Below are 71397 nucleotides of genomic sequence, written 5' to 3' on the forward strand. Positions count from 1 at the left end.
CTAAATAAATTGGTATTGTTTCATAAAAAGGGTTTATGCTACTGTTTGTCCTCTTGTTAAAAAACACAATTACGGCAAAAAAAGAGGTGAGAAGTTCTACACCACATGTAAATTAAGTATCCATGTTGGCCATGAATTGCCTCACTGAATAAACTTTGTGGAGGAACCACTGTGGCTGTTCCTTCATAATACTAGAGACAAATCCTATGTTTGCAACCACCATTGTTTTTCTACAAAAATATCTTGCTTATGGCCAAAATAAATGTTTACTTGATTTCCATATTGTGTTTTACAATCCTGCTACAGAGAAGGATCAGGCCATATTCCTGTTTCAGATATTATGAACATAGTTAAGTGTGTCCTATGTGATTCAGATGTCTGGCGGTTGTAGCACTGCGAAGGTAGAAAGACATTTGATGAGGACAGAAGTTTTACGAAAAAGGGGTGAATTGGGGATGGGAAAGATTTCATTTACTCTGGACCAAATTGACTAAGAATATGAATTCTTTTGTTAAGGAATCACAATGGCTCAGCAGTAGAGCACTTGCTTTGCATGCAGAAGGTACCAGGCCCAATCTCCAGGTAGGGCTGGGAGAGATCCTGTCTGAAATCCTGGAGAGCTGCAGCAGCCAGTCATTGTAAGCAATATTGAGTCAGGTGGACCAATGGTCTAACTTTGTATAAGGAAGGTTCCTGTGTTAATAAAACAAGAGTTTTATCTGAAGGCAGGGAGTGAACGAGAGTACTTGAAGTTTTCACTTGTTCCTACCAGGGAAGGGTACACTTTTCTACTAGGACCCAGGCTGCAACCCCAGTATTGTGAGGTGAACAAAATGATTTCAATATAGAGACCGGACACTTCTAGATGATGTATTTATTGCACATTCATCTTTATTTGTTCACAGGGAGGTTAGACATTGTGTCACACAAACATTATCATACACTGTCTAGTGCATTTCCCCATCACTAAAGTCTGATTCGGGGGGGGGGGGGGCAGTTGGTCTGTTGTGCAAGAGCTCCCAACCAGCTTTAATTGTGCGACCTGAATTTGTAACCTAAATTTATTGGTTTGTGATGGAACCCTGCCTTAAACTAGTGACTACCTGATTAAGAAAAACTGTCAGATGCATATGGTCATGTCAGTAACTACTATATTCAGTATGTTTACAAAAAATAGCTATAGCAGAACTGCTATCTTTCATGTTTGTTGAATTGTCTGAGCTTGTAGACTAAAGATATAACAGGTAATTCATGATTTTGCAATGAAAGAGGCCAGAAAAACCAAAGCTTTAAAGTGTGTGGGCACACACAGCTAACTCAACTGCTTGTTACCCCTCACCATCCGGGCCAGCCAGCTCAGAATAAACTCCAGTTTGTCAATGTCCTAAAAATGTGGAACCAAAGACTAAAAAAAAAAAAAAAAATCATCTTATTCACGTCAAGCTATAAAAGAATAGGTAGTATTTTGTCAAAACAATAGTTAAGTTTTACTTTTTTTCTACTTCTGTCCTGTCCTGTCCTGTCCCAGCACTGAAGTTAGGAGCACCAACAGGTCGCACAATGCATTATATCTTCTTAATAATGCATGCATATGAGATACATTTAGTTATCACTGTGTTGGACTGAATGGCCCTTCTGCAAATATAGGCTTTTGGCAGAACCAACAGAAGTTCTTACTGAAAAGTGAAGGGAGGCTATTTCAACCAGTTTCCCCTTTCTGCTATAGGTCCCCATGCAACCTCTCATATTATTCAAGAGAGTGTCTCAAACTCCTTAAAGAACCTTTTCAGCGGGCTGTAAGGGTGAGACAAACTCAGCAAAAAAGCAGTCTCTACACCCTCCCAGAGGGGTATCCCATGAAAAGGGTTTCTGCTCACCGAAATTCAGTATCCATATCAATAAACATAAAATGAAAGACCACACAGAAGGAAAGTTTTACATTAGAACAAAGTATAGGTGATCTAAGGGGACACACCAAAGTTAGAGTGCAAAAAAAAATATGTTAAGTACTTAAAATGCTATTGGGAGAAATTCCTTACAGTTAGTGAGGTTGGCTGATTTTAACATTTAATTATGTATGACATTGCTTTCTACCAGACTTTGCTCAAAAGTTTGCTCAGGACTGCAGATTTCACCAAAATAATACATTTTAGATTGTTTTATTTTTAATGCTAGGAAAAATGTTTGAAAATATAAACCCAGCTTGCCCTAATAATCATTTGTATTAAACTTGCACCATTATCTATGAATACAAGGGTAGATACACCAGCATTAGAAGTCACTTTTGAGAATCCAATAAAGTGTAAAAAGCATTGATAATCTGCTTTTCATGTAGCTTATGTCTGTGCACCTACCAGCTTCCAAGTATGTATTTACCTCAGCACAAATGCTTTATTGAACATAGTAGTAAGGCACATGTTCTCCAATATGGTAGCAAGGACTTCATAAGACTTCTGTTGTGTTCAAAAAGAGCTCTCTCAAACTTCTCTAGTTACAATTCTTTAAGATGGTTTAAGGTGCCAGAATTTAATTCACATCTAAAGGGCATCTCTGCTTGTTTCACTTGGACGGTTTTGAAATGAACACCCGTTTTGCCTCTGATTTCTGTGGATGCTACACCTAAGCAGAAAAAAAGGTCAGTACTTTTACATCCCAACAAATGCAGTTACAAAACAAAGCACTTTTTAAGTGGCATCTTTTAAGAATCCTTTATAAGGCGGGCTTTATCAATCTAAGCTATTCTAAATCTGCTACTGGATCATCTCTGAACTTCACAAAGCTGGCACGATCACAGTTTATTTTTAATTAAATTGACATTGTTTATTAAACTAAGTTATTTTGCACTTCTTTTATCTCATCACGGTATGAAGATTTTGAGTAATTAATAGACACATTTATCTAAATTTCAACAACAGATTAAGACAGCCAATTACCAGTAAGTATTTTAATTGGTTGAAAACTTCAGATCAGGGAAACCAATCTGGTGCCCTCTAGATGTTGTTGGACTCCAACTCTCATCAGCTCCAGCCAAAAGGGCAAGAGGTAGGGATGACTGGAGCTATATTCCAGCAATATCTGGAGGGCAACATATTGTGATCACCTTCTTGGATTTATATTTAATAGAGTATATTTGCAGGAAATAGATTTAGAATAGATTTATAACATGAAGCTTAATTTAAAAGAAACCAATAGCCTTCTCCACAATGAAGTTATATTAAAGAGGGAGGGTTATACATTTGAGCAACATAGACATTTGTTTAAACATGCAACCTGGTGTTAAGTTACATTTGCTCAAAAGTCCCAATGATTTATTCTCAATTAAATGTTCATAAGATTGCCTTCATGAAAAAATTAATGTACATTTAAATTTGATCAATGGTAATGACATTCAAGTAGTAAGTGTGAGACTTTCAAAAGAGAAAAATAATGCTTACTTGGCACAGGAATAGATTTCTCCTTCTGAATCTTCACTGTACTCACGGAAGGAACTATCATGGAAGGACGACGAATGGCACGCTCCCCCAGCGTTTTTTTAATACCAAACCGTTCTTAAAAACAAAGCAATTTGTTGTGCAAGTACTGCGATTTACACATCACATTTTTAAGATCATTGTCTTTTCAACACGACTTAATACTGATGAAAGGTAAAACCATCCTTCATTAAGGATAAAGAACTACCACCAGAAGATTAATCTGTGTGTGCCACACATCAGAATGTGTGGAATAATTTGACGGGGGGGGGGGGGGGGGGAGCTTCTATCCCTCAGTGTGGCAAGAAGTGTAGCTACACACTGGCAATATTTCGTATCCCACCTTTCCACTGAACAGTGCTCAAGGCAGGTAACAGAAAATAATGAAAAAACAATCCATTGAAGCAATCTAATACAATGCAATAATTATAAAGTAATAAAAAGGAAAGAAAATTTGCAGAAAGCAACCCAAGGGATGCAAAGAAATAATCAGGTAGCCAAAATTAAATACTCCCTCAATAAATAGATCATTACAAGGCAGAAAAAATAAATCATAGATGGACCTAGAGTTCCTTAGCCTTCCAGAGAGGAAGCCCTCTTGATGTACCCTGAATAAAGGCAAAACTTGCAGTTCATTATTCTTGCATGTAATAGAGAGAAGACATTCAAGAAACATTTTGTCCTCCCAAGCTACTCACCTGGAACTTGCTCCCTCTCAAGCTGCCGTCGCTGCATATGCATATTGATAATGGCATTTACTTTTTGTCTGTTTTTTTGAATATTGGGCTCCACCATTATTTCTGTTAGCTTAATGTTGGTCTTAATAGCCCTTGAAGCAGTTGATCTCGCAACCATTGGTAATTTATCCTGATAATTACTGTCTGTAAAGTCAATCTCTTCATCCTGAATATGTTTTATACTAATGGAAGAAATTATAATTATTTAGGTATTTGTGTTTGGAATGAAAAAAAAGTTTTGAGACCTCTGTGACAGTTTGAGGCCCTGTGCTGTTACAATGTTGCAAGCCTATGTAGCAGTAGTTTTTGGTGACAAATTCTGATGCAAGAGAAAGAGGCTATCGCTTTAAGGTTTTGTTAGACAGGCCTGGATCATGTGCATTCAGTCTGATAGGTTTGTGGAATTTCAGGCTCTGATTGACAGGAGATACCAGTTCAGTGGGGAGTTAACTGTCAGTGAGAGAGACAATTGGGATTTTGGACAATTGTTGGATTGGGAGAGATAAAGGGGTTTTTGAGGAAAGATGGGATGCGGGTGGCGCTGTGGGTTAAACCACAGAGCCTAGGACTTGCTGATCAGAAGGTCAGCGGTTCGAATCCCCGCAACAGGGTGAGCTTCCGTTGCTCGGTCCCTGCTCCTGCCAACCTAGCAGTTTGAAAGCACATCAAAGTGCAAGTAGATAAATAGGTACTGCTGCAGCAGGAAGGGAAACGGCGTTTCCGTGCGCTGCTCTGGTTCGCCAGTAGCGGCATAGTCATGATGGCCACATGACCCGGAAGTTGTACACCGGCTTCCTCGGCCAATAAAGCGAGTTGAGTGCCGCAACCCCAGAGTCGGCCACAACTGGACCTAATGGTCAGGGGTTTCTTTACCTTTACCTATGAAGAATAAGACCAGAGAATAGCAGAGGGGAAATTTGAAGCCTTTATATTAAAACCCAGTGTGTGTTATTAATACTTCTTTGGTGGAGATCAGGGAAAGGAAGTGGTGCCTGAGTTCATCTAAGAGGCCACCCTGTGTAATGTCTTGTAAAGATATACTACAGTATATTATACATATGGATTAATGAGCTCACCTCCCTCCATTAAGGAGCTCCTGAGGAGGAGAAAAGAAAAAAAGGCAAATGTTCAAGAGGCCTGTAAAAGGCATTTATGTTACAAAATGACCACATTGATATATCAATTTATGTTTATGACATGGGTTATTTTTTCATCATAAGGTATCTAATGATATTAAAATAAGCTATATTCCATTGATCATTGCTGGTATTCCGTTATCTTATACGGAATCTGTTTATAGCTTTATTTTATTTATAGGCAGGTACCAGGGCTTTCATATATTTTTAGCCTTACTTCTAAAACACAGCATGTGCACTTTGAGGAATAAGGTATTTTAAATGCATTTTATTATTACAATTATATTATGCATCAAACCACCAACTAGAATTGCATTATATGTAGTTGTAAATGCTATTGAGGGCAATTGCCCCTTTTAATTTCCCCCTTTAGTAAGGAGGAATAAAGATTTTGGGGGGAATTTATGTTCCACTAATTCTGAAAAAAGTCTAAGAAAGACTAGTGCTATTTAATAGCTGTTTGATAGAAATAATAAGTTTGTTGATACCAAACCAGATAGTACAGGTATCATCAATCTTTAGGCATCAACTTGCAACATTCAAATATAATGTTGTTACAAATATAACTCACCGCCTGTTTGTCAGCATTGTATAAATGTCTTGTAGAAATATTTCTGCAGCTCCTGGTTTACAATGAATTGTTCCATCAATTAGCTCTCGGATGGGATGCAGATTTCTTTTTGCAAAGAACTTTAATAAAGGAGGAAAAATTTGTTTCAGATACATTAATTCATTTGAAATCTGCTCTTCTTGAAGGACATGAAAACTGTTTTTTATTCTTATCTGAAATACAATGTAGACTCCAAAATTTTAGCCTCACAGTTTGTATAACATAGTCATGGCAGGTATAAATATGCAAAGTTTCACTGGGGCCATAACAAATAAAGAAACATACATCAAAAGTATTTTCTATTTTAAAACCAGCACAAGTAGTTGTGCATTTGAAATACCATTATCATTACATCTTAATATACATGTATGTACATAAGCATCATGCATACAAAAATAATTACAGATTAGGTTGCAATCCTATATCAGTTTACCTGGGAGTAAACCCCACTGAACTGAATGAGACTTGCATCTTAGACATGTATAGCACTGCACTATAAAAATGGATGAGACAGTAAATAAGTTTCCATCCTTTTCTCTTTAACATATATTTGAAATTCACTACTACATTAAATACCTTTCCAAGCTGTGACCAGTTGCTGAGTTTCACAGGTAGGGACGTGCCATTTTCAAAGGAACGCATTTGAATGTCTTCTGGGTAGTACCAAGAGAATATCTCAGCAATGAGATAGCCATTTGAAAAATCCCTACTCAAAATGTATAAATAAATAAAAGTTCACTATTAGTTACATGCCTTAATTAAGAAGTGGCATTCCCTGGATGGGAAGCCTCTGTTTCATTACCAAATCAATTTTGGAGCTTTCAACCATTACAGTACTTTCTTGTGGAAAGAAAAAATCCCTACCCACTCCCCTTCTCATATCCATAAGTCAACAAAACAGCTGTAAGTTCCTCTGCCAGCTGTACAGGTTACATAAATAAAGAAGAAGGGAGAGGGAAGTCTTCCTGGAAACCAGAGAGAGGTTCTGCTGTAAGGAGTAAACAGCATTAAACAGAAATCTAGATAATATATTACTAAACTATCAATAGGTGAAGATACTGAATAAACATGTATTTCTGCAACATAGATAGGATTTAAAAAAACAACAACAAACTTCTGTTGCTTATGGCCAATGGAATACCCAACAATAACCAAAAGAATCATATGTGACTTCACAACACTGAAATGCAGGCACAAGAATGTATATTACATCAGTGTATACACATTGTTTGCTTGTTAGTATACTAGGGGCTCTACTCACCAATCCTTCCCCCCTTCCTCACATTAACCCCTAGAGCTTCCCTTTTCAGCCCCACATATCTACTAAGCTAGCTTTTCACCTTCGCAACCCCATGTCTGAAGTCACCACTATTTGGTCTGTAAGCCCACTTTGTGCCTGTTTTCACCATCACTTTTATGCCCATGCTCTCTCCTTTTCTACAACCCCTCTTGCACACAAAACATCGCCCTCTCACCTTAGCAACCGCTTTTGTACCCCATTTTCACTGTCACCTTTTTCCTACTCTTATCTTTAAGATGAATTTAATCTTAAGAGCAAGCCTGTCAATTAGCCCACTCAGAAAAGGCTTAGTTCAGCTGATGGATGGGCATTTATTAATAAAGCACCTTCCAAATTACTGCACTGAATCTGGAACTTATTGAAGACAACACATGGTATCAGGAATGAAATACATTGTGGGAAGGTACTATGGAATATTTGAAGGCTCTTCATCCTTTATCGTTCTTACGTGAGACAGAAGACGAATGGAAAAGTGGAAAGTTTAGAACAGACATTCCCCCCCCCTTCAGTTTGTCTTCTTGCTGTACTAAAACAATAGAAGTTTGTATAAAGAAGAGGTGTTGGGACACTGAGGTGTTTTTTAAAACAGTTTTAACAAGGAGAAATAGCAGATGGGTACAACACAGAAGTTAACACCCAAAATTAACAGAGCCCTTCCCAAGTCCTTGCTGTACTCAAACCTTATTTTAACTGCCATGCTCCTTTCACCCAGTGTAACCCCTGCTAACACTATTCCAGAGCTTTTTAGACATGCATCATTTTGCTACACAGTAATTCAGTTTTACTAGCAAATAGGCAGTTAAACTAACCCCTTTCCAGCTTGGAAGGAATGCAGGGAACGTATGTGTGTGACACACCTACACACTGCAGCCGACACACTTGTGTCTTGACAACAGTTAGGAAAGCTCTGCTCAACTCAAATCTTTCATTGTTTAAAATTGTCTCTTTCCCTGTTTTCTTCCACCTCTGCTTTATTTAAGCCTCTGTGTTGTTTAAGGCCAGTTTTCCTGTGTCACCCCACCCTTGCTTTACTCAAACTTCTGTAAGTTTAAAACTGCCACTCTCCCCCCTTCTACGTCTCCCTTCTCACTGTAACCAAACTACTCCCTCTTCCATTCCTCAGCTGCCTCATGAGAGCTCTCAAATATTCCACAGTACAGTACTTTACTCAAACCTCTTATCATTGTTTAAAACTGCCAGTTTCCCCCCTCCCCTCCGCCTTTCAGTGTTTCTCCCTTCTCACTGTCATGCCATGCTCACTACTCTTGTGCAACCTGACTTCACTTTTGCTTGCTGCCTTTATGCAAATCCAGGATTGTGATGCAGCCACTACAAATCCTCCAGTGGGGGCTGCCACCATGAAAGCCTTTCTTCCTAGGGAAAGAAAGGTATCTTGTGGACCATAATTCGGGACTAAACTTCGCAAGCCCACAGGTTTAATTTTTAAGGAAACCTATTCTCAACGGATAAAGGGGAGGCTGGCGCTATCTTACCAGGCGTTGCCAGCAGTGATGACAACAGAACACAGGTGCTCCCCCCCTCCCTAAAAGGGCCTCGCTCTCTACCCCACCTGTTCGCCCAGCCGTCGGTCTGAAAACATTTGATATACACATAGCAAAAACCCCTCCTTCCCCAATGACGGCCTTTGCCACCCGACCCCTCCCCTCCCCCAGCCCCTTCCGTGTTTTCTAGCAAGCGCCCTCACGGCCGGCCTGGCCTTAAGGGGGATTCGTGTGAACAAAGGGCATCAGTTCAAGCTCCCTCAGAGCTCCGTGGGAGATTTGCAGTCGCTTCTCACAGGAGGGGAGGCGCCCACACGGGCAAGAGAGACGCAGCCGAGGGAGCCAAAAGCAAACCAGGCCCCTTCTTCCCGCTGACCCCGAGGCGCGTCTTCAGCCCCCGAGGCGCCCAGGTACGGCGGGAAGTGTCATGGCGGCCAACGTGTGGGAAGGGGGGCGGCCTCACCTACGGAAATGCGTAGGCGAGAAGCTGAGGTCGAGGCTCTGCAGCCAGCGCAGCACCGTCCGGGGCAGCCCCGCGCGCCTCGGGCTGGTGGAGTAGGACATGAGGAGCGGCAGCTTCCCTTCGCGAGCGCCTTCGAGCACCATAACGGCAGTTGTCACGGCAACCGTCGCCGCCGCTCTGGCCGGTTGTTTTTAAAAAGGAGCACTGCTGCTGCGCATGCGTCGGAACGCCTGGGCGCCGGGCTGTTTGTTGCTAGGAAACGCGCGTTCTGCGTCAGAGAAGGGGGGGGGGTTGTTGTTTTGAAACCAACCAAATACACATACACACAAAAACAAAACAAAACCGCAGCACACAAACAACACGCACATACAACCCAACGTTGGTGGTGAAAGACTTGGGATTCTGCTTTTAGAGAAGCTGTTGTTACTCCAGTTCCTATAAGCACAGTAGCCAACATGGCCTGTGGAATCAGAGATGGAGGGACTTTACTTATACCAGCAAGTTTTTTTTTAAAAAAATATAATAATTTTGTATGCAGCCCTTCATCTGAATAGGGTAGTTCACAACATAAACATACAAAATGCAAACACTAACGCATTGCACCACTGAGGGCTAGTCTGTAATTTTAATATATGTGTTTATGTAAGTACAAATCTCCTTTGACTGGAGTTTGTGCTGATTTGGGGGGAGGGGGGGCAGGCCTCCACAAGTAACAGAAAAAAGACAAACAAGCACCACCAAATAATAAACGTTTAAATTATGAGTGATAACCTATTCAGGATTTCCCGATAGACATAGTTGCCTTGGTCCCAGGAAAGGGAAATTTTCTGTGCCAGATTTGCTGGTAAATGATCCCAAAATTTCCATGAAACTTAGTTCCAAGTGAGTTAAACTCATGGATTGCTGACTATGAACACACCAGAAACCTAAGGATGCTTGTTTATTTGCTTTGGCATTTGATTGGTTGAAAATCCTGGTAACTTCCTAGTCGGTGTGCATACTTTTAAGATTGTATTGTGTGTCCTAGCACGTGGTGTTTTTGACACTTGACAACAGCTTACATGCAAATCCTCGTAAGTATAACATTTATTACTTTCATAATAATAAAACCTCTAAAGAATATGCTAGTTCCACATTCAGATTGCTAGCATCTGTCCCCAGTGGATGCTATTTGTCAAGATTTTATGTCAATTTTACCACCATTGAGTTCCCCTCCCTCCTGATTTCTGCCTTACTGCCCCTTGTGTCTGAGATAACTCCTGGTACAGTACCAATTTACTATCTTCCCCTCAAAATATCTCCTCAAAACCAGCTTCTTCAACTCTGAATAAATGATTGTGGGGATCCCCCTTAATTCTGACAGAGGCTTTGTATCTTTGCCTGAGCATGTGAAAATGAGCTGTAGCAGCCAATTAGAGAAGGTATCTCTAGTAAAATGTACTCAGTAGCAGTTTATAAAATGTCATGTTAGTATTAAAAGCAAAACTTATTTATTTATTTATTTATTTTAATAGGAAGGGGGAAAACAGGTTTCCATGGTCTGTGTCATCTGACTGACATTTAGGAAGGCATTCAGAGTTTGTTTTGGCTTTCCCCCAAGTCTTTGTTGCAGAGAAAGAGTCCTCTTATCTTGCAAAGCCTGAATATTGAACTGTGGTGTTTGTATTGTTTCCAAATTACCTCACCAGCTTAATATATCTGACGGCAAGATTATTATGTAGAATTTTGTTTTTTTACACTGGATGATAAACAGAGGGAGTTTATCACCCTTACTCATTAAGAGTAGCATAAAAATTATAGTACCTGCACACCCATTATTAAATGGTTAATATACAAGCAAAAAAAATATGAGTTCTACTTTCATCCCACACTCACGTTCTGATTGCTTAGCAACAGATTGGGCTTTAAAAATAAGTGCCTAGTCTCATGTTTGCAAAATAATATTATTTTTTACAGTTAAATAATGAATGCCATCGTTAGGTATAAGTCCTTCACTGCCCCTCAACAACACCCTATGTGTCTGTGAGAGAGGGAGAATTTACACAAAATGAGTTTTAAATACCAGTCAATGTGATGAAACTTGTGCTGGAGTAGAAAGATTTGTATATTAAATAGTTCATGGTACAGTGCCTCATGTAACCAACAGAAAAGAAAGGGAACTTAATTCATAGTAGGTGTTCCTTATGAAGTGCTTAAGCAGGGACAGCAGGAAAAAAGACACCTGTTTTATCGTCTTTCAATATGTATATATATTTATAGAGTGCATCTAACACCCCGTTGTTCTAGATACACACAGAACAAGACACCTTGAACCAGAATATAACAAAACCAAACAATAATTCATCTGTGCCAGTGAACAAAAGATCTTAAACACATGTACAGGTCTTGAGCATTGCACAACACTCACTTACACAACATTCTGTGAGAGTTTTTGGATTACAGTACACCTTCATTGCCACTCCAGCCTCCAGTCCACTGAAAAGGCTGTTGCTCCTGACAACTGCAGTTCCCATCTTCTCTAGCTTCATCCCCCCTCCTCCAATGAATGAAGAGTAGAGTAGATCTTTAGAGAGCAACAGCATTTAAACGGGCTAACTCCCTTAGCAATAATACACAGGTGTTTGGGAAATGCTGTAACTGACCCCGGAATCCCTGCATATTCCTGCACATCCGCTGTGTGAGGAACAGTCCCCACAAAAGCCCCTAAAGGAAGATAAAATTAAATGAAGTGGCTGATCAGTGAACATTACATTAAAGTGTACAGCAAATTTCAAGAGTATTAGCAAATTCTATTTAATTATATTAGCCCCTCTCCATCAGGTTGCTCAAGGAATCCCAAATATCACTGGATTATGATGTAGCTTCAGTTGTGAGATATATATTAGTAAGTAAATGTAGGTTTATGCCCTCCCTTCCCCATCTCAACAGTTTTTCACATGAAACATATAGTAAAATACTTGGCTGCTTTTCCCCCCAAGTTTTGAAAAATTAGTCACTACTTTATCTATACTGCAGGAACTCTTTCAACATGGTTGGCAACTGGAGCTGCGGTATAAGATGCAACCTGGCTTTTCCTATGTAGTTTCGGATACGTAGCCGACACAGTTGGCAAAGAGAACATGGAGTAGCTGTAAGTAGATACAAAGAAAAAGAAATTGTGGCAATTCACTACTTCAATAATTTGCAATGTGTTAATTATATTACAACCTACAATGGAAGCTTTTGGGAACCTGGTACCCTCCAGATATTTTAACTTACATTTCTCAACAGCTCCAGGCTGGGGATGATGGGAGCTGCAATCCAAAAATCTGGAGGTCACCAGGTTGACAAAAGTTGTTCTATGGTATGCCCAAACTCACAGTTGACTAGCATAACATTAAAAAACATAAATATTTCAACTGAGTATTTGAAGTGCCCTCCATTTTTACAAACATGTGTTTTGTCATTTTGCAGTACAGTTTTCTATAAAAAGCACTGAGGTATTTAATTAAGTAATCATATAAGGTATTTGAATGTGAAAGTTCAGCAGCACACTTAAAATGTATTGTAACAGAAGAGTCAGTTCCATGAGAGGAAAAGAATAGTCATGGTTACTACTCTGATATAAACATATCCCCTTTACCTTCTTGTAGAAGCAATACTGTTTCCACCAGACTCCGTGGAGTAGCTACATCTACAGGTCGTTCGAACTCTGTATTTTTGGCATTTATGTCTGCCCCAAACTCAAGAAGTACATTTGCTATTTCAGCACTAGACTGCTTTGCAGCTGCGTGTAGTGGAGTTTCCAAAAACTTTCCTTTCTGTACATTAGCACCTATAGATTTAGAACAGGAAAAATAGGAATATATATTAATTAATGGGGAATTTATATTAATTAAATCAAAGCCAAATCACAATGTCTAAATTATTGTTCTCAAAAATTAGATTCTTATTCTAAACACTGGAACCAAATACTTTATATAAAAGTATTGCTAAGGTTGTCAATTAATTTTGTTGTATATTTCCTACATCTGTTAAGTATAATGGATTGTAGTGCATACTTAGCTAGGGATGAGTAAAACCCTCCAGAAATTATTTGGAAGTATTCATGAAGATTAATGACTGGCAAAAGGTGCTCCAAGTAAGTAGCATAGCAGATATATTTTGTGCTAACTGTGGTTTTGGAATTGTCTTCAAGTTTAGATCCTTGTATAACACATGACAATAATCCAATACTCGAGGGGGGCCACTAGGGGCGCATTGGAAGATGGCCGACAATAACATCTCTCCGACACGAGGTAATTAAGAGGCTGTGGTGGGAGTAAGCAGCCTCCCTGCCCCCCCAAGTGAGTGGGGGGGACTGCCCTTGCCTGCTGTGCTCTATACCACCCCCGAACTCGAGGGGGTGGGGGCACTAGACAGAAAGCCCTTGTGTGGACTTCGGCTCTCCTGGACGCTGTCTCCAATTCGCGCCTCTAGCTGCAGCAACTTCAAAAGAAATAATTAGGTGAAAGCAAATGCACATATTTCAAGGAAGAATGGGGAGTAAAGACTGCTAACTGAAGAGATCTCTGAGAAACAAGACGGGTTGGATAAACAGGAATATATCATGAGAAGACACACCAAGGCTTGATATGTCGGCAACGGGACCGGATGGGGGGGAACTTTCCTCTCTTTTCTTTATGGAATTAACCAAGAATCCTCCCCCCACAAGTCAGAAATGCCGCTTAAATGACCTAAGCTGATGATTTAAGACTGTGTGGAGATAATTTCTAACCAAAAGCATGTTTTAAGGAGATCGTGGAAAGTTTAAGAGCTTTGGGATGACGCAGTAAAAAAACAGCATCGCCATTTTGGCAAGTTCTGTCGAAAGACTTATGTCTGGGAGGAGGAATGGATCTGTTTTCATATTGCGGGCGAGCCTCCTCAGAGGATTATAGAAGGCGACAGATTTGCGAAGATTAATGATGGAAAGAGTGCTCTTATTTATGGAAGTGATGATATATGGAAACCATCTCAATATGGTGATTGGACGAACGGAAAAAATCACACAGGATTATAACTGGTGTTTACCTGCTTAAGGAGATTATCAGAAGAGATCACAAAGAAAAAAGAAAAATATATGAATAAGATGAGACGTGGGAACAGCAAGATAGGACTGGATAGAAATATGAACATTATTTGGGCAGATTTGTGGATATTAACGCAGCAGCAAGAAGATGATTGGAATCCCCTTCGGAACTTGAAATATGGGTACCCCCAACAAAAAAATTAAAATACGGCTTTGTAATTCGGAATTTATGTGATGTGATGTGATTTGATTGGTCGGTTAATAAAAATTATTTTTTAAAATAAAAAAAGACAATAATCCAATACTCGCACGAATGATTCTGGATTATTTTGGACAGGCCATAGCTGGTGCACCAGCTTTAGCTGTCTAAAGCAGGCATAGGCAACCTCAACCCTCCAGATGTTTTGGGACTACAGTTCCCATCATCCCTGACCACTGGTCCTGTTAGCTAGGGATCATGGGAGTTGTAGCGCCAAAACATCTGGAGGGCCGAGGTTGCCTATGCCTGGTCTAAAGGTGCTTTGTGCCACCAAGGCTATTTAAATTTGCATAGAAAGCACCAGATCTAATAGCATTCTCATACTTTGAAACTAATGCTTCAGAAGGGAGTACGAGCCTACTCAGAACAGGCCAAACACCCTCACCAAGTCTTTGTCTGATCAGGATTGAATTTCAGTTTATTGGCAGTCATCCAATCCATTACCATTCCCAGGCACCCTTTCACATGAAATCTGATTATACAAAGTTGGCAGGGATAGCAACTGCTTGAGACAATAGGCTATGGAATTAAAATGCTATTTTATTTGTGTTAAGAGAAAATTGTTTCCAAGGCTCAATAAACAATAACATTACTCTAAACAGTGCTTAGTCGTCATTTGTTTATAATCTCTTCCGGTTTTATGCCCCGAGTTAAAGACAAGTTGGCAATGACCTGGGAGTAGGCAACAAGAATAATTAAAAGTCTGGAAGACAAGGTGAAAAAGGGGATACCACAGGCTTACTTTCAGCTATGTGATGTGGATGCTGTTGTTGTCATCCTCACATTATAAAAGATCAGTGTGACTTCTGAGATTTGCTGAAGATGAAACTCAATCTTTAAATGAATGCAAAGCTGAATTGTCATCATTTGAAATATCCTATATAGTTCATATAATGCAGGCTAGTTATGGATATTGTCTATTCCTATTCCTAGAGAATTTTAAATTAATTGGCTCTAGATTAACATCTTCATCTTAAAACCAGGTTGGTTAAAAGAAATACAATGTAAATACGGCAAGTGAGAAGAAGGAGTAAATGACACTTAATGTAATTATTGTGGGTGCTTCATGATTTTGGCTAAACAAATTTTTACTAATCATCTTGGTTCAGTTGGAATTCTATACATGACCCAAAATTATATGTATAATTTGACTCTGCTCTAGACCATAAGCGTATCCTTGTGATGGACAAGGAAAGGCCCAGTCTGTGTATGAGTCAACAATAATTCCAGCACATGCTAGTCATAAGCAAGAGGTTGTGCCATGACCCAATTAATTCCAGAATCCAGGATCTAATCTAATGCAACATACCCTTAATTCAGCAAAAAACCAAACAAAACCCACTGAGAATAAATGATTATCAGCTGGAAAGCATAACATGTCCTAATTAAATTAGCTAATCCTTTTGCCCATCTGGAGAAATCCAAGTCCGTTCTCTTTTTTGCAAGGTGGAGGCACATTGTTAACAAACTGAGATCATTGCAGCAAGAATATTCCATTTACATATCTTAGGAATGTCAATGCTCACCCCCCCCTTTTGTCAACAGGAAATGTAGCGTTGAATGGATGTCCTAGGAATTGTTCATTCATGTATTTTGCTACTAAACGGTAGTCAACAAGTCCAGGCCCTATGTGAAAACCTCCTTTTGCATTCAGGGTTTGGCAGTAATAATATTTCTCACCCCCCCCCCCTATAACTGGGTGCACATGGCATCCCCCAACTTGTTCATTTTATTGGGAGGCTGCTCCACATCAATATTTTCTAAGATGCATTACTCCTGTCCTGGTATGTGGAAGTGTGCTGCTTCTTTCATTCATTTAGGCTTTAGCTAGCTTGTGTCCTTACCTCTACCCGCTCCATGCTTCCTTGTCTCCAATACATGTTTGTTAGTTTGTTTTTGGAATTAGTCAGGACCCTTTACAGAGAGGTACCGGCCAGTATCTTACTAAAGGGGAATGTTTTGCTATCTTTAACAGGGTTCCTTCTTGTCATAACAAGAATTCCAGAAGCTGGAGCATTACCATCTTATTCCTTTCTCACTGGGACAGGTAACAACAACAATCTCAACCTTAGCACTCTTCTCTGTGACTTGTATTTCCTCCAGTCTAACTCCAACATGGCTCTCATGAGACAAGAAAACTGCTATTTTACATACACAGTTGTACCTTGGTTTTCAAACAGCTTAGTTCTCGAACGTTTTGGCTCCCGAACGCCGCAAACCCAGAAGTTCCTGTTTGCAAACTATTTTTGGAAGCTGAATGTCTGACGGGGCTACTGCGGCTTCTGATTGGCTGCAAGAACTTTCTGCAGCCAATCAGAAGGCACAATTTAGTTTTCAAACGTTTTGTAATTCAAACAGATTTCCAGAATGGATTCCGTTTGAGTTCCAAGGTATGACTGTAACCTTTTCTAATCCCTGGGATTTTCTCTTTCCGCATAGCAAGGCTGTGTCTTTAAAAACTGTTAGATGAATCTCTATTCCTTTCCTTCTGTCTCTGTAACATCAATTAAGTAAATGTTCCAGGCAACATATGGCTGGGCTCACATGTTTTTGCATTATTAACCTATTATTTTCTGTACTTTTCTGTAGTGGCATTTCAAGTCACAAAGCTGCTTTTGCTGCTATTTATTTGTTTTACATTGGCATGTTGTCATCTTTAAACCTTTACTCATTTTAAAATAAACCGTGGTGAGCCTATTGTTGGCTCCTCAGAGTGAGCAGACTAGGATGGTCCATACTAAATCCCTCAAATTTTACAAGGTTATAAAAGTCAATGTAATTCTGTCTATGCACACACAGTCATCTCCAGTAAATATCTCAAGATAGATGACCTCAAGATTATCCTTTTAGGAAAATGCATGTGTTAGGATATGTGTACATTTGAATGTTTACACTTGCACCCTAGCAGATAAGGTAGCAAAACAAGGTGGTCAGATCAAATGTACTAGTTCATTCATAGCAATACAATACACTATGCATTACAGTGAAACTCTGGTCCAGTTTAAGAAGCAAAGTAAAAATATATTAATTAACCTTATGTACCTGAATGCAGAAGCTTGTGTACGCATTGTTTCTGCTGTGAAATGCAAGCCACGTATAGAGGTGTTCCCAGGTGAGGAATATCTTGGTCAACATCTATGCCCCGAGAGATCAGCAGTTCTAGACAGTCACTATGACCTAGTGAAAAGAGAGTGCAATTCATCTCTCAAACTAGGAATTGGATTTACAATGCCTGATGTAGTTTTTGATTCATTCAGCTAGTCTCTTTTCTTACCTCTGCTAGCTGCTTCGTGAGTTGGAGAAGGGAGGCATGTCTCCCACTGAGCTTTGGCACCATACTCCAGTAGAAGCTCTACACAAGATGCACTTCCTCTTGAACATGCATTGAATAAGGGTGTCACTCCATCAATTGTTGTAGCATTCACCTAAAGTATTGGATATTGCTATGAGTAGAACTAAAATACTTGTTTACATATTCTATTTCTGCTTTGGGAATATAGGTTGCCTCCCCCTTCCTCCCCCTCTCAATTGATGAAAAATTAGGAGAATGAAAGAGCTGGCAACATGCAGATGAACAGAAGTAGGAAACTTGTATACCACCTTGTAATGATGTTCAGTAAAGTTTGCCATAGAAAGCATTGAATGCCACCTGAGAGTCTCCCAGCCACAATTTACAGTGCATTAATATCAGTGCAAGGTCTACAGCAGGCTATTCTTATGTTCTTACATACAGAAGAAAACAATACTTGCATTTGCTCCTGCTTCAAGGAGAATTCTTGCACATCCTACGTGATCTCCTAGGCATGCTTCATGTAGTGGAGTCACTTGATCAATGGTCAGAGCATTTACATTGTATCCCTAAACAGGAAAAGAACTAACAGCTGTAAGCCAGTTTGTCCAAGTGACAGAATATTATACGCAGAATATACTTTACTTAGCCAGCATAAGGTCTAAAATCAAAGGGTGAAATCTAATTGGTGCCCCCTTGTGCTCACAGAAGGGTTTTTGACCCAGCAGACACTTCCATTAGCAATTTTTACCACCTTCCAACCAGATCTGGGGTTCAACAGCTCCTAAATTTGGGTGGATTCTGGGGTCTGCAAATATTGCCTCCCCTCTCCTTCCATTCGTAAAGTCCACCCAAAATATTTTTAAAATTTTTAAATTGTTAATCCAAACAAATGTTTTAGAGCAAACAGTGTTATAAACTGACTGGAGTAGTTACAGTAACTTTCCTGGCTTGGGATGGCTTGGGAAGCTACATGCTATGAAGTTTAAAAAGTTCCCTCGCTACTTTATACAGAGAGAAGGAAAGGAGGGGAAAAGATACTGTTTACTTTTCCATTTTCTAGAATGCCTCTCCCTGATATATAGCTATAAAATGCTACAGTTAGGGCTGGTACTAGCTCCAAACCTGATTCCTCTAGAATTATATAGGGCCTCTCCACCTAGTTTTTCAAATTATCAAAGATGCAGTTGTAAATACTGGAAGTTTTGATTTCCCAGGTCCTAATTTATACGTTAAGGCTTGCCTTCTTAGCTCATACAAGCTATTGGCAAGCCTCTTTTTCCAGCAAATACCTACATGGGTAATCATGAAGGTGATTGTGAAATACAACCTAAATCCCATGCAGATTAATCATTAATTTCAATGGATATATTCTGAGTTGAACTAGCGGTAAATACCACCTGATATAGTTGGCACTCCATGTGGATTGATGGCATTAGGATCTATGTATATAAAAAGGGAAGGATTATTTCCACCTGCAATCTCAGCAGCTGGGAGATGTGGTTTATGTCTTGTTATACTTTGACCCATATGCTCATGCTAAATTAATTCTATTGGTGGAAGAAGTGGGTTGATAGTGGGATTTATACATTAGAGCAGTTAATAAGATTGGATGGAGATTTTTTGTCATTTACAATTTTGCTGTTTAGCTATCTTTTACCTGCTAGTGCTGAATGTCAGTAATTTTCATATTAAAACACTGGATTATAACAAAGAATGCGGGAGGGGAAACGTACTGTGACTGAAATACTTTAACATTTTTACCTGTGCAATTAAAGTTTTCAGAGAAAGGAGGCGTCCCTGACTTGCTGCATCATGCAGTGGTGAGCGATCTGCCCAAGAACCTGTGGAACAATAAATACCACCATATAGTTTAAATTACAAAAGCAGATATGTTTTAATTCATATAAAATAATAAACTGATGATCAATTTTACATTTAGACAACCCCAATCCTACATAATTCCTATTTAAATACAAACCCCATACTTCAGTTTAAATATTAAATTAATTATTTTGTAAATGTAGAAAAAGATGATAAAGTAAAAAAAAAAAAATTCACACAATCCCACCTGAAAATAGGGAACAGGATCTGGCCACTTCCTTCACCACCAACCCATAGGCCACTTTGACCATGATGTTGGGTGACCCAGCTTCAAAGGAAAGAAATGGGAGTGCACTCAGTGTCCGCTCCCAATTCTTTCCTTTCCTCCTTTGGAGCCAGACTGCAAAAGAAGATCCCTTCCAAAAGGCGCTTCCAGTCAGCACAACTCCTGTTGGGATCAGCTGCACTTGGGAGTTCTGGGGTTTGCAAACCCATTTTTGGCAGAGTTCTCAAGTGAGACATCCTGAGTGGAAGCAATCCTAGGGGTTTGCAATTGGTGCCAAATGTAAAAGGCTTGCAAAGGAAGCTAAATCTAATTTCCCCCATCCCTAGCACACAGTTAATTGAGAACAAGTCTTATTGAGATCAATGGGACTTTCTTGTGAGTTAACATATTAGAATGAAAATGCAAGTTGACTAGTCAGAAGGCGGCTTGAAATATCTATAATCCAGTGTTTCTTCCAGATGGAGATTGCAACTCTTTGCTCTGCCTTGCAGAAATGGTGCTTTGTTTTGTAGTTCTGGGATGCTGCAGAAAGTAAGCAATTTCAACAGCAAAATGTAGGGTCCACCTTAATATAGGACCCAAATATGGTATTCATATGATGATAACAAAAAAGTTGCCAGAAGTTAACATGAGAACTCTGGTGACCACCCATTGCATTGAACAGGTCTCTTCTGAGGTACATGGGTGTCCTGGTACAATTTATGAAAGTTATCCTAAATCCACCTTTAGTTTATGCTAGAAAAGCAATCAGCACTTTAAAAATCCTAATCAATATGTATATCCGACAATCACAAAACAAGAAGAAAATGTTGCTCTTCTTGAAACAAATTATTAGCGGCTGCTGTTTACAACCACACTGACGCATTCTCACTGCAGAGAATTCCTCTCTCTCTTGTGCCAATTTGTTTTACTGCCAAACTGAGCTGCCGCCCTAAGACTTTGTTAAGAGCTGCTGCACTGGGAAATGGTAGCAAGCATATAAAGTACCTTATTAACATCTCTCTAGCATCTCAAACTTTGGATAAGGAAAAGATCCCAGATGCTAACTTTACAGATTTTTTAAAAAATCTGAATCCAGCATTGCAGTTGCAGTTCTACAAATCATATTTATCCTTATCTATGCTTCATCTGCTATCTAATCCTGTGCCTCTTTTTACATGTATTCACTTGTGCTATGCAGAAAAATGTCTGCACATTTCATTGCCGCAGTGGTCTGATTTTATTTTTCCCATGGTGCTGGAAAATAACCCAAGTCCTGCTTTGCACCAAGCATTCAGGGTATCTCTGCCCACTACTACTCACATCAGGGTGTACATTGCAACATTCCATGGGTGAAAATGGAAACACACTTCTGTACATGTTAACATCCCTATTTCTGTTTAAGAGGGTGTTTTTCTTAAACTGGATCTAGTTCTTAAAGAACAGTGGAAGGAAATCAGTGGCCCTCCAAAGGTTATTGGAGTGCCTATTTCCATAAGTTCCAGACCGCATGATCAGTGATTAGGGTTGATGGGTGTTGACGTCCTGCAACATCTTAAGGGCCACCCTTAAGGGTTCCTCACCCCTGTTATTATCTGTACGGGTGGTATGGAAGGAAGTAGTCCACTGGAGTTTTGCGTCTCTGTGTATACATATGTATAAATGCCCTAGTCAAGAAGCATCTCCCTCCCTCCAAGACAGCTAACTTCTAAAGATTATTATGGAAATGATAATGAAACCTGAAGTGCTCTTGAGCACACTAATAACATTTTTAAAAGCCACTCTCAAAGGGAAAAATAGGGTCATTGGGTTTCCTTCCTGGCTAAGTTGGAGTGTATGAAACTCAGCAACTTGTCTTGGCTGGTAGTGACTTTTTTTGATTGGTTCTTCTGCAGACAGACTTGTAGATTGTAATAAGACTGCTGGTATACACTATGTATATTTATTTTAGAGAATTGTTGCATGTTTTTCAGTGACCTTCTGCTCTCATAGCTTTCCCATTTTTTGTAATGGAGATGGGATTGGGTACCCAGCTGTCTCAAATAAAAAATATACCTTTTAGAAAGGCAGTTGCAAAAATACTCTTTATTCAAAAACAATCTCCCTATGATTCTTTTCTCTCTGACTGAAGTGCAAACTACTTCAAGTTATATTTAGACTCTGCATTCCAAGCCAGCTGGTATCTAATTTACTGGAGTATACAGTTCTGTAATACTGCAGAGATAAGGCTAAGAATTATAACGAACAGTCAAGTACAAAGAATGATTTAGAAATGTATACAGTACCTAAATCTCCATCTCCCCATGGCATTTCCAGCCAATCGCAATTATAAATCCGGCTCATGTTAAACAAGGAAATAAAACTCTTCCTTTTGCTGCTGCCTATTAATACACTTCAGCCATTTTAGAAGGAGCTCTGCACTCATTATAATATGAACTTTCACCTGTAAAGCCTCTGCAGTAAACAGATATCCAAAGCCCTGAGTTTAGGAATAAGCCAGCTTTCGTTGCTCCATAGAAACACAGTACAGTACATGAAATAATTCATAGTTTAAATATAATAATGCATAGTTTAAATAAAGTATAATTGTTATTTCATTTTATAATAGATAACGTGATGTAGAATTGGGTCTGGATTCAAATCAAAACACCCACTATAAATTGGTCAGGTGCTTTTCAGGATGACAATTTCTTAGCTTCAGCTCAATAGGAAGAATTGTAATCTGCCTCACAGGATTGTTGTGGGAGCAAATGTAATAAAAGCTGCAAGTCATTTTACAAGTGAAACCTGTAATAAAAAAAAATATCATTTTCATTATGAATATGGATTGTTTCCAGTGGGTCTGAATTAAAAATCAAATGAAGCTTTGTGTAATAAATTATGCCAAACATAGTCTATATGAGCTGTTTCCTGTAATATCCATATATATTTATATATAATAAAAAGTTTATCTACATGACCCCTATATTTAAAGTTATAAGACAATTAGTTTTATGCACACATTTGGCAAAAGTAGGTATTGTGGAAGACCTAAGTTAATATACTATAGGATTATATGGTTCTCTTTCATTAGCCATGCTAGAAGGGAAACCCAACATGTAAGATCACCTTTTATTTATTTTATTTATTTCATAAAATTTATATAGTTTGATTGTAAAAAAATCTCAAAGTGGTTTACAAAAAAACACACACACACAAAATTCATAAGAAGAATTAACAACAATAAATCAAGACTTTAGAAAGGTTAAAGTAACAATAAACTAAAAACAGATTAAAACCTGCAGCAACTTTCTAAGTTGGCTTAACTAAACAAAAATATTTTTAGAGGGCCCTCCTCAAAGGCGCCTCCTTGATGTCAATAGGCATGGAGTTCCAAAGTGTAGGTGCTGCTACACTAAAAGATTCTTACAAATGTGAAAATCGGTATTATGTGGCACTTGTAACAGTGCCAGTTCTGCTGATCGAAGCAGTTGAGTAGGTGCATATGGGATCTTGTCTGCAGAGACATTCCATCTCCATTTACACTGATACAAGATGGGATTTTGTAGGCATGGCCTGTTTACCCCCATGCTGCAGTTGTCCTCAGAAATGTGGGTGAATGATTGGCGGCCCAGCAGGAACTGTGTGAGGATGTTGATGCTTCCTTAAGGTGAGAGGGCTGCTAAGCTTAATGGACCCAGAAGTGATGGGTAAGGAATTTGTAAGGGAAGGCTATGGGGACAAAAATACCTAAGAATTGAGAGAAACAGAAATAATTTTTCCTCGTTAGCAAGCATTTGCCCATCTGCAGCAGGGAGAGCAGGGGCTGTATTAATTCAGTGGTAGAGTCCTTGCTTTGTGGACAGAAAGTCTCAAATTCAATCCCTGGCATTTTCAGGCAGGACTGGGAAGGACTCCAGTCTGATACCCTGGAGAGCTACTGCCTTTGAGTGTAGTAGGAGACTATCCAGAATTAGATGGAAGACTGCAAGGCTGTTTCCTGTTCCCATACACCTTTCCCCCATTCAGGAGCAATGTTAAAGTTATTGCACAATTCTTCTTATAATCTCAGCATGTGAAATTCTAATCAAAATGTCCCAAATTAAAGATATACCACATGATTATGAATATCTCCTCTCATCTTTCCTTTTCACCATGACAACAGACATGATCTAGCAAATAGAAGTACTTTTAAAACCAATTTATTTCTGTTGGAGAGAGAGAAGCACATGCTTGCCTTTTCCAACAAAATCAGTAGGAATTGGCATCGTATATATCTTATACAGAGCTTTAAAAAGTACCCTAATTAATTTGAAGGTGAAAGGAGCTTGAGAGATCTAGAAAATGTAAAATATATTGTACAAGATATATAGTGCATAAAGGTATACAGGTCTATTCAGAAGCCAGGCCTAATGGGACTTATTTCTAGAAACTGCAGCCTAAATGTGCATTGCAAGTAATCAGATAAATAGCACCGTTACTATTTTAATATTTATTATGTATGATTATAATAGATAATTGGTTCTATGAATATCCTAATGCTCACATGCCAATCTTTCCACTGACACATGCCAATCCATTTAGGTTTTTTGGATCTGCCACCTTAACTATGAGCAATAAAGCCAAGCTCCACAGGATGTGACAGATCTGTAGTCGTATCTCCCATTGTTTCTATTCTTAACTTAAATTACTGGCTGGGGGCTCGAATTTGAATTTGAGCAATGGTACTGAAGGAGTGATGCTTAAACTTTCTGCACAGTTTTCTCAACCTAAATTGCACCCCATTGAGTGGCTATTAGTTTTGTTGCAAAAGAAAAATGCAGGGACCTCTATCTGCCACCCTGTGAAGTTTTGGGAGATGTTTTTGATCAAGAAATCCAGACTAGGAGGATGATTGAATCCTGTTTTCTCAACGCTGTGCTCCAGGACATCAGCTAGTCTTGAAAGATTTGTTGGGAGATATGATGGCCATGAATCTCTGGTGTCTCATGTATTTTGACCCACTGAAGTGGGCTGGTTAATGGATTTATACAGAAACAAACTTGTAATCTGTCACCAATCAAATTCAGAGCTATAATAATGCCTTCTAAAGATTCAAATTCTACCCTCTAACAAAATGGCAGTTATATTAATAGCAAATGATATCTGCAGCGCTCCTTGTTTAAACTGACAAGTTTTAAGTGACATACCTGTATCATTCCTCTTCCTTTGACTAGAAGTATTAGTTTGATCTACTCTATGAAGCACTGAAAAGCTAAGTATGTTCAATTGACATTTATTTACATTGGAGGGATTTAAGCATGTGCTTAAGCGATCCGTTTAAGTTGATGGTGCTTAAAAATCATATAAACATTATAAATGCATTATAATCATATAAACATTATAAATGCTGTATGTTAGTACAAACAGGTATAAAGGTTGGGTTGACTTAAAAGGGAGTGGACTGCTGAAAAGAGACCAAATTTTCTGCAAGAACGACAGCTGTGCCTGCTGATACAACAGACTCGCGGGGAAAGTGAATGGCATGGGAGGGTTAGGGGGAGAGGAGGGGAAAATATCACGAGAGAAAGGGTTAAATTGCCCCTTCTACAGTACTGCAGGGACGCGTGTGGCGCTGTGGTCTAAACCACTGAGCACTGGCGGAGGAAGAAGAGTGGTGGAGTGCCCTGCCCCTGGCAGCGCGATCCAGGCAGGGTGCCACCGTGGCTGCCCCCCCACCCGTGCTGGGCACCACGCCCCCGCAGGCTATGCACCCCACCCCAGGATGCGCTCCAGCCTCGCCCCATCTGCTCTCCGCCCCCCGGTGATGGAGCATGAAGCTCTGCCACTTCTACTCAGCCTCTTGGGCTTGCTGATCAGAAGGTTGGCGGTTCCAATCCCCGCGACAGGGTGAGCTCCCGTTGCTCGGTTCCAGCTCCTGCCAACCTAGCAGTTCGAAAGCACGCCAAAAAGAGAGAGGTGCAAGTAGATAAATAGGTCCCTCTCAGGTGGGAAGGTAAACGGCGTTTCCGTGCGCTGCTCTGGTTTCCGTATTCCGTTGCACCAGATGTGGCTTAGTCATGCTGGCCACATGACCCGGAAAAACCATCTGCGGACAAACGCTGGCTCCCTCGGCCTATAAAGTGAGATGAGCGCTGCAACCCCAGAGTCGTCTGCGACTGGACTTAACTGTCAGGGGTCCTTTACCTTTTTCTTATAGTACTGCTGTTTAGGTGTATTTCCTACTCCTCCTACATAATTTCTTTCAAAAGGAGTCTAACACCAAGGTATTCCGACAGCATTCATATGTCACATGCTCTGATCCCACAGTCTATGTGGTTTGGATCAGGATTTTGTTCTGTGCACACAACTCCCTCCTCCTCCTCCTCTGACACATCTAGCCTAATGTAGCACATTCTGGCTTGTCAAAACAGATTCTTATTGATGTCTGAACCAGCAAACTAGAGGTGATTCCTCCAAACGAAGATTGTCAATTGTATTTTGCAAACTTGGCTTGGTGAGAAAATGGGAAGGAAGGAGGCATGTTCTTCTTCCCAGTCCTCCAGACAACAACTGGAGGGTTGAAGTATGTGGTATCTGAAAGCAGCCACGGTGCATTACATACCAAAGGGTGACTAACATTAGATTTTGCCTGGTGCCTTAAAATGATCATCTGAATATGAGTTTCAGATTATTAAACTCCAGAATGCAAAATGTTATTGAACCTGACCTTTTGAATCTGGTAATGCATCAACTACAAGAATTAGGCTTGTTTGTTTATTTTAAACCTATATTATCTTACATAGATATCCTCTTATAGATAATATATTCCATCTGTTAGATAAGGCTTGACACTCACTGGATGTTTGTAGAGCACTAAAGGTGTATATTGCTAGGATAAAATACATAAACACCCTGTTTATATCTACGCAGGGGGAAAGTCTCATCCTCTTTGCCTAGATGGATCAGGGTGTGTATCAATATGATACTCTTAAATTACCCCATCCAGTTAATTTAACATCCCATTTTACCACGTCTGCAGCAACCACAGCCGCCTTTTCTACAAATTGCTCCATTGTTAGAAAAATGTAGGGCAGCTACCTGGGCTTCTCCTAACACGTTCACGAGGCATTGCAACGTGGACTTATTTGCCTCTGTGGAGGCTGCCTTTGGCAGTTTTCCAACAGGCGTTTATGCCTTAATTTGCTGCAGTTGAGACCTGCTCCAATTGGGAAAGCTGTGATATGTCCCAGCCTAGTGGCCTCATGATAAATAGTATGACTGGCACTTCCCTTTACCTGTGGATAGTAGTGCCACAAGTGGTGGGGGCATTGCAATGTTAGAGGATGGAAAGCTACCACTGGTGGTAAAAAGCGGAATATACCCACTGGATCCAAAGACCCATAGATCCCTGACGTGCCTGATCCTAGACTAGTGAAGGGGGAAATTGTGAAGTTACCTGCTCCCCACATTCCACCATGGTTTGCACAATCTGATGGGGCTTCGGATGTGGTGATAGATCTGTCACAACATTCCTCCCTTCCCCTCAGACTCCAGGTAGGATTGTTCTGCCCATGACTAGTAACACCTGGGGGCAGGGAAATTGGCATGGAGGAAATGGGTAAAAACCTTCTCCTCTGTGCCACAATCTAAATCTGAATCAGAGCCTCAATGGCAGCTGTTGTTGTTTTTTTAAGGAGGGGATTCCAAGCCCAGAATTCTGGGTTGTGGTTAGTTAGCATCACATCTAGTTTGACCCTAAGCTGGAACCAAGTCTCTAATAAATGAATCTATATATTTCAATAATGATTCCAAAGTGGAACCCAATCCAGAAATAAACTGATACTTATGTGGGGGGGACCCAGGTTTATTGATTTTTGGTAGCATATAAATGACAGGAACTTATAACAAATTTCACAGCTCCTTTCATAGTTATTGTAAACTTATTTTGTATGCATCACAGTGCTTCTGAATGCAGGCGCACACAGACAGATTATATAATATTAACTAATATCTGCAGTATTTGCATGTCACATGTAGTTCTTACAAGGTCTCCTGCCTTGTTTACCTCCCCATGTATATTTACAATTTACATATAAGGTCACTCCAGCCCTTCAGATCTGTAAACAGTCCCTGGTACTTAGCAACACTGGCATTTGGTTTGCTGTATATTGAATGTGACTTCAACATCTGCAAAAGCATACCTCAGACAAAACATGCTGTAGCTAATTTCACACTAAAAGAAAACTAGATTAAAGCTGTGTCTATCTTTCTATTATCATACAATAACATTGAAATATTTAATTTAGGAAAACAGTCACGATATAAAATTGATGTTGCAAAAATGGTTCACATTAGAAAATTCTGGAGCCTCCATCGGCTTGTTGAAATGATTGCTGTACTGACCTTGACTGGTGAGAATACCCCAGCTAGCTTTTCGTTTCGCAGAACACTCCCCTATGCATTCTAGGCTTCTCTTTGAGAGATTCTGTTTAGTGCAGCTCCTCTGAACCGCAGTGTTTGTGGACATGATTTTAACGTTCTCTTCCCTCCTGCCAAAGCCTGCGTGTCATTAACGCAGATGCTCTTCCCTCTGGAATGTCCACAAAGTGCTAACTGCTCTCGGCCCTCCTTGTCATTTTATCACAAGCTGTCTGGTTGTACTTGCAGTAAAATAGCTACTACACCATCCTGCAATATTTACTAGCAGGACGGGCAGCTAGAGTGAGGGAAGGAAAGGATTGCATTGGCATGTTCTATTTATAAAACAAGAAAGAATCAGCTTAGCTGCAGCCTGGGTCTGTTTACACGAGTTAAAATGGAAGAGGGTGCTTGATTCCTCCCCCTCGCTTACACTTGTCCTAGAAAGAAAGACTTCCCTGGTTATGTTGGTTCTCCATTTGTAAAGGGGGGGTGGGAGGAGGGCACAGTAGGGATCTGTCACCCAGAAATGTTTTGAAAGCAAGCATAATTACAGTTGCAAAGCATTTTGCAAATTAATTTATAAAGCAATTTTTGGACATTTTGCAATGGGCAGAGTATTTTCAAGTTTTTACTGCAAAACTGAAATATTAATACTGTAATGGGCAAGGTTCTTGAGTGGGTGATTGTAACCAGATCTAGGTGCTTTTGGAGAAAACAGATTTTCTAGATCCTTCAATCGGGGTTTCAGCCCAGTTTCAGCACAGAAACTGCTTTGGTCACCCTGTATGATAATCACTGCTGGGAGAGAGACAGGGGAAATGTGTCCCTATTTATTTTTCTCGACCTCTCAGTGGCTTTTCATACCATTGACCATGTTATCCTTGTGGAGTTGCTGTCTGAGTTAGGGGTGAGTACCACCGCTTTGCATGGTTCTGGTCCTACTTGGATGGTCGGTTCCAGAGAGTGATGCTTGGGGAGTGCTCCTCAGCTCTGTGGAGCCTTCAATGTGGGGTTCCTCGGGGTTCAATTTTATCCCTTATGCTGTTCAACATCTACATGAAACCGCTAAATAAGCTTCTCAGGTGTGTTGGAGTACGTTGTCAGCAATATGCTGATGACACATAGCTCTGTTTCTCCTTTCCATCTGCAGGTGTGGCAGTGGATGTGCTGGACCTTTTCTTGCCTTGGTAATGGACTGGATGAAAGCCAACAAACTGACGCTCAATCCAGATAACAGTGAGGCACTGTTAGTGGGCACTTCCCTAGACTGGATGGAAAGGAGGTTGCATGCTCTAGATGGGGTTACACTCCCTCTGAAGGAGTGAAGCTTAGGGGTACTCCTGGATCCTTTGCTGTCTTTTGAGGTTCAGGTGGCCTCAGTGGCACAGAGCTTAAGAAGGTGGCCCACTTGTGACCCTATCTGAACTGGGATAGCCTAACTTCTGTCATCTATGCTCTGGTAACCTCTAAGTTATAACGCATATATGTGGAGCTACCTCTGAAGATTCTTCAGAAACTTCAGCTGGTGCAGAATTTGGTGGTCAGGTTGCTGATTAATATTTTGGCCTTTTAAACGTGTTGGGGGGGGGCGTTATTGGTTTGCTTTTATTTTTGTTTTATTATGTATTTCGTGTTCTCTTTTTGGGTTGTGAACCACCCTGTGATCTTCAGATGAAGGGCAGTATACACATTTAATAAATAATAATAATAACAACATTGTGAGATATAATAATGTTGATGATTTTATTATTTATACTCTGCCCATCTGGCTGGGTTTCCCCAGCCACAATTTATGGGGGAAAGGACTAAGCATTAGTAACAGTTGTAAAGAGCTATTAAACTACCTTCTTGTGGGTTGACCCAAACAGGAGCATAAACAGTAAACATTAGTAAACCAGAGCAAATACTCCTTTGGCATGGCACTAAATAACCTCCTTGTAGTGCTGGAAGAAAATCTTCATGAACAAGCAAACAGAAGAGACTAATCTGGGATAAAGTTACAACACAGATTAACCAGAGTAATGATCTTATTACAGTAGTGGTATCCCCAGTAAAAGAAGCTTACTTATCTTGTGGTCCTGTTTAACTAACTTAAGCTTTTCTAGGTGCCAATGCATTTATGATTCTGGCCATAAATGTTAGCAAATCTAGTGTTGTCTACAGGAGAGATTAATGTGGGGAGTGGGACACTTGCACCTGGGGGCCAAATCACATATCTTGAACCTTTACATCAGGCATAGGCAAACTCGGCCCTCCAGATGTTTTGGGACTACAACACCCATCATCCCTGACCACTGGTCCTTTTAGCTAGGGGTGATGGGAATTGTAGTCCCAAAACATCTGGAGGGCCGAGTTTGCCTATGCCTGCTTTACATCTTCTCCCCTTTCTGGCCCCTCTCTCAGCCCCCCTTTTTTCTGGCCTCATTCTCATTGCTGATTTTTTCAATCAGATTTTTTTTTAATGGCGTATTTTATTTATTCATTTTAAATTCTGCATACATGTGCAGGAACATGCTTATTCTGGGAGATAGAAAAGCTGAAAGTATTTCAGCGTTCAAAAGTCCACTTACCTTTTCTGGTGGGCGGCATTGCAGCCAGGCATCGGGCTCCGCAGTGATCCGGCTGGGGGCAGAGATCGGCCCCCTCATTGTCACCGCCCAGCTATGTCGCCAGCGCTGGGTGGGGCTCTGTCCAGGGGCAGCCCCACTGACGAATCAGTACTGGCTGTAGGCGTGGCCACAGGAAATTTAAACCGCGGCACGGCCAGGTGCCATTCAAGTCCTAGGACTCCCCCTATTGGTGCTTTACCCTTAGCTGGTCTCCTGGCAGATGGGCAGGAGTCAATATATAGTCTGGCTTCACCCAATGCCTAAGGCCAAACCTCTCACATCTATAACTGATAAAGTTGTGGCCTATTCAAACCCATAAACCAAAATCCACTTGTCTGTGTGGGAACTGCGGGTCATGGGGCCTTGGCATGCAATCAATGATATGGCTTATGCCATACTTTGGACCACTCTCCTTCCCTATTGTGAGTGGTGGTGAGTGTCAGGTTGATTGTTTTACTACTCATTTGCTCTGGATTTTATTGGAGAGGGAGAAGATAAAAATGATGGACAGTAAAGGCCAGAAGGAACAACTGGGCTAGCCCATTCAGCTTCATTGAACCAGTCAAACTCTTGCCACATGCCAGCTCTCTGTCTTAGTTGGATGGTTTAGCAGATTCAGCCCCTATCCAGCACACAGATCCTCAGACCTCCTACATGAATGAAAGGAGCCATTCACATAACTACTGCTGAACAAAGCAGCAACAGCTATCAGATACAGACTATGAGGAAGAGAGAGAGAGAGTGTACATGTGAAAGAGAGATTATGGTCTGTCTGTGAGACAGAATGGATGAATGAGCATATATGAAAGGGAGGATGCAAACCTGCATGGGAAAAAGAAGGAAAGAGATCTGCTTTGCATAGATTTTGAGTTCTTTGCCATAATCTGAAAAACGATCAGAAAGTATCTCAGCTTCTATGTTTTCCAGAAGGCAGTCTTAATTTTTAATAATATGTTGCATGCAAATGCATTGTGGGTGTGGTTTAATGTGAACATTAGATTCTTCTGCTTGAGTTATAAATGGAATTTTAGTTTTTCCTTTGTGACACCGTTGGAGTCTGGATTGTGTAAGAATGATATGTGATGATGGCTTGATATCATGGATGAATGTATTGTTTGGTGGCAGGGGACAAGTAAACACGTGGAATAGATCTATACCTAGATTATCTATACCTAGATTACACAGTGTTTTCACTTGTCTTCTGCCAATGAGTACAGGGCTCTACCCCAGCTACTGTCCTTTGAGACTGCCAGCAGGAATGTGACTTGCATATTGCCAAAAAGAGGAAATATATCACCTGAAAAAGGACAATAGTAAATATTTGCTTGTGTTTTTCATATGCTAATTTGTATTTATAGAAGCAGATTTAGAATTATTTAACATAATTTAAAAATAAATACAATTCATCTCACTATGAGAAAGACTGACTAGGTGGCCTGTCTGTCCACTCTGCTGTCCAGGTGCTAATTGTTGATAGGGAACTTCAGGGTTCCTACTTTCCCTTATGGTTATTTACTGTTAAACTGGTCTTGGACCAGAAAACCCTTCAAAGAGAGGACTGCCCTCTGTAAAGTATGGCACATAGCTGCTCTACCTGTCAGGCTTTGCCCCTAGGACCCTCCCAGGTTCTAAAACGTTGTCTTTCAGGAATTGGTGGCAGTAGACACTACACAGTGAGAAGACCCTCTATGCAGCATATGCAATAGAATCCATGCCTACAAAAATGCCCAGTGAGTCAGAGTAAGGAAGGGAGAAAGCAGCCCTGCATGAATACTACATTAGGGATGCACATATTAAGAGATTTTATGGCTTTATCCACAAGTTCAAGATCTTGACAAGGGACAGTCCACTTCAAATGGGGAAAGTGGTAACCCTAACCATCTATATGAATGCAACTACGGTAACTCATTATACCTCAACAAATCTCTTTTTTAAAAGGTATTTTTATTGAAATTTCCAGTTATACATTTCCCACCATTAAATACCCACCATTATAAAAATACATTCATTGACTTCTCTTATTCTCTTTCCATGGTTTCTTTTCTTTTCATGGTTAATTTCCCCATTATTACGCATATTCTATTACAACCATTACAACCATTTAATCCCATCCCCCTTTTCATATTACCTCATCTTTTTATACTGTTGAATTTACCTTAATCCTGCTAGCTTTTTCACTTGTTTACAATTATTTCCCAAATATTCTACCAAGATTTTCCATTCCTCTTTGTAGACTCGATCTTCTTGTTCCCTTATTCTGCTGGTTAGGTATGCTAACCCTGCTTATTCCATCATTTTAAGTTGCCATTCCTCCTTCTTAGGGACCTCTCCCACCCTCCATTTTTGGGCTAACAAAATCTGAGCTGCTGTAGTTGCATACATATTTTTTTTCCTCCTGACTTCTGGGAACCTCCATCTGCACCATTCCTACAAGGAATGCTTCTGGGTTTGGGGGGATGTTATTTTAAACCATTTTTTCATCTCATTATACTATCTCAACAAATCTCTGCATATTAATCATTTGGTGGACATGTTTTTTTTAAAAAAAGCTCATGTAAAACCACAGTGCTCAACTGTTGACTACACAGCTTAAGAAAAATAAAATGCTAAATCCTGCTGTTTTTATGTGTTGGGTACCGTGTGCCATGTTCCTTTCATGACCACTAGAGCTCTATTATACCTAGAAAGCTAGGATGTTCCTATATAGTTTTTATTAATAGAACTATGATCTATCTGGAATGTGAGCTGAGAAAACATCTTGTACTATTTTTCCTCGCCCAACAACTGTTGTTGAGTGACATTATCAGTTGCAATTGTTAAACAGGGTAGTAGGAAAACATTACTTATCATTCCTGACTGTATGAATGCCATCAACCTCTTCAGATAACACATCAAGAAATATGAGCTTCTATGGAATTTCCAGAGCTTATGGGGACAATTCATAGGTATGACTAATAAAGGAGATGAGTGATGTAGGTTGCCACCCTGTGTACAATTACCTGGGTATAAGTCTTATTGAACTCAATGAGGTTTACTTCTGAAGAAATCAACCTTGGCTTAGGAAGGGGAGGGTCCCTGCCATTAACCCACAATTCCTATTGTGGGTTTATGTCACAGTAATTATACATTACTATACATTACATCGGGACACGGGTGGTGCTGTGGGTTAAACCACAGATCCTAGGACTTGCCGATCTGAAGGTCAGTGGTTCGAATCCCTACGACGGGATGAGCTCCCGTTGCTTGGTCCCTGCTCCTGCCAACCTAGCAGTTCGAAAGCATGTCAAAGTGCAAGTAGATAAATAGGTACCGCTCCGGTGGGAAGGTAAACAGCATTTCCGTGCGCTGCTCTGGTTCGCCAGAAGCGGCTTAGTCATGCTGGCCACATGACCCGGAAGCTGTACGCCGGCTCCCTCGGCCAATAAAGCGAGATGAGCACCGCAACCCCAGAGTCGGTCATGACTGGACCTAATGGTCAGGGGTCCCTTTACCTTTTAATTATACATTACTCAGAAGTAACCCCTGCTAAATTCCATGGGGGTGGCTCCTTTGATACATTCACATAAGGTCATTGTTGTGGAGAGTCATCAGCCACTGTATTATGGGAGTTCTATCTCCACTCTGCACAAAAGGTATATATTTTGACATGCAATAGTAAATGACCATTTTGCGCACGTTCAAAGCACATATGACCATGCACATGCGCAACGCCGCAAACCCGGAAGTGGCAGGAAACGTGTGTGTAATGGGGTAGGCTTAAACACGCTCTGCCACCACGCATGATGATCTGGAATACAACCCCCGTGCAAATCAGGGATTGCCTATATCTGCAGACCCCCAACTCCCAGCCTAGGGAGTCATTCCAGGCGAATTTGGAAGAACTGCACTTAGATCCTTGCAACAATTCAATCAACTTAACCTCTTTTGTGTCCAAAGCAATGTTGTAAGTATTGCCTAAAATAAGGATGATTCATTCTGTTGAGGGTGTATTTTGAACCACAAGGGAGACAGAAACCTTCAGAATAACCTGGGGGAAAATTCCTTCCTGATTTGATAATGCTGTTGGGAATGTATCTAACTTCTAGCCATTCATTTCTATCAAAGGAAATACTCTTAGCACTTTAACACATACCCATCCCATCTAATTTCCTAATGCTAGTTGTTGCTATATTTTATGTCTAGAATCTCTTCCAGTCGCTCCAAGCGAGTGTTTTTGGAATGATTCCCATGAAGACATGCATTAGAATTAGCCATTGTGTCAGCCATTCCCATAGGCTGGCACTGGAAAACACTTTTCCATAAAACTAAACTTGGATGACCAGCTTCCATACAATATGTACTCTTAATAGGATGCATTTCAGAAGCACTCAATTGGAAGCAAACATGTGGCAATGTCACCTCAGAGAAAGAGAAAATACTCAATTACAGGGAAATGAAGTATAATATATCTCATTAAACAGTATCCCATGTGCATTCAGCTCAGTTTTAAAACAGTATGAGGCTTATGTTCTGGGTTGTTGTTTTTCTGATATCTTACTTATTTGATAATTACACTGTTTTATGATATACGACACCTTAAAATCTGATATGATGAAGGGTGGTATAAAAATGTTTTAAATAAATAAATGGGAAACTTTCTTCAAATCTCTAGCTGTCATTTCCTGTTAAGAGCATTTTTAAACATTTGATATTTAAATTGACTTATATTTACCTTAGTTTATATTGCAAACCTATTTTTAGTAGAACTACATTGCATTTAAATACATTGCAATAACAATATTTACACATGGAACAAATACAAGAGAGCCTCATGGATGTATTAGTGTCATGGATGGAGACATTCTGCTCCCCTGGATATCCTCATGAGGAAATACACCACATTGAAAACCACCTCTGGCTCCTGCAATATCATGGGCAGAACCAGAAATCTTTAAACCTGGCTGCACCAAAGAATCAAGTGATCATAAATCTCATAATGTAAAATCCCGTACCCATTTGTTTAGAATTGATGGCCTCCTTTGACACACATACTTCTGGGATTTTGAGTATAAAGAACTGAAAGCTGTCTAACAACACACAAATGCTGCAGTGCAGACCGCAATTGCATATTACTTAGGAGTGAATTGCTGAATGCTGAGGCCTAAGAAAAGCGAGCTCTTTATATGCTTAGCTTGTGACATATATATACTCTTTTGAACACATTTACAAAAAATATCGCATCTTCATAATATAAATGTTTGAAATTTTATAAACCAGTTGAAAAATGGATTTTACTACTATCTTCAAAAATATTAAGAATCAGGTTCCACTCTATATTATAGTTTTGCATTAAAAGTTGGATAGTGTTATGGCACAAATAATCTTGGTAAACAAGGAGCTGTAGTTACCCTATGCAAGCATTATGAATGTCAGCCAGTACTTTATAGGCATTTTCCTTCCTCCATTTGATAAATACAGAACCAGAGCAAATGAAGATTAATTTCACAATTTTAATTTACTATTCTAACATTTTACTCATGTTAGATTGAATCTGCTTTAAAGGTAATCCATAAGACAGACTATAGCTCAGTTGGTAGAACATGAAACTTTTAACCTCAGGGTAATGGGTTCAAGTCCCGTGTTGGGCGACAGATTCCTGCATTGCAAGGGCTGGACTAGGCAACTCTCGCGGTCCCTTCCAACTTTACAATTCTGATTCTATGAAATACTATTCAATGTGAAAATAAAGTGGGGAAATCTGGTCAGTAACAGGTTGCCTAAAGATTATGGAAAATTACAGACTAGTCTGCTTAAAGAAAATACTTTTTATAAGTTAGCAGCTCAATAACAAGAAATGACAAAGGTGATAAAGGAAACAAAAGCGTACCTTGTTCTTGAGGAAGTCCATAAAACTCAGCAGCTATTCTTGCTGCCTCTTTACGGTTCCCTTTTACAATATAGAAATGGCTGAGTATTGCGAGGCTGATTTTCACAAAAAGCTTAAAGCAGAAAAGTGAAAGTATCGTAAAGTAGACATTGGATAGTTGTTGGGCAAAAGGACGGTTTTCCTCTACGACAGTCATTGCTGCACAAGAGGCTTTGTCACTGTTTAGATACAGCTCCGAAATATGTCGGTAAGATAGTATGGCTCCAGCCAGACACTCTTAGGGAACAGCTGGTGCTGAGGAAAGAAAATATCAGCTGGTCATGATGCTTGCAGCTCAAAATATGGGGATTATTTATACTGTACATAGCACTGAGTTCACTTGAGCTCCTGCTAGTGTGATGGTATTTCAGCTGGAGAAGAACACATATAAACAGTTTCAAACACTTTGAATATGACACTCCATACTAAAACAGTAGCTTCGTTCCACAGCTCACATATCTATTGTGTATAATCACATCAGTTTTGCATCTGAAGAATAGTTGTCAAACGGTATGATTTACAACTTGTTCCTTGTTTTACTCCACAGTTTTAACCACCTGCTGTCAATCTGAAAGAAGATTGTCACCCTCCCTCAAAACGTGATAAACACACATAAACACTTTTGTTGGATCTTTTATTATAGTGATGTTCTTACATTTTCTCAACATATTTATTTTAAAGGATGAGTTCTATTTAATTAGAATGAAATGGAAAGCGAAGTCAGGAAAAAGGGCTTGGTGTGTTTAACTAGGCTATGCCTAGGACAGATCCCTGGAAGGGAAGGAAGCTGATGCAATTTTGTATACATTTGTCTATGCCTGTTATAATGAATGTTGTTTAACAATTTGGATGTATGTTTAAACACCAGTGGCTTTGCTTGAAATACCATTTAATATGAGCTTGTGCAACTAAGGCTGTGTTTCAGATTTCTACTAATGTACACATTCTCAAATACTAATATGGTCTTGAAAGCAGAGGTGCAAATATATACAGTGGTACCTCGGGTTAAGTACTTAATTCGTTCTGGAGGTCCGTTCTTAACCTGAAGCTGTTCTTAACTTGAAGCACCACTTTAGCTAATAGGGCCTCCTGCTGCTGCCGTGCTGCCAGAGCACTATTTCTGTTCTCATCCTGAAGCAAACCTGAAGTACTATTTCTGGGTTAGCGGAGTCTGTAACCTGAAGCGTATGTAACCTGCTTAAAAGAAACAGAGTCTTGTTTGCCTGATAGCTATTCCAACTTTCTAGGGTTTGAAGCTTTGGGGTTTAGACAAGATGGCCCTGGCAGGATGGCCATTGTCCAGAAAGTGGGAGGAGCAACAAGAGGAACAGCCATTTTAGATCTGGTCCTAACCAATGTTGATGACCTGGTTAGTGGGGTAGAAGTGGAAGGATCATTAGGCGCGAGTGATCATGCTCTTCTGAAGTTTACTATACAGCGGATAGGAGCAGCCAAGCATACTAGGACTCAATTTCTTGACTTTAAGAAAGCCGACTTCATAAAACTTAGGGAAGTGCTGGGTGAGATCCCATGGACAGTAATACTAAAAGGAAAGGGAGTTCATGATGGCTGGGAGTTTGTTAAGAGGGAGATAGTAAAAGCACAACTTCATGCAATACCAATGAGACAGAAACATGGAAGGTGCCTAAAGAAGCCAGAGTGGCTATCTAAACAACTTTTAACTGAGTTAAGATTAAAAAAGGATGTGTACAAAAAATGGAAAAGGGGGGAAACCACCAAAGAGGAATTCAAACAAATAGCCAGCACATGTAGACACAAAGTCAGAAAAGCTAAAGCACAAAATGAACTCAGGCTTGCTAGAGAGGTTAAAAACAACAAAAAAGGCTTTTATGGGTATGTCCGTAGCAAAAGGAAGAACAAAGAAACAGTGAGGTCACTCAGAGGAGAAGATGGTGAAACGCAAACAGGGGACACAGAAAGGGCTGAACTCCTCAATGCCTTCTTTGCCTCAGTCTTCTCCGATAAAGAAAACAATGCCCGACCCGAAGAATTTGGAGCAAATGATTCAGCAGAGGAAACACAGCCCAGAATAACTAAGGAGATAGTACAAGAATACTTGGCTAGTTTAGATGTATTCAAGTCTTCAGGGCCAGATGAACTGCATCCAAGAGTATTAAAAGAACTGGCAGATGTGATCTCAGAACCACTGGCAGTCATCTTTGAGAATTCCTGGAGAACAGGCGAAGTCCTGGCAGACTGGAGGAGGGCAAATGTTGTCCCTATTTTCAAAAAGGGGAAAAGAGAGGACCCAAATAATTATCGCCCAGTCAGTCTGACATCAATACCAGGGAAGATTCTGGAGCAGATCATTAAGCAAACAGTCTGTGAGCACCTAGAAAGGAATGCTGTGATCACCAATAGTCAGCATGGATTTCTGAAAAATAAGTCATGTCAGACTAACCTGATCTCGTTTTTTGACAAAATTACAAGCGTGGTAGATGAAGGGAACGCAGTGGATGTAGCCTACCTTGATTTCAGCAAGGCATTCGACAAGGTGCCCCATGATATTCTTGTAAAGAAGCTGGTAAAATGCGGACTTGACTATGCTACCACTCAGTGGATTTGTAACTGGCTGGCTGACCGAACCCAAAGGGTGCTCATCAATGGTTCCTCTTCATCCTGGAGAAGAGTGACTAGTGGGGTGCCACAGGGTTCTGTCTTGGGCCCGGTCTTATTCAATATCTTTATCAACGACTTGGATGAAGAAGAAGAAGAAGAAGAAGAAGAAGAAGAAGAAGAGTTTGGATTTGATATCCCGCCTTTCACTCCCCTTCAGGAGTCTCAAATCGGCTAACAATCTCCTTTCCCTTCCTCCCCCACAACAAACACTCTGTGAGGTGAGTGGGGCTGAGAGACTTCAAAGAAATGTGACTGGCCCAAGGTCACCCAGCAGCTGCATGTGGAAGAGCGGAGACGCGAACCCGGTTACCCAGATTACGTGACTACCGCTCTTAACCACTACACCACACTGGCTCTCGATGGACTCAGGGCATCCTGATCAAATTTGCAGATGACACCAAAACTGGGAGGGGTGGCTAACACCCCAGAGGACAGGATCACACTTCAAAACGACCTTGACAGACTAGAGAACTGGGCCAAAACAAACAAGATGAACTTTAACAGGGAGAAATGTAAAGTATTGCACTTGGGCAAAAAAAATGAGAGGCACAAATACAAGATGGGTGACACCTGGCTTGAGAGCAGTACATGTGAAAAGGATCTAGGAGTCTTGGTTGACCACAAACTTGACATGAGCCAACAGTGTGACACGGCAGCTAAAAAAGCCAATGCAATTCTGGGCTGCATCAATAGGAGTATAGCATCTAGATCAAGGGAAGTAATAGTGCCACTGTATTCTGCTCTGGTCAGACCTCACCTGGAGTACTGTGTCCAATTCTGGGCACCACAGTTCAAGAAGGACACTGACAAAGTGGAACGTGTCCAGAGGAGGGCAACCAAAATGGTCAAAGGCCTGGAAACGATGCCTTATGAGGAACGGCTAAGGGAGCTGGGCATGTTTAGCCTGGAGAAGAGGAGGTTAAGGGGTGATATGATAGCCATGTTCAAATATATAAAAGGATGTCATATAGAGGAGGGAGAAAGGTTGTTTTCTGCTGCTCCAGAGAAGCGGACACGGAGCAATGGATCCAAACTACAAGAAAGAAGATTCCACCTAAACATTAGGAAGAACTTCCTGACAGTAAGAGCTGTTCGACAGTGGAATTTGCTGCCAAGGAGTGTGGTGGAGTCTCCTTCTTTGGAGGTCTTTAAGCAGAGGCTGGACAACCATATGTCAGGAGTGCTCTGATGGTGTTTCCTGCTTGGCAGGGGGTTGGACTCGATGGGCCTTGTGGTCTATTCCAACTCTATGATTCTATGATTCTAAGTATCTCCTTTGTTAGGGAAATTACAGATAAATAGCCTTTGAAGTAACTGGAGAATCATTTGGATTCTGTGCAAGAAACAGCCAGCTTGTGAAGACAAACTATGGTTTGGGGGGAAACAGAGATACTGTACCCGATTACTTGGACTCTGAATTAACATCATTTTGGGGTGCTGGCTGTATCCCTAAAGATCTGATGTGGAAACAGCGAACTCTGATTGTCTGTTGGAATGTTTAAGCTATACCTCCACCTACCTTCAACCTGTATATTTGTGTAAAAAACACACAAAAAGCCCACCCTCAAACATAAAATGCCAATAACTCTGCAGTGGCCTTCTAAATCTTGGTAAGTGCTGTGCTCCTACATCTCAGTACTTGGAGAAGTGGAGTGTGCAACACTAATGTGAGCCTGTCCTCATCAGTAGTGTGCGCAGAAGTAGTATTGCTTGTTTAAAAGCTTTAGGAAAGATAAATAATATTCTGTCTTTGAGTAATCTACAGCCATTGATCCCAGAGAGAGCCTTTCATATCTCTTTCTCCAGGAATTGCATCTAGGGAGAGCCACTTCAGAGCCGCAGAGGAGGGTGGCAGCTTCCGTGCCTTTGTGATATCGCCAGCCAGTACACCAATCCATCTCTTATCTGACAGCTGTTTGCAGAATTCCATCCCAAAGCAGTAGCTGTGACAGGCATGCCGCTGCTGCCAGATCAAAAGGGGAAGTAACCAACAGAGCTTACCTACATATGGTGAAGCAAAAGGCACTCTGAGATATGCAAGGTCACAGGGAGAACAAATGCAGGCCTATTATGCTACCCATTCTCAAAACATCCCACCTGGCCTGTTTACAACACTTGAGATTAATAGTGAGAAGTCGGGGCGAACGAAACGGGGAAACAATCATGCATGGAAAGGCTCTAGGCAGAAGGGAAAAACTGCCACATGAACTAGTCACAAGGTTAGAAATGTCTGGCAGCACAAAACAAACACAAAGCCCAGCACAGCTGCTGCTTGGTAACATGATTGGCAGTGCATGAGCGGGAAAAGGAGTGCATAAGCAGGAAAACGTTCCCCAAGACAGGGTCAGGGAAGAGCCAGCCTCCAGCGAAGGAGTCGCTACAGACAAAACAGCAGATAAAAAGACCAGGGGGCTGTTGGAGATCCAACTTTTGGAGAGTGAGATCCAACTTTTGAGCTTATGAGGAAAGGCCACTAAACAATGGAGGAGAGGAGGCCTAATTTGGCTTGGCTTCTGATGGCCCTAGGGAGGAGACAGGCAGCATGATGACCTCAGGGGCAGTGGGCTCTCTACTTTTGCTCACTCAGGTAGGCCTCTCAAGGTGCACAGGTGGGTGGATGTTGCCATCAGGGTCTATGAGGCAGTCGGCTAAGGATAAGGGGAGCATCAATGAAGCTTACTAAGATGTTTCCTAGCAGAGCTGGCCTATCAGAAAAGTGGGAGGAGTTATGTGGGATGCAAGAGAGTGGACCAAAAGCTGGTTGGGCCATGCAGGAGCCAGGTGAATGGCTTCAGTGTCATTCAAAACCCTACATGTTTTCCTAGGGTATCCTGGATTCAAACTAGGGATGTCTCGTATGTGAAACGTAAAAAAAAGCCCTGTTGCAACAAGCCATGCTCCTCCTACAGACCCTGTGTCCCCCCTGATGCTTGTCTGATGCTGCTGGAGCTGAATGGCAAAGAAACTGATCTGTGATGTTTCAGCATGTTTGAGTCTTGGGTCCTTCCTCCCTTTTGCCCCTGACTTTCCCTTTTTGTCAGCTTAACAAATGAAATGTTAAAAATGAAGACCAATTCTAACAGTTCATAATAAATGGTGGCAAGTTAGTAAATAAAATATTACTACAAAAAGAACGCAAATAGTCCTAATTAAGAAACCAAGCCCACATAAGTAAAATAGTAATAATAGGTGGTAAATAACCACTAAAGTTGTCAAGAAAAAAACAAATAAATCCATAAACAATTACTTAAGGAAGAAAGAAAAACACATATTATTTAAGAAATTATACACAGCTCAGGATCATCTTAATTTGTGGAAGCTCTATGATCACATATTCTCTTAAACAGAAAGGTGAACATCTCATCTTCCACTATTTACTATTTCAAAAATTATTCCATACTGCTCATTCAGATCTCTGCCTCTTTTGCCTGACATGTTGTACCCATAAAATCCAGGGGATTTTGCTATCCTTGATGTAGGTTCTCTTAAATGGGAGCTATTTCCCCTGCCTCTGCTTTTTGCAATAAATAATCCTTACTGGCTGCTAATATGATATAGATGAGCCATTTCCCTGTATCTTTAGGAACCACATATTGCAGATAAGTTAGTAAAAATATTCTAGGATCTAATTTAATTCAGTGGAATTTTTAACTTCACCTCTTTGAAAAGTTCCTCCTCCAAACCAAATTACTTTGAAACTTGTAATTAAAACAAAACCAAAACCCGCTTGATTTGCAGAATGGGGAGCTGGTGTTTAAAGCAAACATGTTTTGCACGGGCTTATTAAACTAGTTCCTGCTTTTCTTAGATCCTAGTCATGATGTCAAAAATGTTGAATTAAAACGCACACTCCCCAGCCCCCAAGTGAGAGCTTTCAGGCACCATGAAGGAACTGACCCATAAGCCTTGTCACTTGAACAGCTTGTTAAGGGGCAAGGCACCGCATTGCAATTCCGTGTGTATAAGCTCGACTTCCCTCCATACAGATCAGTAGGTGGATTCGAAAAGCTGCTTTTTTAGCAGACAGCCGTCAGGCGGCACTCGTTGCCTGCGGTGACTAGCAGCGGGTTATATAGAACAGGAGAAAACCTTAAGCGAGTTTAGACTGTTCCTTTGCCTGCAGACCGGATTTCCTGGCTATTTTTGACGGCTTGACTTATTTACCTTCAGTGGTAACAAGGCAGTTGCTCATAAGGCAGCCACAAGGGAGATGTTCCGTTTTTTTTCGGTGCAGTGATTTGGGAGCAACGCGCGTCCTCCTCTAGAAGGAAGGACTAAGTTTACGTTTCTCCAACGTCAAGTCTTCTGTGGGTTATTTTATTTTAAAGAAGAGTTTTTAAAATGCCCTTCAAAATGCCCATTGCTCATTGCCCCCCTCCTTGAAGATGGGGTAGCTGAGAGCTATAGTGAGAGTTTACTATAGTCCGCTCTCACGGTGCTGATTTGGACTCTGTCTCTTTATCACCTTGCCACAATTCATTCAACTTCGGAGTAGCTGCAAGTGGGTGGATCGTACCTGAAAGTGATTATATCACAATCCTGAGCAAACCTCACGATCTCCACAGTGCAGGCGGTGACTGAAGTTAATAATGACTTAAAATAACTCTCTAACAAAGGTTTGCTTAAAAAACCGATCCAGTCTTTTTTTAAAACAAAACAAAACAGTCTTTATTAGCGAAATGAAACCTCACCAGCAAAGGTTTCCATTGCGGTACTACACAAATGAGGCATGTCATCAAGAGGCCGGCAGAACGATTACAGTACAAACCAGGATGTGCAGATAAGCTAATGTCGCTAATATGCACATAACTAGGGCTTGCGATCTCTAAACGCACAAGGCCTATTGAGCTCAGTGGGGTTTACTTCTGAGTAGACATTCACCTTGCATGGCAAATGCCACGAAAGAGGCGCCTCAACACAAAACACCCCTCGGGCTGCAGCAGCAGAGGCGAAGGTAGCCGCTTTCCTGCCCTTCCGCCCCCGAATGCCGCCGCTGTTCTCCGTTCACTCGCGCGCGGACACGCCGTGACGCTCCGACTATTCTATAGGGATCCCCATTCCATGCCAGAAGGTGGTTCCCCTACTATCACTCTGCCCTTTTTTATCTCTCTTTTTTTCTTGCGGCGGCAGCGGGCGGGCGGGCGGAAGGCCGATGGGACTTCCGGGCAGGCCGAGCTAGGGCGGAGGGAAGGAGGGAGGCGGGCAGGGAGGCGCAGGGACGCTGGCTGGGCTCCTCCTCGCGCGGGCGACTGGGCGGGCTCGGCTTTTCGGCGGCCGTTTCGGGCCTCCTTTCCCTTTCAGCCACGCAGCGCGGCGGTGGCGGCAGCGGCAGCAGCAGCTCCCCCCCCCCCTCCTCCCGCGTCCGCTTCCCCGCCGCCACCCGAGGCTCGCTCGCTGGTCCTGCCTGCGCGCTTGAGACGGCGGAGGCGGGTGGCGCGACCGGCCGGCAGGCGAAGAGGGCCGGAGCGAGCGAGCGTGTTTGTGTGTGTGTGGTGAAGGCCGGAGCGGCCGGCGGGAGAGATGAACACCGTCCTGACCCGCGCCAACTCTCTCTTCGCCTTCTCGCTGAGCGTGATGGCGGCGCTGACCTTCGGCTGCTTCATCACCACCGCCTTCAAAGAGCGCACGGTGCCCGTCAGCATCGCCGTCTCGCGGGTCGTGCTGTGAGTGAGGGGCGGGGGGGAGGGTTGGGGGTCCTCTCCTCCTCCTCCTCTTCCTCCTGGGTGCTGAGCCTCTTCGAAGTCTTTCGAGTAGTGGGCGGAAAAGGTTCCCCTTCTCACCCCTTTCTCCGCAAGGATGTGGGGTGAGGAGATCGGGGTGCAGAAGGCGAAGCCTGACTTGCTTCGAAGTATCCTCCCTCCACCCCCCCCCCCAAAAAAAAATTCCATGCCCTCCTTGTAGAGCATCCCTCAGGTGCAAAACGTTTTGCAACGAGCCATCTCCCTTCGCTCCATTAATATTAACCTGTGGTCCTCGAAGTGATTTGGGGCGGGGGCATAACTTATCAGGATGTCTTTGTGTGCGCCCATGGCAGTGGCTGATGTGTATTACAGTTACCCCACCTCCCTGCAATTATTATTATTTCCCCTCCACATCAGTCCCATGCCTGCTGCAAATAAGTCGCACAATGGAATGTTCGTGTTAAATGGGATTGTCACTGAAGACGGATAAAAGCGTGGTGTATTATTGATCCTGCCATAATCGCCCGTTGTTCTCTGTGTTATCACCTAAGTTTGGATTCCCTTTTCTCTTTGTCGATTATGGGTCTCAGAACAGTAGACCTTTCCTTCCTGTTCTCTCATTTCCCCTTTGTGCGAGCCAATGAGCGAGCACCACGAACTCTCTGGTGCTGTAGTTTCCGCCCTCTGGCAGGCTCCCTCCAGGGTGTACATAGAAAGGCAACTCGGCTATTGGGTTTAGCACACGTCAGTGGCTGTTGCCCTGGCAGCATATTGCCAAGCATATGCCTGTTTCCATGCAGTTGGGGGTGGGGGGGGGCAGTCTTGTTTTACAGCAAATTCCCGTGCTGTTCTGACAAACACAAGTCCTGCTCTCAGCATTGCTGACTGGTGTTGCTCTGAATGGTTTCATAGATTGCCGTGCATCGTTTGTGGTGCTTGCATACTGATTTTATGTTCCTTGGTGCATTTGGAGCTAAGTAGGAACATCTCAGCTGAATGTGTTAAATTATGGGCTTCAAACATCATCCTCTATGTTATTAAAATGTGCTAAATGTGACTGCTCTTCATGAATAAAAGCATGGCAGTGCATGGAGAATTAGATTTGTTCTGGTGTTCTCTCGTATTGTGCCTCTTGGCAAGAACATTAACATTAGTTGCCAAATGTCATCATCGCATAATGGCTATGATAACTATAACTCGTAAGATAAAGGCAATTAAATTATGTAGCCTATACATTATTGAAATCACAGGTGACATTCACTTGGCTCACTTTTGTCTAAATTTCTTGCCCAACTCCTAAGTTCCCTTCTGCTGCCCTGCATAATGTTGCACGCCACCCCAATGTCCAAGTGGTGTGAGCGTTCCAGGCTCTTACCTAGGGTTTGGTTTCCTCATTCCTAGGGACAGTAGAGACTGACTGATGTCTTTAGGATGTCTGGTTTATCTACACACACACACACACACACACACCCCTATGATGGAGGGACTCACAGCATTAAAATCCCAGAAGGTCTTGCTTCTCCCATATTCACAGCCTTGGATTCCAGCAGAAATCAGGCATGACTCTCACTCTCTGACTTCTGCTTGCTTCTGGCACAGCTCTCACTCTCTCACTATGGCTTTTGTCTTCTCACTACCAGCCAGGTGAGGGAGGGGGTCTTCCCATTTGCCCTGTGGCACAAAGTAACTTCCTTATTACAAATAAGCTGGCCTTGCTACTTCAACAGTTGAATCCTCCAAACACAACCCTGTAAACATTTTTGTAGCCATAATACTTTATTTATAACTTACAGAACGTTTGCATTTTCTAAGGGAATATTTGTTTAAAACTTTTAATTTTTCCAAATTTTGGAGAATGTTTGGATATTCATGTTTAAAATATCCAAGTTAAGTTATTGGCTTGGATTCTAAGATAAGTCAACTTCAGGAAGTATATTTAAACTGTAATTATTATTGTTCATTCTACATTCTGTTACAAGGGACCAGCCTCAGCACCGCCTATGTTTCCCATTTTTTCCCCACTGAATAAGAGTATCCTTTCTCTGAAGACACTAATATTATCTTGTGCCAGCTGCAAAGAAATTTGAATAATGTGGGTTTTTTGTGTGTTTTTAGGAAAAATGTAGAAGACTTCACTGGACCTGGAGAAAGAAGTGACCTCGGAATCATTACTTTTGACATTACTGCAGATATCCTTCATAAAAATTTGTAGAGCTTCAGAATAAATCCTGTTTTTAAGTACTGATTACTAGAGGGTGAGAAAACAAAAAATCTATACATCTTTGAAGCTACTTCTAACAAAAGCTGGGAATGGAGAATACATGATACAGATATTAAAGGGTAGAATTTTTGGTTTATATTTGAGTGTTTTCTCAACTACAGCATTGTTATTAATGTCATAATGATACCTGATTCTTTAGTGTGGTGCTGATGTAACACACCTGATCACTTAACCATGGTTGAGTGGGCTACAAGCTTGCACACTTCTCTTATCTCAGTGGTGAATTCCCCTTCCTTCCCTTTTAGCGCTATGGTGTTGCATTACTGAAGGTTGCCAAGTATTTGCAAACCAATTTATAAATCTGGTGTTAAATGATGGTTAAAGCTAACCATGGATACTCTGAACACAAATGTTTACATTTAGAAAAACAAAAACAAGGGGACCATGCTACTAAGTTATTCATGGAAAACAATGTCACATTTTGTTAACCCTCATTTTCTTGCCCATTATCTTTGCTTTGCTTTCTGTCACAACTCTCCCTGTTCTCGCTCCTCATCAAATTGTGTGTGCCCCCCCCCTTTTCACACACATCCTTTCCCTCCAGTCTTGCTTTTTGCTCTGCTGCTGGTCCTACCCCCTCTCATTGCCTAGTATGGCTGCCTGGTTGAAACAGGACAGGCAAACTGGCACGAACTCAGCCATGCAGCCCTGAGTCCAGGAAGCAGCTGAGCGCCCACCCTTGCTATTTTCAGGCACCTGCAATCTGCAGGTGTTTCCATAAAGAGTGAAAACAACAGTGGACAAGTGTTTCAGTTAGAAGTTTCCCCAGGGAACTGCAATTTGCACACAGACCCTACGTTATGCAGGCCTGCCCTAAGTGTTTTCATTATCCCAGTGGGATTTCTTGTCTTGAAAAAGCATACAGTGTCATATCAGAAACTCCCTTCAGCTTCATCTGTAGTTTGCTATGTAGAATAAGGAATTGCTGTTTGGGTTACACAAGACTGAAAACTGAACTAGTTGTACTAGTCATAGGATACTGGCCTAGAACTCTAGTACATAAGAGACTTTGGCTTTGCTTCTTCAAAATCCCAAATTCCTCAGTCCTATAGCTGGAATAAACAGGACTGGCATGCATATATTCTGTTACCTGTTTAATATCTGATAGTATTGCTTTTATTGATTGTAAGCAGCATCTAAGGTAATGTGGAATAAAAATGTTTTAAAATGAGCAAAAATGGTTTATTTAAAACAATATGAAAAATCCATTTCCTTTTGAAGATTTTTTAAAAAAAGAATTGGGACTCATGGAAGAATGCAGGGGAGTTAAATAGATTTGGAAATGGTGGGTGATCACCCCTTCCTTTCTGTCTCTTATTCCTCCAACACAAAAATAAGAACCTTTAGCAGTTTCCCTTTTTTACAAAAGTAAAGCTGCTGGTCTTGATCTACAAAAATTAAACTGTCATGAATCCTCAGTTAATATGTTGTTTATCACACAGAAAAGCCTTAAGTTGAGAAATGCCTTCTGAATAGAATATTTCTGCTTTAAAATGCTTGGATAGTTGATCTGCACTGAATGTATGTTTTTGAAAATATTCAAAATTTGAAACAATATATGTTCCTTAATGTTCACACATCTGCACAGTATATTTGACTGGAATGTGAAACAATTATTTCTGTATTTATCAGCAGAATATTCAACAAAGAACAATGTAAGTATAACTTGTAAAGTGGTTAAATGGAACTGCATACTAATTGTATAGTTATTTTCTGTCGACTCATGAAGGGGGAGCAGGAAAAAACTTAAACGCGTAGCAGAGTCCCCCCCCCCCCCCAAAAAAAAAATAATAGACCAGAGGCAATTGTACTTCATTCAGCAGAGCTTTTACTGCTACTGAGGCAAGTGAGCATAATGGTCACAAATCCAATACATTCAGGATTGGCACAGTTCATAAAAATCCAGTTAAAAATCCACTTACAATAAAACTTGCAATACTTATCATAAGACTAAACCTTAACACTAGAGTGGTAACTCGGTTTTCGAACGTCTCGGAAGTCGAACGTTTCGGTTTTGAACGCCGAAAACTCGGAAGTAACTGCTTTGGTTTTCAAACGCGCCTCGGAAATTGAACAGGAAACGCGGCTTCCATTTTGAGTTTTCTGTAAGTAAATGCTTCCGGAAGTAAATGCTTTGGGTTTCAGAAGTCGAATGGTCTTCCGGAATGGATTAAGTTTGAAAACTGAGGTACCACTGTGTAGCATACAGAACCAAAGCACTAGAACAAAGAGAGATAGAAAGTGAGTAAGAGCCAGGCTCCTCCTGGCCTGACTATCATAGTCAGCTTGCCCTTGACAGAAACGACAACAAAACCAGTTTGAACCAGCTGTACTCAGCTTCCCAGCAGAAATAACCCAAACAAAAACTAATGTTTGGCAAAAGTTGGAAAGTGTTTCTATATTCTGAAAGTTTGCAGGTAATTGATATCTCCAGCTTAGAAGCAAATCTGAAATCTTTTTCGCATAGTTGTCTTTGTAGAAAGGGGAACACTTTGGTTTTCAAACGTTTAGCACCTTCTAATGTCTGATTCTACAAATGTACTCATGGCTGTCTGATCCTGATACAGTAACTGTGCCACTGATGTTTGTAGAATATTTAAGTGGGCACTACATTGAAATTGGTATGTTACCACTCTTTAATTCCTCAGTCCTTTCCTTAAAAACTTCGAAAACATGCCTGTGTATTCATGATTGTGCTAGTTACAAATTATATGGATGGAATAGTGATGCTCTGGCTTCTTGGATCATTGCACAATCTATAATTATCTGTTGCTTGTTATATTCTTCTGATTGCTTCATCAGTCTCTGGCCTGGTTCACGCATCACGCAAAACCATAGAAAACCAGCTATGGTCTAATGTGAACGAGGAGCTCGCTAGTGCACTCTACTGAAAAATTCTCACTTTGCTTCTCTCCTGTTCTTGCTGCTGCAATGCCTCTGGGAAACAAGTCAGATTTTGACTTGTCATGATGGGCAAATCTGTGTTTGCAGTTTCTCTCCAAACAAACCATGAGCAGTACTCAAGGTCCTTGGCTTATTGCTTGTGGCGGAAGGGTGAACCATGAGCCCAGATTCATGTTATAACAAGGTGAATTGTCTTGTTTCCCAGCAGCGCAGCATGAGTGGTAGAAGAGGAGCAGAGCAAAACTTTTCAGCGCACAAGTGCAAATGTATATTTACATTAAAGCATAGTTTGTTTCCATCTGTGGTTTAATGTGGTGTGATAACAGGGTCTCTGTAAACTGAAAGAAGGCAAACAGTGAAACATATTTTGTGATTCTTGCTAGATAGATCCACCAAGTCCTCTGCAGAAAACATGTAAATAGGCTGGAAATACTAGTTTATTCCAATTTCCATTTATTTTAGTAACACCTTATGTGAGATTGGCATTTTGGGGAAGTGGGCTGCAGTTCTCAATCTATCTGGTGCACAGTCATAGCTCTGAATTACTAGTCAGCTATGCACACAATACAAATCTTGATAACAGTAACAAAGTCTGTTTTATTACATGTTAATTTTTCCAAAAGCAGTTCATTAACTGTTTACTTCTTTTTATTGTAATGCTACAATGTTTTTTCAGGAAGGGTTTTTTTTTTGCCAATGCTTTACTATGCAGTTTACTTTTGAGCCTACAACTCTTACAATATCACTGAAAGAAAGCCCTCAAGCCCTGTGTGAATGGCTATCTCCATGTTCAGCTTCCTTGATGAGAAATTTTTGCCATTTTCTATTCCTTTTAGTGATTAATGGCAACTTTAATTGCAGGCTTTGAACCAGGTTGTCCTCTGGGACAAAATTATTTTAAGAGGGGATAACCCAAAGCTGCTGTTGAAAGACATGAAATCAAAATACTTCTTCTTTGATGATGGAAATGGTCTCAAGTGAGTAAATTCCCTTCCTGTATTCGTTTTGATTATGTATGCAGTGATATGTATGCAGTGATGTAGCTGAGAGAACTCGTAAGCAGAGAGAATGTTTACTTTCAGGAATGCGCTCACGTCATCTACGTTCTTTTAGTGGAATAACATAAGCATTTTCTTATCACAGGCTTTCTGTCAATATAACACATTTTGCAAACAGCCATAGTTCAAATAGCTTACTATGTGCAAAATCTGAGTTCCCCTTGTGTCTTTTGCAGCCACATTTAATGTTGTGGTTGTGCCAGCTGGAAGCTGTCGAAACTTTGGAGTAGTCGCCTCATTACCTGCAAGCACAAGCTAACCTACAGCAGCTAAGCAGATGAAACGAATTAGCACGATGGGTGAGACAATGAGCAGGGTGGGGATGGGGAGCAAGATGCACAGGGAACAGTTATACTAGGAGAGGGTTCTTATTTAAGAAACGTTGGGAATGATGGAAGGAAAACAGCAACCAGAAAGAGGGTTTACAAGGGCTCACAGAGTTTCTACTTTTTATAGTGCCTCTGCTTCTGGATTTAGGGTTCAATACATTAGTGTTCTCAAGTCCTATTGAGATCTGCAGCACTTCCAACGCTTAACAGTAATCTCTTTGAGGACACTTTCTGCAGATTAGCACATCTAGAGTTTGGTATGTTTTTAAGATGCAAAGTATCATAAATGTCATTGTCATAGTTTCTTGGTGAGAAAAATTGGTCCCTTGCATGTGGCCAATGGATTGTATGATAAATAAGATTAGCGAATTCTTAATGCTGGCATACATGGTCCTGCATGCTGCAGCGTTTATTGCAATGTACACTGCTCAGAGTATTCAAATGATTCTACTAATACTGTGTTCAAATTTCAGGGGCAACAGAAACATCACATTGACTCTTTCATGGAATGTCGTACCAAATGCTGGCATCCTACCTCTTGTGACAGGAGCAGGACACATATCTGTTCCATTCCCAGATACTTATAAAACGGCAAAAAGCTATTAAATTATTATGCTGAACCTTGAGTAACATATTTTTATACTTGTACATTATAAATTTTATCGCTTTTTCGTCTCCCGCCCACCTCAATTCAAAGGTACTGTACTGAGTTTCTTTAGGTTTAGCTGAGATGGAAGGAAAATAATTTGTCTGGTTTATTTCCAACTTTCAATTCAAAAAAATGAACTTGAAATCTCAAGGAAAGGTGAATAATTGTTTTAAATTTTGGGCAAAAAGTTATTGTTCTGGTTATCAGGACAGGTAATACCTTTCTTACAAATAAAACTTTTTGAAACCGGAAACAGTTCATTTGGTTTGAATGTATTGAGAGTTCATGTTTCCCTCCGGTCTTTCACATTTCTCTATAGGTAGGAGATGTTTGTCTTGAGATTTCAGATTCAAAGCTATGGCGAAATTAAAAGACCTTAATAAATGATACAGAGTTGGGAAGGACTTAAATAACTTCCTATAAAGATTTAGTCCAGCTTTTCTTATGAAAAGATTTTCTAAAAAGCTTTATGGAGTATGATCTACACCTTATTAAAACCGTGCTGCATCCTTAATTTTTTTAGTTTCCTTTTAAAGTTTAAATACAACGAAAGTCAGAATTCATAGGTAAATAATGAATCATTAAATCAGCAATCATGAATACAAGAGTTTCGATCATTGGATACAGTAAAGATGCTTCGTAGTCTCTTCTATCTATAGCCATCTGTGCCTCCTGAAATACCTTTCTGAAGTTTTTAGTGGGTTTCTAAACAATGGGCACAAAAGGGCTGCGGGTGGCGCTGTGGGTAAAACCTCAGCGCCTAGGACTTGCCGATCGTATGGTCGGCGGTTCGAATCCCCACAGCGGGGTGAGCTCCCGTCGTTCGGTCCCAGCTCCTGCCCACCTAGCAGTTCGAAAGCACTCTTAAGTGCAAGTAGATAAATAGGTACCGCTTTATAGCGGGAAGGTAAACGGCGTTTCCGTGTGCTGCGCTGGTGCTGGCTCGCCAGAGCAGCTTCATCATGCTGGCCACGTGACCTGGAAGTGTCTCCGGACAGTGCTGCCCCCCGGCCTCTTAAGCGAGATGGGCGCGCAACCCTAGAGTCGGACACGACTGGCCCGTACGGGCAGGGGTACCTTTACCTTTTTAAACAACGGGCATATGGGGATTATGTGATTTTTAGGACTTTTGCTTCTCCCACACTCCATTGCTCTTTCCCCAGGTGTTCTCCCCCCCCCCCAAAAAAAAAAACTTAGCAGAGGTGTTTTGGGGGAGTGGAGGTGATCGTATACTGCAAAAAAGAAGAAAAGTTTTATAAAAGGAAAGAGAACAGGGCTATAGAACCCCCTTTCTCAGCAAGCAGAGCTGTCCATGGTTTCTCACAGTATTGTAAGCCAGAATATACATAGCTTCTTACAGTGATGACCATTTATGGCTTACCACAAGATCAATTAGCAGTTGAACTTTAGGGAATTATCTGAATTCTTAGATGAGGAAGGAGGAGGAAGATCCTGAAAAGGGCTTTTCATTTCATTTTATGAAATGAACAAATGGTTCATTTCTCTAAGACTTCACACTAGCAGCTTACCTTTTTCTACAGAAAACAATGAAGCTGCAATCCCGTGATTATTTTTCTAGGGAAACAAATTTCCATTGCCTGTTAAATATTTATTTTATAAATATTATATATTTACCGTATTTTTCGCTCTATAAGACGCACCAGACCACAAGACGCACCTAGTTTTTGGAGGAGGAAAACAAGAAAAAAAATATTCTGAATCTCAGAAGCCAGAACAGCAAGAGGGATCGCTGTGCAGTGAAAGCAGCAATCCCTCTTGCTGTTCTGGCTTCTGGGATAGCTGCGCAGCCTGCATTCGCTCCATAAGACGCACACACATTTCCCCATACTTTTTAGGAGGGAAAAAGTGAGTCTTATAGAGCAAAAAATATGGTATTTTATATTTATATTTGGCTCTTCCACCCAAAGGTTCTCAGACAAATGTTCATTGCAGAATATAAGCATTTAATACAAAGTCTGTGAAACAATAGAATAAACCAGACATAAAATAGAAGCATTTAAATACACAAAAGTCAGAAATTGCAAACTCTTCAGTAGCTAGTACCCCTCAATCATTACTGTAGGCCTGCAAAGATAGGTACATCTTCAGCTGATGTCTAAGAAGTAATTTCAGTATTCCAGCACTAGTTTTCAACTAAAGAAAGATGATTATGAGAACTCAAAAGGAACTTAAGGAAAATATCCGAGGTTACCAGCTGCTGCTTATATTCGCTTGTTGATAAAAATTTAATGTGACGTTTCAAAAAACACTTAACGGTCTCTAGAAATAAAATGTTGAAGCATGTTATTTGGTTTATCCGGAATTATAGCAAACAGCTTACTGGTTTCAAATGAACACAACTTTTCTTTACCCATGGAGTCTTCTCGTGGAAGTAAACAAGCTGCTGGTGCTTTTACCATCCTTATTGATAAATACCACATACTAGAATGTTAAAGGTGTAACTTTAATTAAGATGGATCATGCATTACTGTGCATGAGAGTACCTAGAAAGGTAAAAAGGCCTGACATTAGCATCACTATATCTTTAACTATATGGCTTCATATATGGTGTTATTTCCTCATCAGTCAGACCATTGCATCTGCGGCATGTGAGCTTAGGTGGAATGGCAACGAAGCTTGGGTTGATATGGTTTTAGCAACCACATGGTAGTTCTTTATGCCTGAATTGTTTTATTGTCTCTGGACCGCATCTGTAATCCTTCTAAGCAAAGTTACAATTGTGAGAACCATCTTCTACACCCCCCAAAATGCCAGAACAAAACTGCTAGAATCAATAGTTGGGACAATGTCCCAAGTTTCTCAATGACTGATCGAGGTAGAAGACAAGACATCAGAGTTCCATAAAAATATTCTTCTAGCCTGTTCCTCTGTGTTTCCCTTCACTTTTTTGCATTTTCTCATTTTCTTCTTTAGCATAGTGAAACGAGGAGATCCTTTTATTAATATTAAATAGTGATTGTAGTGATTTGGTTGTTAATCTGTGCACGGTAATACTGAGTGTATCTTCTTAGAACAGTGCTAGTGGGTCATGGTAGTTCTTCATTGATCTCAATTATAGATGCATGTACTTTCATTCTGATCATACCGCTTTGGGGAATTTTCCTGTGGTGCTGAAAATAGTAATTGTTCTTTGCCCCTTTTGCCCACAATATGTGCTCTTTGCATAATGATAGAATTGCCATTACACTACTTACCCCAGCAATTCGGTCAAAGACAGCTCAACCTATTTTGTAGGAAACGTAAATCTGGCTCTCAAGTTTTCGATGGCACAAGTACACTAATTTGTAGGCAGCATATCTTCACAAAAACAGTTGAGAGCATCAGCACTTGGGACTTGTGTATTTTTGTGTCTCTAGTGGGTGTGTAGCCTGTGGCCCTTGTGCTCTTTGTCTGGGAGGGGGCACCTTGGGAGGAGAAAAGGATGGTGGGATGAGCTGAAACAGATGGAGCAACGGGAGGAGGAAGAAGAAAATTCTGCAAGCAATCAGTTCAAACTTCTGGCAAGAGTGACCTATCCACCCCCCTCAGGAGCCCAAGCTGTCTCCACACTACCCTGAGTTCAGGTAAGTGTTTTGGAAAAGAAAATGAGCCCCTGGCAAGAAATTGTTTTTTAAAGCAGTTATTCATACAAGTCAATCTGATAAATCAGGAATGGCAGCTATTGCAAAAAAACAAAACAAGAAAAAAAACCTTGCCCAGTAGTAGCCCACAATGATGCTGGTGTAGATCATTAAGAGGAGCTGAAGTGAAAAAAGAACAAATAGAGCATTATTCAGTGGAAAGCCCAAAAGTCATGGTTATTTTTGCAGGGATCCTTTTTCTAGTATTCTAAAAACTGCAAATAAAACCCAACAACAACAATTTTACAAGCGAAACTGCAAGAAAAATTGGTTGCTCCACCAAGTTTATCTATACAAATTGTATATTGTCATATAAAATGAAAGTACTTAAGATAATGATCTTGGTCACCCTTAACTTACAATTTCTTTGTAATGGGCTACTGTTTTTAGGACGTGCATTATACTGCAACCAGCAACCAGTTTGTTACCCTCCTAGAGAAGAGGGTGTCTCTTAATTTTGAGGAGAGTGGGGGGTGGGATTCCTATTGAAGGGAGCAGGTTGCTTTCCCTTAGCAGCCAGCGCAAGCAAAGAAAACTCGTTGGCTTCTATTGCCTTACGTTTTCAAAAAGAAGAATGACTGGCTGCTGCTTACATAAACCATTCTGTCATAGAAGGGAGTGGCAGTCACAGCACCTAGCTGCTTGAACATGGTTTCTTTGCTGCAAATGAAGCTGCCTTCTCCTGTAGAGGAGAGTGGAGCACTCCTGTGGTCAGACAGCTAGGTGCTATGCCTAACCTCGTTGCGAATGGGTTGGTATATGGCAGGGGTCTGCAACCTTTAAGACAAAAAGAGCCACTTGGACCCGTTTTCGAAGGGAAAAAAAACGGAGCCGCAAAACCATTGCGACATTTAAAACAAATATAACTCCGGAGCCGCGATCTGACAGTGGGCGGGAAGGTGACGTCGGGACGGTGCATGACTAACGCACGCACCACCCCTATGCGACGTCACAGCCAGTACAGCGCCCGCCACAGTGGGGAGTGTCGGGGCGCACAATGCGCCTCCTCCCCTCGCTAGTATCCGCCCCGGAGCCGTGGCAAAGGTGTAAAAGAGCCACATGTGGCTCCGGAGCCGCGGGTTGCAGACCCCTGGTATATGGGATGGGGCTTTTCCTTTCCTTTCCTTCTCCAGGAGCGTGGGCCGTACATGGCAAGTATGCTTTGCAAGTATGCTGCTTATACTGGCTCATTGGTGTAATTAAGTTTTCCTTTAAGTAAATTTTTAAATAAGCAGGAAGGGAATCAGGTGTACATCTTTCCTCATTCTGAGGGTCGTGTTTGAATTGCCCCTATATGCCAAATGGCATGCATTTTTATATTGCCCTCTGTAGTGTAGAGGCGGTTGGAGGATGGATGGTGGCTAATGGATTGCGGTTGAATCCTGACAAGACAGAATTACTGTTGTTGGGGGACACGGGGCGGGCTGGTGTGGAGGACTCCCTAGTCCTGAATGGGGTAATTGTGCCCCTGAAGGACCAGGTGTGCAGCCTGGGAGTCATTTTGGACTTACAGCTGTCTATGGAGGCACAGGTCAGTTCTGTATCCAGGGCAGCTGTTCATCCGGTACGCAGGCTGAGACCCTACCTGCCTGCATACTGTCTCGCCAGAGTGGTACATGCTCCAGTTATCTCCCGCTTGGACTACTGCAATGCGCTCTATGTGGGGCTACCTTTGAAGGTGACCTGGAAACTACAACTAATTCAGAATGTGGCAGCTAGATTGGTGATTGGGAGCAGCTGCTGAGACCATATAACACCGGTCCTGAAAGACCTACATTGGCTCCCAGTACGTTTCCGAGCACAGTTCAAAGTGTTGGTGTTGACCTTTAAAGCCCTAAATGCCCTCGGCCCAGTATACCTGAAGGAGCGTCTCCACCCGCATCATTCTGCCCGGACACTGAGGTCCAGCGCCGAGAGCCTTCTGGCGGTTCCCTCACTGCGAGAAGCAAAGCTACAGGGAACCAGGCAGAGGGCCTTCTCGGTAGTGACGCCTGCCCTGTGGAACGCCCTCCCATCAGATGTCAAAGAGATAAACAACTACCTGACATTTAGAAGACATCTGAAGGCAGCCCTGTTTAGGGAAGTTTTTAATGTGTGACCTGTTGCAGGTGTTATTGGATTGAATAGCTACTGCACCTTTTCACAATATTCTAGTTTTCTGAGTGTTAATTTGGGGTTTTCATCAGCTGTATGCCATAATCATCACAATTATAACAAATAAAACTTAACATATCTCGCTTTGCATGTCATGAGTCTATCTCATATATTAGTTTCACCTTTTAAGTTGAATTACTGAAATAAATGAACTTTTCCATATTCTAATTTTTTGAGTTTTACCTGTATGCCATTTTGCTAGCAACTTAACACAAATGTTTCAGTCATTTGTAAATTTCATGACAGATCTGGATCACTTCCAGAAACAGAGTCACATCACCAGGAATTGTGGAGAGTATGCTGTAACATAAGGGGGTGTCTAGTATACCTATATCTTTCAAAATCTTTCTCTGCTACTTTCATTCTTCATTTCACTTTTAGTTTGTATACCACCTTTCTATATTAGTTTACAAGCTAAAGGAAACCAAGATCACACACCTTATAACAATCTGGTCCAATGCAAAAACCTTACAATAAAAACAAGTCGTTAAGTCGTGGGTTGACATAGCAGCCGGCACAGCGATTTCTTCAAGTAGCTCTTTATTCTGGTAAGCTGGAATAGAACTGACAGTGAACAGCTCAGCCGGCCTGTATTTATAGGCAGCCGGCTGTCACATTGTAACCACAACAGCCCAGAGTTCCCGCCTAAAATAACTGCCGCGGACCTGAGTGAAAACTATCTACAGACCTGAGTGAAAACTATATACAGTATCCCCCTGTTGGCCCAGGGTGAAAACTACACTACATAACACCCCTCCCCACCGAGATAAGGCGTTAGTTACAATCGTAATGGTTTCCTTATATACAGCACTACGCGTAATGGTTCAATTAGGCACAAAAGCATATCGGTTACATTTCCCATACTTAGACCAACAGTGATACCTGTCCAACAACATAGTCCTTTAAATGAGTTGGGCGCTTGGAAACTCTGCCAGACCGCCGGGGACTGGTAGCCAAGTCCGGAGGGCCACACAGTTCTCGCTGAGGCTGTGGTGCGACCCTAGGTGGCGTTGGAACCAACTCCCCTGGATCCGCTGCTGTGAGTGGAGCCTCCGCAAGTGGAGTGGTCTGAGTCTGTTCTGAGACGGCTTGGTTCGGCTCCACGCTGGCAGTTTGCGAGGGAGGTGTAGATGGGGCCTCGCCATCTGTACGTGTCTCTTCTGGAGCCGCAAGCGCAGTTGGGGGCACCTCGGTAGTGTCCAAGTCCCCAACCCTGCGCCTAAGTTGGTCTATGTGCCGTCGCCACAAGCGCCCGTCTTCGAGTGCCACCTGGTACGAGCGAGGTCCAGTGACTCCCACTACTGTGGCTGGCACCCAAGGGATGTCCCCCACATAGTTCCGGGCAAAGACCTGGTTTCCTGGGACAAATGACCGTGGTGCGTTGGCACAGCCTGGGGGTTCAGCCACGGCAAAGTCTGGGTGTAGCCGGTCGAGCGGTGACCTGAGGCGGCGGCCCATAAGCAGTTCCGCAGGACTCCTCCCTGTGGCCGCATGAGGGGTGATGTGTTGCGCGAACAAGTATTCGGCGACCCGCTCATGCCAGTCTCCCCGGTCCAGGCGCGCCAGTGCCTCTTTTGTCGAGCGCACCATTCTTTCCGCTTGCCCGTTGCTGGATGGATGAAAGGGTGCCGTTAGGGCATGGCGGATGCCCAGTCCCAAAAGATACCGCTCAAACGTGCCTGATGTGAACTGCGGTCCGTTGTCAGAGACAAGGACATCAGGACACCCATGCGTTGCAAACAGGCCTCGCAGCACCCGGATGACAGCTTCGGTAGTGGTGGAGGGCATCAGGGCGACCTCCAGCCATTTGGAATAGGCGTCCACCACTACCATAAAGGTCCGGCCGTGAAAGGGGCCAGCCAGATCGATGTGCACCCTCGACCAGGGTGTCTTTGGCGTCTCCCACGTGTATCCCTTAGCTGCCGGTGGTGCAGGCCTCGACTCCTGGCACGCTTGACAGGCGGACACCCAGGCAGTGATGGCATCGTCCATATTAGGCCACCAGACGTAACACCGAGCCAACGCCTTCATTTTGACAATTCCCGGGTGGCCAACGTGCAGAGCCTCCAGGACGCGCTGACGGAGTCCCTGGGGAATCACGACGCGGTCTCCCCACAGCAGACAGCCGCGATGAGCTGAGAGTTCATGTTGTCTGGTTGCGAAGGGCTGGAACTCCGATGCAAAGGGCCCTTGTGGCCACCCCCTCCACACCCAGTTGAGCACCCGGCTGATGGTGCGATCCTGGGCAGATGCGGAGGCCACAGTGGCAGCCGACACAGGCGCTGCCGGAAGATCCTCAATCAGAAGGAGCGATGAAGCTGGAGCCGGGTCTTCCACAAATGCTGGAAGAGGGCAACGGCTGAGGGCGTCGGCATGGCCCATCGATTTCCCCGGGCGGTGGATGAGCCGGTAGTGGTAGGCAGCCAGGAAAACAGTCCATCGCAGCATGCGTGGTGAGAGGACCGGTGGAGTTGGACGATCACCGGCGAGGAGGCCCAGGAGTGGCTTGTGGTCAGTGATGAGGTCAAAAGTCCTGCCATAGAGGTATTCATGAAACCTCTTCACTCCAGCCACAAGTGCCAATGCCTCCTTGTCGAGCTGGCTGTAATTCCGTTCCGTCGGAGATAGTGTCCTGGAAAAGTAGGCGAGCGGTGCTTCTCTTCCATCTGGAAAACGGTGACTAAGGACAGCCCCGATGCCAAAAGGTGAGGCGTCGCAGGCAAGGACCAGCGGCCTGGATTCACTGTACTGTACCAGCACACTGTCCGAAGAAAGGAGAGCCTTGACCGCGTTGAAGGCCGCCGTCTCCCGATGACCCCAGGCCCAAGGCGTCTTAGTGCTAAGGAGTCGGTGAAGAGGCTCAGCCACTGTGGCTTTGTGGGGCAGGAACATGTTATAAAAGTTCAGCAGCCCCAGGAACGCCTGCAACTCCGTTTTGTTCTTTGGAGTGGGGGCCTGCTGGATAGCGCGGATCTTGGATGTGGTTGGATGAAGACCGGAGGCATCGATAAGATAGCCCAGGAACTCTACCTGTGGAACGGCGATCTGGCACTTCTCCCTTTTTACCTTGAGCCCGGCCTCCTGGAACCTGGTCAGCACGGCACGGAGGCGCTCGAACAGCTGCTGGTGTGAGTCTGCAGACACCAAGACGTCATCAAAATATGGTACCACGCCCGGAAACCCTTGCAGGAGACGCTCCATAAGGCCTTGGAAGATGCCAGGAGCCACACTCACCCCGAACTGCAACCGGCGGCAACGGAATGCCCCCCGGTGGGTGACGATCGTCTGGGCTTCAGCAGTGGCATCATCGACTGGCAGTTGTTGATAGGCTTGGGCAAGGTCCAGCTTAGCGAAGACCTTACCCTCACCCAGGGAATGCAGCAGGTGTTGGACAACAGGAACCGGATAAGCGTGCTGCTGAAGTGCCTTGTTGATCGTGCACTTGTAGTCAGCGCAGATTCTCACCGACCCATCTGGCTTGACAGGCGTGACGATGGGGGTTTCCCACTTTGCGTGGTCAACCGGCTCCAAAACTCCTTGGGCGATCAGTTTGTCCAGTTGTTCGTCCACCTTAGCCTTGAGAGCAAAGGGAACCCGGCGTGGCTTTAGCTTGATGGGGGCGACTTGTGGATCCAGGCTAAAGGAGATGGGCGTACCTGTATATTGGCCCAAGGTGCCGTCAAAAACCTCGGCAAAGTCTTTGACCAGACCCTCAGTCTCTGCGTTAGAGATGCAGTTGATGCCGGTGACTTCCAGGCCGAGGGCATCAAACCAGTCTAGCCCTAGGAGGCTTGGCCGCTGACCTTCGACCACCACCAACCGGAGCAGGCCCGAAAAATCCTTGAAGGCGATCCGGAACCGGCCAACGCCTACCACGGGAACGTCGTTTCCCTGGTAGTCTCTCAGGTGTACGCGGTGAGAGTCGAGTTGCCTTTTGGACACTCTGGGTACCAGTCTTTTGATGGTGCTCCATGACACGATGGACAGGGCAGACCCGGTGTCGATCTCCATGTCACATGGAGCTCCTTCAATGAGCACCGTGACGTTCAGCTTGCGTCTCGTAGGCGAGTCGGTTTGGCCAATCGTGGTTCCAGACGGGCAGCGGCAGTTGGTGAGAGCGAAACAACTTTCCTTGGCAGACTGGAGTGAAGACTTGGACTTGCGAGTCGATGAAGGGGGGGTGTCAGACGGAGCCGATCGGCAGACCTTAGCGATGTGGCCCCTTCTGGAACACCTCCTACAGATGGCGTCTCTGAATCGACACTTGGCACGGGAATGGTTGCCTCCGCAGCCAGCACATTCCGGTTGGCCCTTGGACTTCTGTTGGAACTTCCTGCGCTCCCGCTTTGTCTGGTGCACATCATCGTCTTCACTGGAGGATGCCTCCTCACTGCTGGCCTCTTCATGATGCACCGGAACGGGCTCCCTAGCAAGACGCAGGCTGCTGGACTTGCGGATCTCCTGAGCGGAGCGTTCAGCAGCTTCTGAGGCCACAGCCTCCTCAATGGCTTTCTGTAGCGTGAGGTCTGGCTTGGCTAGGAGACGCCGTTGCAGATGGATGTCCCGGACCCCGCAGACGATTCGATCCATCAGGGCATCGTCTAAGTCTCGGAACTCACAGTGCATTGCAGCCTGTCGCAGGGCGGTGGTGTAGTTGTTGATTGACTCCCCCTCTGCCTGGTTCCTGTGGTAGAACGCATGGCGGGCAGCAATCTTGGACGGCTTTGGTGCGTAGTGGTTGCGGAGCTTCTCTTGGATCGTGTCCCATGGTGATGCCTGGACTGCTTCAGGCGCAACCAACGCTCGGGCCGTCTCAAACACCTCAGGCCCACAGAGGCTGAGGAATAGGCCCCGCTTCCGATCCTGTGATACTGCTGTCAGTTCGTTGGCTTGGAGGTAGCAGTCGAACCGAGCGAGGTAGGAGTCCCATGATTCAGAGGCTGGCGCAAACGGCGGTAGAGGCACAAGTGAAGCCATGATTCCGATGCCGGCGTGAAGGGCGATGGATGGAACACAGTGCTCTAGCCAGAACAGTCAGCTCTGAACTGGTTCTGCCCAGTGATTTCGCTCAGTGATTTCGCTCTGTGATTCAGCTCAGTGATTCAGCTCAGTTCAGAGGCTGGCCGCATCTGGCTGTGCTCTGATGTCCATCCATCCCATCCTCGTCGCCAGTGTTAAGTCGTGGGTTGACATAGCAGCCGGCACAGCGATTTCTTCAAGTAGCTCTTTATTCTGGTAAGCTGGAATAGAACTGACAGTGAACAGCTCAGCCGGCCTGTATTTATAGGCAGCCGGCTGTCACATTGTAACCACAACAGCCCAGAGTTCCCGCCTAAAATAACTGCCGCGGACCTGAGTGAAAACTATCTACAGACCTGAGTGAAAACTATATACAGTATCCCCCTGTTGGCCCAGGGTGAAAACTACACTACATAACAACCACCTTTCTATATTAGTTTACAAGCTAAAGGAAACCAAGATCACACACCTTATAACAATCTGGTCCAATGCAAAAACCTTACAATAAAAACAACTTTAAACTAAACAACATAACAAATAAAGTAATATTCAATAATCCATTAGAATATAATAGTACACAATAAAATTAAATACCAGCAAATAACAAACAGAAATTCATTCTTAACAATTTAATAGTTTCTAAACTATAATGAATAAAAATAAGTAAGTCACAGTGCATAAAATAACACAATACAAACCGAGAAGCAAAGACAAACAACTTATAATTATTACTTTTTTAAAAAGTATCCCTGAACTCCCCTTCTCCCTTCCCAGCTGTTTCTGCTGTTCCTAACGACATGGTCTGGGAAAGACTCCTAGGGCTGGAGGGAGGGGCAAGGCAGGTGAAAAAAGCCATTGCCTGATGGCCAGCACAAAGTCTCCCCTCAAACATCTCTTATGAAGACTTCTACGGCTGGAGGAAATATGGAAGAAATAAAAAATGCAGGTTGGTCCATTAGATTAATTTGGGAGGGGGGTGGGTGGGACAACAGTAGTGTAATATTAAGATCACCTTAAAAAATTACAAAGTAGTGAAGAAGCTTTTGAGTTCACCATAATTTTCTTGAAGCTAAATATGAAGCAATATGAAGGGGGTATGGTCAGGTTGAGAAGATTTTGTCGCATGTGGTGACAAATCCCTGTTACAATTTATAATGGCATAAAAATTGAGCGAATATGTTATACAGACATAGGAGTCTTTTGTCTAAGGCGACAGTGTCCTAGAACTTGAGAAAGAAAACCTACAGCCTAATAATGAACTTTGCCTGTGGGAGAAAAAGTAAGCAATATCCAGTTGGCCACCTATTGATGCTTTGCCTTGTACACTACCTAATAATAATCTTCAACTTTGCAAATGTTAGAATGACCTTCTTTTTCTTTTTTCTTTGCTCTCTGGCTTAGAAAGGATCATTGTGTTCTGACAACTGTTAGAAAAACATACTGATAAGCCATGGTGTTACATTTTTGAAAGAAGTGGCTCATTTCTCCCCATTAGTCTTTGTAGCAACTGGAGACCATCCTTGCACTTACTACAGACTTACCTAACCCCTATTCTAATGCTATTATAAACTGCAACTTGGCTCTTTTATGAGGCCAAGCAATCTCCCCACCACCACCACTACCACGTACCTCTTTGTGCTTAATAGAGTGGTACCTCAGGTTAAGAACTTAATTCGTTCTGGAGGTCCATTCTTAACCTGAAACTGTTCTTAACCTGAAGCACCACTTTAGCTAATGGGGCCTCCTGCTGCAGCCCCGCCGCAGGAGCATCATTTCTGTTCACATCCTGAAGCAAAGTTCTTAACTCAAGGTACTATTTCTGGTTTAGCGGCGTCTGTAACCTGAAGCGTCTGTAAACCAAGATACCACTGTATCCACTGTGCTTAATAATACTACCACTGTCGGAGGCAGCACACCTCTGAATGCCAGTTGCTGGGAATCACAAGCAGGGAAGCGCCATGTTTGTGGTGCTCAGCTCCTTCCTTTAGGCACCTGGTGGTTGGCCACTGTGCAAACAGGATACTAGACTAGGTGGGCTATTGGCCTGACCCAGCATGGCTCTCCTTATTTTACCATTCTGCCTGAAGAGGAGTGAAAGCTTGCTCACTACTCTGACATTTTACATGCTCCAAATAAAGGAGTTAAGTTTAAAAAACAAAACAAATGCATGGACATATACTGCTATTCAGCTTTAGGTGGCACTATTGCCTTATATTAAATGAGGCAAGTTGGCGGTGGTTGACTTATTTGGACTGTAAACTTCACCTGGCACATTCCCTTTCATCATGATTACAATGCATACATTTCAAAGGCTAAAGTGAAATGGTGTAAATCTGTGAGTATAGTTAAAAGCGTTTTATAGTCACACGGGCACCGACTTTGTTCACAGATGTGTTTGTTTTATGCTCACCTCTTTCCAGTGAGTTTATGGCCTGTACTTGAACGAGCATTTATTTTCTTTACATGTGTATTCTAATTTGCACAGTTCTGGATGCTCACATATATTAGATCCATGTGATAGAATCCTGCACTAAAAAAAGACGTTATAATGAAATGGCGTAGAACTTGGTTTGGATTTATGGCTGTCAGACTCTTTCCTTTTGAAAAGCAGCTGGATCCACTAGCTCATTGCCCTGCTAGCCGCACTCTGTAGTCCATAAATTGGCTTAGATTTTGCCCCCAATTGTACAGTCACTTGGAGTTAATGATAATTTTGCATGGGGCAATACAGCAGTCAACAGAAACTGCACCTGCCCCCTCCCACCATTAATGCCTGTCTATCTACCAGATCCCATGAAGGGACGCGGGTGGCGCTGTGGGTTAAACCACAGAGCCCAGGACTTGCCGATCAGAAGGTTGGTGGTTCGAATCCCCGCAACGGGGTGAGCTCCCGTTGCTCAGTCCCTGCTCCTGCTGACCTAGCAATTCAAAAGCATGTCAAAGTGCAAATAGATAAATAGGTACCGCTCCGGCAGGAAGGTAAACGGCATTTCCGTGCGCTGCTGTGGTTCACCAGAAGCGGCTTAGTCATGCTGGCCACATGACCTGGAAGCTGTACGCTGGCTCCCTTGGCCAATAAAGCGAGATGAGCGCCGCAACCCCAGAGTCGGCAACGACTGGACCTAATGGTCAGGGGTCCCCTTTACCCTTTCCCAGATCCCACACCCATGGTCACACACCTATCCTGGTTCAGGGAGAGGCTGCACACCAGACAGGGAAATGAAACATAGGTCTTTCTAGATCAGCATAGTCTGCACCACACAACACCTGGTTCTCTTCAGGTTTTGGGCTGCTCTTATGTTGAGTCAGGCCATTGGACCATTTAGGTTTGTTTGTCTGCAATGGCAGCAGTCCTCCAGAGTTTCAGACTGGAAAGTGGGTTCTGGGACATTTTGCCTGCTACATCCCTCATGGCAAATGAGGACTACGGAGGTTGCGTATTGTCTCCCACCATCTCTTTCTTATATATTTCAACTTGAAAAATCAGCTGGTGAATAAGTGTCCCACTAGGGCAGGGGAGGATGTTGTGAGCAGATAAAGGTGAATTTGGACCCTGGCACAGATGATCAGTTCCTGCTCTGAGCAGAAACCGTCCATACATTTATCTCAATGATAAAAGCATAGGAATCAATATTTCAGAGTCTGGGGACAAATCAATAAGGGTTGTGCTAATTCATTTCCCACACTTTTGCATTTTTGTTGCACAGTGCTGTTTAAGTCAGTTGTAAAATTATATTAGAACAAATTATGTGTATAACTCTCACTTCTTTATCCGTGGGCACTGCTGTTTCCATCTCCCATCATTGGCAGGAAAGATCACATGGATCAACTACAGACAGAATGCTACAGAGTAGCATTCCACATAACTGGGGACAGATTTTTTTTTAAAGGGTAGAATTCCATCCTAATTTCTGATATAGGTGAATGGAGAATCCTCAAACACTTCAAATCAGCTAAAAGAAAATTAAGTATTGCATTAAAAATTTGTTTGCTTAGTTTCCATAGCAGATTCCACTAGGTGTCAGCCCACGCCTCTTCAAAAGCTGTGTTACGTAGGTTCCCATTTTTATATTTGATTCCAGAAGACTTCATTTTAAGACCAAAGTGTAAAAATGCATTTACTTAAAAGTCCTACTGCGTTCAGTGGGATGTACTACTTAGTAAGTATCCAGCCTATCCTTTAATGTTTATAATCTCTAGTGCCTTGGAGGAGATATAAAATTACTCAGATAGCCACATATATGTATTTAGTGGGAAACATGCTACACTTCACTGTGCCCTTCCAACCATCTAATTAATGGCACTTTCACCCTCTGTAAATAACCACTCCCAGTATCCACCTTTGGTACTCACATGCTTTAGGAAGCATCAGCAGCTACATGCATGTCAGAGTTCTGACTGGGATCAGAGACAGAAGTTCAGGATATGCAATAGGAATAACCCTGAAGACTTAGGGATCATTTGAATTTTACTGGAATTTACTGGCAGTTGCACAGTTATTAACTCATTTTTATTGATGACTTTTTGGGGGTACATTTCTAGCTTTGAGGATAATTTGATTAAAATTATACCTGTATTGCTAAATACATTGTTTAGATTTATAGTTCTCATCTCTCGGCAAGACAGACCAATGGTTTGATTTAATGAAGGTAGCTTAGTATTTTAGGGAGGAGCCATAAGCTCAATAGCAGAGCTCATCTTCTAAATCTACACTATAATTCCTGAAAATTTTATCAGCCCAATTTAAACAGGCTGCAAAGGATCCCTGCTTAACCTCTAGGTAGCTACTGCTATTTGGAGTGGACAGGACTGCACTAGATATCTCAGTGGTCTTCCTTTGCATAAGCCATCTCCATGTGTTTCTATAAACTAAAGTGAAAACCAACACCTAACCTATTTTGATTTTTTAAAAAGTGCACTGCATTGTGAGATAATTGCAATCCATTACTCAGAATATACAACCAACGTCTTTTTAAGCCCTGATCTTTCCATCAGTGTGTTTCATTCATGTGAGCAAGGGAAACGGGGCAGGATAGGAAGCTGAGGAAAAACCAGAGAAAACAATAGCAGTGAGTCATATTTCAAGCTTATTTTGTAGATTCCCATTATAGCAGACCTTTTAATGTAAAGCAAAATCTGCCAGAATATTGAAGGGAAGCCAGAATTATTTTTAATTAGGTCTGTATCGCCCAGAACAAATTCTTCCTTTAGAAAGGGGCAAACCAGAGTTCCTGCCTTTATGCTGTACACTTGAGTTATTATAGTGATAAAACTTATTTCCCTCTACACTGGAGTCATTGAAGGGCTCCTTTTTTCCTGAAGAGTTGTGATGTACTTCTTGCAGCCTTGCCATATAGTTTCCTAGGATCCTCTGTTCTCTCCAACTTCAGCGGAAGCTTAGATTTGTCAAGAGGCTCTTAGTCCCACACAGTACAGTTTTCTGATGTACCCCACCCTCTGAGGACTAGTTTTTCCCAGGACCTAACCATGATAATGCAGAGGTCTTCAACTGAGAGCCACTACATCCACACCATGCATTTAAGCTTTCCCCATAGTATCCTGGGAACTGTAGCTTATTACAGTAAGTGCACTGAGAGTTGTTAGGAGACCTTTAATAAACCACAGTTTTCAGGATTCTTTGGGGAAAGCCATGACTTACAAAGTGGTATGGATGTTTTAAATGTATGGTGCGGTTTCTGATGCTGGATATCTACCAAGGTTTCTACTACAGTACATACCACTGTTGGAAATCACAGCCAGTGATGCTTGAGGAATCCAGTCTTTGCACATTTCTCTTTTGAATTGACTTGATCTGCACCTCCCAGATGAATGAAAGGATAGAACATGCATATCTTGAAAGTGAGCAGGTTTTAAACTATGTATTTTAATGCAAATTTATATGGTTTTTTAAAAAAGCACATTTAATATGAAAGCCCAATGGATCAGTCCAATGGATCGTGGGTGAATGTATGCAAAAGTGGCTTAGACTGTAAACACATCCCTATCACTTCCATAGGGAAGAACATTAATGAGTTTAATGTACCCTCCGAACTGTAGAATCACCAGATCAAATCTGTTTCAGTTAGGCACCCTGTCCCAAATTTTATAAAACTGCTTGTCCAGTGCTCAGATTGGCTTTGGCTTTAGATTTTCTGTATTTATTCCTGACAAAGCAACAGTATGCCATAACAACGGCATGTTACACTGGCAGATTGTATTCTCTAGCTGGTTTGTATATAACCAGACAAACACAGATTCTTGTTTGCTGGAAAGTTTTCTTCAGAATATAAAATAATTCTGAAGCTGAGTCTTTATTTTTACCATTAGAATGAAAATGATGAGGAAACTAATTTGGCTCTGTACTGAAAAAGGAAAACGTATGTTCTGAAGAATTCACGTCTAATAAAAGTAATCTTATTTCGCTATGCCTTCTCCCTTCATGTGGCTGTTGTTAAGATGGCTTTACAAAAGGCTTTTATCCTCCCTCAGTTTAAATTGCTGTGGATAAAGGAGGGCCCCTGTTGCTCAGTTATGTCCGCTATCGATCAACCTGGTTTCTTCAGCAATGGGGACACTCCCCTCTTGCGCAAACATTTGTGTGCCGCTTTGAAGCTCTCCCAATAGTTGCCAAAAGGGAGTGCTTCTCAGAGTTGTGAATTTTAGCAAAATACTTCCTCTTTCAGATATGGCAAGTGTATTGCTTTTTGTGTGGAAAATGCAATAGATTGCAATATTAGATGTATAAATATTTCAGTGAAATGCTACTCAGAATCTTTTTGGACTTCTTTGGCCTTTGCAGCGATACATTTGATTGACTGCTTAAATTTAAAACTGTGTAAAGTTAATTTTGGAATATACAGCATATTTGTGCACAGAAACAATTTGGTGATATACAGTATAGTCATGGCTAATATCAAAACATGATGATGTATCACTATAAACAACTTTCCCCCCATTTTTTGTCTTTTATTGGAATGTAACATGAAAATGTGCACTATTTGCTTTGTATTCCTAGCTGTAGCAGATGCCCTATTAACCACCATAATCTATATATATTGTTCTGTTTTTTTTTAATCTAGTAATGATACACAAATGCTATGGATTAATGGAACTATGTGAAGTGGGTTCAGTGATTCCCTAAGGGTAATATCTCCATAAATGATGCTTTAGCCTGATAGAGTAATGGCCGCTTGTTCTCTCAAACCACAGTTGGATTCTTGAAATATTTGTTCAGTTTAGGGATCCTAGTAACTTTGAGTTATGAGTTCCTGGGTCTCCAAAGGTTTAGTTTTCATCATCATAATTCATGTGATGGTTTTCACACGGAAAAGAATTAAGCATAAATTCTTATATGGTTATGAGTGTTTGCTTGCATGTGCATATATCATAAATCTTTTCATGTCATCACTTACAAGGTGAAGGACTTTGGCAGCACTTAGACCACAGAAAGCCTCCATTCAAAATGGTTCCTTGTCCTTCCCAATATTTGCACAGCATTGTGTAACTAACCAGTCGTTTCCCACATTTGTCATACTCAAGGACTTTGCTTCTTCTACATATACCTACAGTGAGAATGCTCCAAAGGTACTGCATAAAGAACCAAGCCTTTAAAAAAGCCCAACCATGCTCCTGTGTACTGCCAAGCAAGACCTGCCTGCTTGCCCCTCTTTACCCAGGGACAATACATTGTTATGACATGGGGTATGTGGCTTGAGTATCAATGGTTACAAGGGAGCAGGTTGTATGGCAGCCATTTCAGGTCAGGGCCAACATCCCTGGCTTTTTAGGCCAAAGGAAAGTGTGGGCATAGGAAGGCTAAATTGTATGTGAGCATGATGTATGAGATTATAGAACATGCATGCTGCTTACATGACACAAGGATTTTACATTTTCATGCTTTACAGTGCATGAGTGAATTGCAAGTGGCTCAACTCTTAAACTGAAGGTTCCTTGATATATGTGTGTGAGTGTATGTTTATAATGGGTGAAATCTGGATACCAGCATCTGGTTTTAACTGGTCTAGTAATCTCATTGGTATTAGTGTATATGATTTAGTAACATAAATCCCCCCCACCAATGCCTGAGATGCTGATAACTGCCAACATGCAATAAATATGATAATGTTCAGAAGTCTTTAGGGACATAAATGTCAAAGATATTTGGAGGCGGGAAGACTATGTGAGACTTTGTGTCCATGTGGCTTCCCCCCTCCCTTTTTTTGAATAAGTCTTCTGACTAT

At 42.1% G+C, this 71397-nt stretch overlaps 3 protein-coding genes across 7 annotated transcripts; 1 reads left to right on the top strand and 2 right to left on the bottom strand.

The window, feature by feature from the left end:
• Positions 1-856: 856 nt before the first annotated feature.
• SPATA4 (spermatogenesis associated 4) lies at positions 857-9586 on the bottom strand. 3 transcript variants are annotated; one of them, XM_028745079.2, is made up of 6 exons: positions 9223-9586; positions 6530-6606; positions 5915-6033; positions 4169-4389; positions 3435-3548; positions 857-2619 (listed from the first exon to the last, which is right to left on the bottom strand). In XM_028745079.2, the coding sequence occupies exons 1-6, from the start codon at positions 9359-9361 to the stop codon at positions 2492-2494; spliced, it is 798 nt and encodes a 265-aa protein (XP_028600912.1). In that variant the 5' UTR covers positions 9362-9586; the 3' UTR covers positions 857-2491. The 3 variants fall into 3 exon arrangements, with proteins under 3 accessions (XP_028600912.1, XP_028600911.1, XP_028600915.1); XM_028745078.2 differs by having other exon boundaries at positions 6530-6659; positions 9219-9580; XM_028745082.2 differs by having other exon boundaries at positions 9219-9349.
• A 1843-nt stretch (positions 9587-11429) lies between these two features.
• On the bottom strand, positions 11430-37087 carry ASB5 (ankyrin repeat and SOCS box containing 5). 3 transcript variants are annotated; one of them, XM_077934185.1, is made up of 7 exons: positions 36763-37087; positions 19581-19660; positions 18278-18385; positions 17802-17952; positions 17570-17704; positions 12841-13032; positions 11430-12346 (listed from the first exon to the last, which is right to left on the bottom strand). In XM_077934185.1, exons 1-7 carry the CDS (start codon positions 36956-36958, stop codon positions 12219-12221), a joined length of 990 nt encoding a protein of 329 aa, XP_077790311.1. In that variant the 5' UTR covers positions 36959-37087; the 3' UTR covers positions 11430-12218. The 3 variants fall into 3 exon arrangements, with proteins under 3 accessions (XP_077790311.1, XP_077790312.1, XP_077790313.1); XM_077934186.1 differs by lacking the exon at positions 36763-37087 and adding an exon at positions 28270-28564; XM_077934187.1 differs by lacking the exon at positions 36763-37087 and adding an exon at positions 22191-22418.
• A 7558-nt stretch (positions 37088-44645) lies between these two features.
• Positions 44646-52596, top strand: SPCS3 (signal peptidase complex subunit 3). The gene is made up of 5 exons (XM_028744110.2): positions 44646-45104; positions 47238-47311; positions 48982-49058; positions 51169-51284; positions 52168-52596. The coding sequence occupies exons 1-5, from the start codon at positions 44962-44964 to the stop codon at positions 52298-52300; spliced, it is 543 nt and encodes a 180-aa protein (XP_028599943.1). The 5' UTR covers positions 44646-44961; the 3' UTR covers positions 52301-52596.
• Positions 52597-71397: the final 18801 nt, after the last annotated feature.

The sequence above is a fragment of the Podarcis muralis genome, chromosome 9 (genome assembly GCF_964188315.1).
Source record: "Podarcis muralis chromosome 9, rPodMur119.hap1.1, whole genome shotgun sequence".
NCBI classification, from domain to species: domain Eukaryota; kingdom Metazoa; phylum Chordata; class Lepidosauria; order Squamata; family Lacertidae; genus Podarcis; species Podarcis muralis.

Excerpts from the sequence above, each read along its gene's own strand:
- SPATA4 (XM_028745078.2), bottom strand. The coding sequence starts at position 9,361 with ATGGTGCTCGAAGGCGCTCGCGAAGGGAAGCTGCCGCTCCTCATGTCC. Across the intron at positions 6,660-9,218 it reads TCGCCTACGCATTTCCGTAG|GGATTTTTCAAATGGCTATC; the intron begins GTGAGGCCGCCC and ends CATTTTGAGTAG. Across the intron at positions 6,034-6,529 it reads ACTGGTCACAGCTTGGAAAG|TTCTTTGCAAAAAGAAATCT; the intron begins GTATTTAATGTA and ends CCTTTATTAAAG.
- ASB5 (XM_077934185.1), bottom strand. The coding sequence starts at position 36,958 with ATGACTGTCGTAGAGGAAAACCGTCCTTTTGCCCAACAACTATCCAAT. Across the intron at positions 19,661-36,762 it reads TGGACTTCCTCAAGAACAAG|GTTCTTGGGCAGATCGCTCA; the intron begins GTACGCTTTTGT and ends ATTGTTCCACAG. Across the intron at positions 13,033-17,569 it reads ACACAAGCTTCTGCATTCAG|GTGCTAATGTACAGAAAGGA; the intron begins GTACATAAGGTT and ends CTAAATCTATAG.
- SPCS3 (XM_028744110.2), top strand. The coding sequence starts at position 44,962 with ATGAACACCGTCCTGACCCGCGCCAACTCTCTCTTCGCCTTCTCGCTG. Across the intron at positions 47,312-48,981 it reads TACTTTTGACATTACTGCAG|ATCTGCACAGTATATTTGAC; the intron begins ATATCCTTCATA and ends TAATGTTCACAC. Across the intron at positions 49,059-51,168 it reads AATATTCAACAAAGAACAAT|GCTTTGAACCAGGTTGTCCT; the intron begins GTAAGTATAACT and ends CTTTAATTGCAG.